Source organism: Coptis chinensis, chromosome 3 (genome assembly GCF_015680905.1).
Source record: "Coptis chinensis isolate HL-2020 chromosome 3, ASM1568090v1, whole genome shotgun sequence".
NCBI classification, from domain to species: Eukaryota; Viridiplantae; Streptophyta; class Magnoliopsida; order Ranunculales; family Ranunculaceae; genus Coptis; species Coptis chinensis.
In genome coordinates, this window is record NC_141458.1 from 41,431,191 (window position 1) to 41,503,279 (window position 72,089).

Here is a 72,089-nt window from a genome sequence, read left to right on the forward strand (position 1 = left end):
AAATGTCAGAGATTTTCCCAGTTGATATTCTCCCCCGCTGAACCTCTCCATAATGTCTCAAGTCCGTGGCCATTTGCTATGTGGGCAATGGATATAGTGGGACCGCTGCCCATGGCCAGTGGCAAAAGGAGGTTCATGCTCGCAGCCACGGATTATTTCACAAAATGGATTGAAGCAGTACCCCTGCAGCAGGTGAAGGAAGCACAAATCATCAAGTTTTTATGGGAGAATATTATTTGCAGGTTTGGGTTGCCGTACACCATCATAGCAGACAATGGGACTCAGTTTACGAAAGCGAAAGTGGCCAGGTTCTTACAAGCATATAAAGTGAGACAGGATTCTCAGCCCCTTACAATCCTGAGGGCAACGGACAAGCGGAGTCATCCAACAAGACTATCATGAACAACCTTAAGAGGAAATTGGAAGATAAGAAAGGGGAATGGGTCGACGAGCTGAATCATGTACTATGGGCCTACCAGACTACACCTAGGTCGTCCACCCAAGAGACCCCGTTCTCATTAGCTTACGGGGTGGAGGCCATGATCCCTTCTGAGATGGTGGCAGCGACAACGCGAACAAAGGCCATGGAGGAGGGCTCAAACTGGAGAATTCTAGCAGCAGACCTGAATTTGGCAGAAGAGAGGAGAGACATTGCTTGTATAAATCTAGAAGAGTACCACCACAGACTGCAAAGACAGTACAACAGGAGGGTCAAGCCGAGACAATTCAAAATAGGTGATCTAGTGCTCCGCCGGGTGACACCTAGTACCAGAAAAGAGAAAGATGGAAAGCTGGGTCCGAACTGGGAGGGACCTTATACTGTGGTGGATATCGGAGGGGCTGGCACATACAAATTGCGGACGCAGGAAGGCAAATTGATAGAAAAGCCGTGGAATGTGAGAATGTTGAAAAAATTTCACGCTTAAATGTAATGGAAATCTAAAGGTGGAATCTGTAGCTGTATGTAAATATATAATACGACAGCACTTTTGAGAAGAGATTATCATTGTAAGGACATGAATCCAAAATAAACATGGGGCATGGAATACCAACGAGGCTGCGGAGGGGATGAGCCCTTCGCTGACACAAGGTCGGAATTCAACTTGGGGCAAGACGAGTTGCCCTATTTTCGAAAGTTACGGAGCCGCGGAGTGGGATGAGCCCTCCGTGGACGAGAGGCGCAAATTACACATGGGGCATAGGGTCCAGGTGTGGAGAGAGACAGCGGAGGGGATGAGCCCTTCGCTGATACAAGGCTAGAGAGGAGCCTGGGGCAAAATGAGTTGCCCCACGGAACTAAATAAAATTGTAGAATCCGCGGAGTGGGATGAGCCCTTCGCGGAGGAGAGATGCAAAACACACGTGGGGCATGAAATACAAGCGTGGAAAGAGACAGAGGAGGTGAGGAGTGCTTCACTGATAGGAGGTTGGAGGGAGTTGTGGGCAAGATAAGTTGCCTCAAACGACCTGCGCCGAAGCTTGGGAGCTTGTGAGGTGGGAGGAACCCTTTGCGGATTAGAGATACTAATAACACATGAGACATAGGGACTGGTTTACAGTTGATGGAATAACTAAACTAAGAGAAGATGACAGGGCAAGGACTACATTTGATTAAGACAAAGAGACTATACCATAGAGGAAGGGGGGAAAGAGTGTAGACAGAGATACAGAGTGACTTAAACGAGCAGCAAAGTCAAGAGACAAGGAGATAACTAACACGCCATACGAAATCAAACATAACATGAAACAGATTAATATCAAGATATAAACAAAACAAGCGTACTGCAATCAGTGGCCGAGATGGTGTAAAAGTGACTTATTACAAAGAAGTACAAAAAGAGTAGGTCTAGTACATCTCAGAGGGATAATTGTTAGCAAATAGTGCGTTCAGGAACCTCTTTGGGGGGTACAGTGGTGGTCGTTGTAGCAATTTCCTCCAAGGTTGCGGCAGGGGTCTCTTCTGTAGTGGCGGCAGGGTGGGTTTTCTTCATGCACCAGGGAGTGGGAAAGGGTCTCGGTGGCCGCCACCTCTTCACTGGCATTTTCTGGGGAGGCTATCACCGGGATGGTAGGCTTGTCAGGCAGAAGTCGTCCTTCCTGTGTGAGTCGAGCAAGCTCCTCTTAGATCTTCTTGGCTACCCTTTTTTCGGCTAGAAGCTTGAAGCGTTCGCGAAGGGCAGCCATGTCATCTTGATGTTGCTGGAGTAGGGTAGCGGTAGCATCTTTTGCTCTTGATTGAGGGTGTCAACGACAGCCTAGTGTTGTTGAGCTAAGGCAGATAGGTTGAGCTGATGTTGTTCAAGGAGCATTTCCCACTGACAACTCAGGCGGTCATTGACCATATCCATGTAGTTTTGATGAGACGATTCCGCGGACTGCAGTTTATCCTGGGCCTTAAGTTTAGCCAAGTTAGCAGCGGCTAGATTGGATTGATGCCCTGCGTAGGCAGCCTTTAGACCAGAAGGGCCATTGACTTCTTTCTCCAAGGCGGCCAACTTGTTCTTGGCGCTGAGAAGACCGCGGATCATGAAAGAGATGTCCAAGTTCACCTAGAAACATAAATAGAGAGAGAGAGAGAGAGAGAGAGAGAGAGAGAGAGGAGTACCCGTTCCTAGTTAGTATACAAAGAGGTGCGGTGGCATAGGTGATGTACCTGGGTAGATAGGCGTTATAGAATAGGGAAGAGGCTACCGCCGCATTGTCCAGGGTGGAGTCAGCTGTGGATACTCGGTGGTTGCGCACGCTGAAAATGGGGCAGAAGTCTTCTGCAGGGACCGATTCAGAGACCGGAGCTGCCGGTGGAATAGGTTCTTTGCCAGGCCGGTGGGCACATGGGGGAGAGACTGCAGGTTGAAGTGACGAGGTGATGGGGGTAGGTGCTTCAGACATAGAGGTCCGTAGAACTGAAAGGACTGATCCTTCAGAGGCTGATGTTTGCTGCCTCTTGGACGGGGGCATTTCAGCAGGAGCCCTCACCGCGGTTGGGGAAACCTCTGTCACATCATCATCCTCAGAGTCGCTATCAAACAGCTTCTGTTTACGAATGTCCATGTCGTCGGTGGGGGAGTTGGGAGAGGTGTACTGGTCGTCCCAGTTGGAAATGGAGCGGTAGAAAGGGATGTCTTCGGGCGCGGAGGTTGCGAGAGAGTCACGGGATTTGGCGGAGTGAGAGGAGGTGCGAGGACGAAGGTGGTGGGAGGAAGAAACATGGGATCTTTTCTCGGTAGGCGGAGAGGCTCTGGGTCTCCGCTCCTTGGGAGGGGGAGGGCGGTAAAAGGGAGCTGAGAAGCCGTGGAAAGTTTGTAGATTGGGGATTTGCAACAGCAGGGTGGCCGTGGTGGGGTGGATACCTAAGTGACTGGCTTGAGCGAGTCCGAGATCGCAGAGTCTTTGAAAAATGGGGCAAGATATGCCGAAGTAGAGTTGGGATTTGGAGTCTGACCGCCAACCTACAGAATAGAGAAGAACAGCAAGTTAGAACATAATGGTAACAATGCAATAAGAAATAAAGGAAGAACAAAGATACTCACCACGGGTGATGAAGGCGAGATGGTTAAGATTTAAATCTGAAGGAACATTCACGGACGAAAATTGTCCAGATACGTATAAAGGGTAATAGTGCCACACTTTGTCTGAGGATGTAATGCGGAGCAAGAGGGGTAGCTTCTGAGGGCGTACACAAAAAGACTGGTATCCCATACCAACGTCTTTGGTACTTTTCTTGATGAAATAGTGAGAGAAGATGTCGCGGTTGGTGATTTTGGACTCGCCGATTTTATTGTATGCATTCGCGGCATACATAGTCCTCCAAAAATTCCCTATGCCTTGACAGGGGGGGATGTTGAAATGATTGCACATCTCGACGTCCAGAAGAGTGAGGGGCAGCCGTAGACCGGCGATAATTTGACCCACCGTGATTATTAGGTACCCTAGACGGCGGGGAACCAGGTGAGGGTAGTGTGTGATAGATGACACGTGTTCTAACGTTATGTTGGCTGGAATGCCATAAGCTGCCCTAATTGTGTCCGAATTAGGGTGGCGGCATCTCGAGGGTGGAGGTAGCAAAGAGGTTGGGCGCCCGGAGGTGGAGGGGGCCACTATGGGGGCAATAGGAGGCGGAGACGCTACTCTATGTGAGCAAGAAGTGGAAGAAGCGCCGGAGTCAGAGTCCGACATCGGAAAGACAGATGGACAGACGTGAGATATGAACAGAACCAACTATTTAACTCGAACAAAAGTAAAGGAAGCCTAGAAAACGTACCAACTGAAGCAAAGAGAGTGGCAATGCCTGAGTAGAGGTCCAAAAGGATGAAATAACTGCCAGGAGATCGAGAAAGGGCCCGCAAACCGGAGGTTGATCGGAGAAGAGGAAAGGGGAGAGCAGGTGAAAGCAAAGGGAGTGGGGAAAACAAAATGAGGAAGAAAGAGAGGGAGGGGAGTTTAAATATGGGAGGGGTAAAAGGGTAATGATGGGATTTGTGGAACTCGAGGAGTTAGGTGGACCCGATCCACCAATGTGAGACACACAGGCAAGAACCACCGGCGGCTGAAAACGCACGTGATGATTGCAGCCTATTTCACACGCAAACCAAGAAATAGCTGGGACGGTGGAAAGAGAATAACAATGAGAGTTCTCGACCTCGGCTCCATTAATAGGACTGCAGAGTCGAGAAGGGGCATTTGTAGTGGCACAATAGGGGAATATTGGACTGAGTCCTCGGTGCAGGGGATAGGAGACAACATCATCAAAGAAATGAAGGAGTAGCGAATCAAGACCACGGAATCCTAGACCGCGGACGTGGCAGGTGTACGGTCAGAAAGAGAGTCATGGGATGACAAGACAGATGGACGGTCCAGAGAGGAGGGAGGGGGTTATAAGAAGAAGATAGAGGTGAGAAAAAAAAGAGGAGGCCGTCAGGGAAAGGAGGAGAGAACAGTGAAAAAGAGAGAGGCTGGTGGAGGGGATATTTTAGGTTCATACAAATTGTGTAGTTGAAATTAATTAATTTAATTTAGGAATTAATTGATTTTATAGTTTTCAGTTCGAGTCGGTTTGGATTCGGTTTGCAATATATTTTATCGGTTCGGTTCGGTTCAGTTTTAGATTTCCGATTTTCTTATTGGTTCAAATTCGGATTTTCCAGAACCCTACCCAAACTAATCCATTGACAGCCATACGGACAATATCTCTACTGAGGTTAAAGGGGCATAGATATTTTGGTATGACATGCACATTTTGTTCTATGAGTAGGGAAGAAAGTTACTACTGTACATGATTAAAGCACATTCAATGCCCTATTTGGATATGATTCTATGACAATGGAAATCCAAATTCATAACAATTCTAACATAAATCGAGACAAATTAAGCAACAATTTTTGGTACTACTTAGATCTTAATTGGCAAGTCATCATGGGTAGATAGTAGATTAAGGGATTACAATTTTACACGCAACGTTTTCACACTTCCATATGATTTATGACCAAAATACTCTTATTTTTTCCATACACCATTTTTATATCTTAATATTTCTATTGTCTAAAAAAAAAGTATTTTACTCGCAAATCATAACATTGTTTGGAAGTGGGAAAAAATGGCATGCCCATAAAATATTGGTCTAGTAATTAGGGTTAGTTAGACTTATCCTCCATTACTATATGCATTTAGTGTTACCCCTCCTCTCTAATTTCAAAAATATTAGTGATACCTGTCCATTTGTAAGATCCAACGGTTATGATTTTTCAACTAAAAAAAATTAGGCGGTTGAAAATGCCGGGGGGAGCTGGAAAACAGAAAAAATGTGCAATGACAATCCAGGTTTTGGGCAGGTAGGTAGGAGAGCAGTTAAACCTCCTTAGAGTTGGTAGTTGTTGCGGTGATCATACAAAACCAATGAGCAAACGTCCCTACTCGCTGGGATAAGCAGACACAAAATCTAAGCCTTGAGGAGCACATGATGACAGTGTAACTAGCTAGAATTTAGAAGTGAACTTTTTTCCCTACAACTGGAAAGCTAATACTCTAAAGAGTACAACGAAGACTATAAGAGTACAACGACTTACTCAGTTACTCCACGATCCACATTTCATTTCCATACCCGGGAAAGTCCTTTTTCCTGCTCATTTCACAACAATCAAAACGAGGAAGCAAAGAAAAGGGTGGTGGGGTTTGATTGAGAGACATAACTGCTTTTGTACAAGAAATAATAATTATTGAGTGCTTTTTTTTTTTCTGGTAACTAATTATTGAGTGCTTTAAATATGGCATTGGAGGGTGAGAAGGAGATTGGTTGGCGTTGAGCAAACTTGTAGATAGAAATCTATATATTTATTATATATATAATTCAATTCATTGCAACCATTTATAAAAGACCGGCCTGTTGCTTTTCCTTCATTCCCTCTTCAATTCTCTCCCTATCCATCCATAGAAATTGGGAGAGCTACATACAGTGGCGCAGAAAGAAAGATAGAAAAAAGAAAACAAAGATAAAAAAGGAGTGTATTTAGACTAGAAGATTGATTCTGTTGTTTTGTTGAGAGAAAATGGTCTCCCCGTTATCAGCATGGCCATGGGAGAATTTTGGAGTTCTCAAGGCAAGTATTGACTTCTTAATAACTTTTTCGATTTTATTATCCCCTATCTTAGGTGATTTAGCTTCATTTTCTTAACGTGAACTTATTATGTGATAGCAGTATCTGTTATATGGACCTCTTGTTGCCAAAGTTCTATATTCAAGGGAATGGGAAGATCCATTAAGTGGCTGTTGGTCTCTTCATATTCTCATAATCTGTGCTCTTAGAGGTCTTATTCATCAACTGTGGTACTCTTATAGCAACATGTTGTTTCTCACTAGAAATCGTCTACTTTGTGCAAAAGGGGTTGATTTCAAACAAATAGATAAGGAATGGGACTGGTAAGTACTTCTCATGATTCATAGAAAGAGGTCTTTTTATGTTCATTTCTTAGACAAGTCGATCGATGTATTTAAACTAGTGTTTCTTTTGTTGACATTACAGGGATAACTTCTTAATTCTCCAAGCATTAATAGCTTCCACGGCTTGCTACAACTTCCCTTCTCTTGCTACTCTTCCTCTATGGAATTCAAAAGGCTGCATTGTTGCTTTGGTATTTCACATCGGAGTATCAGAGCCTCTATATTATTGGATACACCGGTTGTTTCATAGTGATTATCTGTTTACAAATTACCATTCCCTTCATCATTCCTCTGCAGTGCCTCAATCTTTTACTGGTAAGAAAATTACATTGAAAACCATATCCATCAAACATTGACTGCATTTTAATCAAAAAAATTCCATAAAAATGAGTTGCGCATATATCACTTGCTGAATTACACGTTTGTTTATTGGGGAACTGGTCTTTGATCACAAGTAAAAAATGTGTTGTGACGTGGTGCGTACACAACTCACAAGCGAATTGCCTCATAGCATTCCTCTTTGAAAAACTTTCATTTTTAACTACTTTTTGTTGGTGCAGCTTCTCATGCTACACTTCTGGAGCACCTAGTATTGTGTGTGGTGATAGGAATTCCAATACTTGGAACTACCATGCTTGGTTTTGGATCAGCAACGTTCATCTACTGCTATCTGCTAACATTTGATTTCTTGAGATGCTTGGGACATAGCAATGTTGAAGTTGTTCCACATTGGATATTTGAGTCCTTGTCATTCCTCAAATATCTTATTTACACCCCAACGTAAGTACTAAAACCACTTTACACACGTATTTCACGTGTCTTATGTCTAGGCTTGAGGCTTCGTATGGACAGTACGATTCCTAGCAAATCAAACTAGTATGCATTATGCAAGAGTACTCACCATTCAGTATACAAACTCTTTTTGGCTGAAAACACACCACGTTTGAATTTCAGAACTCGGTTGTCTAAAAATTGAGTTGCCAAGTTGGACGTACGAGTTGCCAAGTTACACGTACAAGTTGCCAAGTTGGACACTACTTGATTCAATTAATTTGGGGGGTTGGAAAGTGATTCTTTTATTGTTGAGATCAGATTTATCTGTACCCATAGACCCATAGTCCCAAACCAAAGTTCAAACTCTGTTTTACGTAAACATCAATTATTGATTCTTTTGTCACCTCAAAATAGATCTTTTTGTGCCGAAAAGAGAGGTGCATATAGGTTGAAAATCAATCTCATCATCTCGTCTACGGTCTACCTGTACTGTTTAAAGATTTGTTCTTGCTATATTTTGTGATTGTGCAATTGGAGTGCTAGCGGCCTAGCGTCTTAGGGGCAGGACCATCCTGACCCACTATTAGACAAAATAAAGGACCCGATGACCTACTCAAGTGGTTTCATACTTTCATTTAATTTAATTAATTAAGTAAAACAAGAACATAACCAGCGAGTTAACTCACTGCTCAACCAAAGACCAAAATTACTCTAAGGTTAAAAGTCCAAAGCCCACCACCATTCACTTACCATCCACCGATCGGAGGAAATCCCATGTGATTTCCGTCAATAAGTTATGTTGTGAAGTAAAGGCATACTTTTTTACTAATCATCTAAAGTAAATTTTGAGAACATATAATGGAATTGTTTTATTTTGTTCTCATTAATACTTTAAAGACTGGGGATTTCTCTTTGTACGGTGGAAATATTAATATAGGAGAAAAGGGGAAAACCTATAAATTGAGGGATGGGATTTCAATTGATAGTTGAAGAGGTTTAATTTACAGTGCCTTGGTGCAGAAGAGAGAGTAAGAGAAAGAGAGAAAGGGGAAGAGTGGGACAAAGTCCAGCAGTCATAACTTGTTAAAACGTGCTTCAGTCCTGTTTTTTTGTTAATTAGCCGGTTTTGATGGTCCTACCCCTTTACAGGGCAGGACACTAGCAATCCTCGTGCCATTGGTAGCAAAACTGTTCCTGAAGGGAAAAAACTCAATAAAGTTGGTTGAAATAATCATTCAATATTTCTTGGGACCCCAAGATTTGACAATTCAAGATTGGACTAGATACTCAGATTTTATTTTTTGGTTACCAATTTTGTACTGGATACTCAATTTTGTGACGGGTCTTTGCCTAAAGCAAACTAAACTATAAACCATATATATATTAGATTTTGCCAGTGATCTAAAAAAACGCTTGGCAGTAGTCGGGCGGGCAGTAGAAGAGTGCCTAGGCTTTCTAGACAGGCTAGATGGGATTTTTTCCTAATATATATAGTAATATGCATATACTACAAGAAATGAAAAAAATCATTTATCATAATTTAAAAAATAAATACAAACAAATATATTTATTACAAAAATGCGTAATAGTTGAGGAATATTGGATTCATATAAAAACATACTTTTTGTTATAGTGACATATAATTTACATTAGACTTAAGTCTTTTAAACTCATTTAAATCTTAAGCCTATATGAGCTTTTATTTTTCGATATTTAATCATTCAAAAAAAAAAAAAAAAACTTGATTGGACCGCCTAGAGGCCGCCTAGACCCGCCTAGTCGGTCCACCGATTTTTTAAACGACTATGGCCTAGGCGAGTCGGTTGGGCACTATCTAGCGCCTTAGAGACCGCCTAGACCGATTTTTAGAATAGTGAATTTTGCCCGTGCCGTACAACACTCTTTCCAACCCAACCAAAACCAATCCAACTGAAATCCGACTAAAAAAATCCAACCGCATTTGTTGACTTAAATAATAATACAACATTTTTATTCCACACTATTAAACGAAACACACCTCAAAAACCTTTAGATTCACCATGTCACAAGCAGAATAAAACTTGAGAAACTTTTTAAACCATAAGATGGGGACCTTATGGACCCTACAACACTCTTATTCTTTATATAGATATATTGTCCTTTGTCTCTTTTCCTAGTAACTTATAAAATTACTGGGATAATTTTTCCCCAATAACTTCTTTTTTATTTTCTTGTTGAAGGGATATTTGTGGGAATACAATTCTTTCTTGTACGTCCACATTGTAAATGGGATATTAGTTGATTTGAAAAAGGTGATTATCCTTTTTTTAGCCGGTAATATGGTATACATTCTCGACGGAATGGGACTATTATTGCATGTGCTGTGTGAAGGACCATTTAGCACATTTGTTTCACTCTATTTATTTTGTTAGTATTTCCCTTCTTCACAAATTGTAACCATGCCCACACAATTAACTTCTGAGTGATTAATCAACTTTTCCATTTTTTTGTTCTATACAGATATCATAGTCTGCACCACAAGGAGATGGATACCAATTTCTGCCTCTTTATGCCTCTCTACGACGCATTGGGAAATACGCTGAATAAAGAGTCATGGGCATTGCAGAAGGACATGAGTTCAGGTTTGTGTGAAAGAGATCTATAGCCCAATCAATTGGGTTTCTTTTTGGTGGTGCTGGTCGACATGATCTATCCTTTTTATCCAATGCAATTTATAATCCAAATCAAGGTTCAAAATATCGATCTTATAGTGCTCATTTATATCCCATTATTTTGATGAATTTTAAAATACCGGAAATGTATTGTCGAAATATCGAAAATATATCGGAAATATATTGGAAATATCGATTTATATTAAAAAATGGTCATGGTGGTCCGAAAATATATCGATATATATTATATCCTTTTATCCAATGCAATTTATAATCCAAATAAACTAAATATAATCCATAATATATATATATATATATATATATATATATATATATATATATATATATATATATATATATATATATATATATATATATATTATATATATATATATTAGGCCCGTAGGTTGAATATACAAACAGCTCTTTTGAAAATATTTAGATTATTTTTAGAAAATTAGGACTACTGTTTTAGTTGCTAACCCGTTTTAATTTTCTAACAAATTAATTTAATTAAGTTTTAAAAACCTTTTTTTTTTTTTTTTTTTTTTTTTTTTTTTTTTTCAGAGAGAGGTCATGTTTTAATAGGAGAATAATTCTCTTTTTAATTAGATATGCTATATTTTCTCTTTTCATAGAAAATGAATTCTCATTTTAATAGGAGAATGATTTCCGCTTTAATTAGAAGTGCTAGAATTTGTTTTAATAGGAGAGAAATTTCAGTCATAATAGAAGAGAAATTCTTGTTATAATAGGAGATGACGTGGAATTTTAATAGAGCTCGAAAAATACTTTTTGTGAGAACTTTAATATTAAGATATAGATATATACTAGTTTGTAGGCCCGTGCATACGCACCGGCTCTTTTGAAAACATTTATATTTTTTTTAGAAAATTGGAACTATCGTTTTAGTCGCTAACCCGTTTTAATTTTCTAACAAATTATTTTAAATTAAGTTTTAAAAACCCGTTTTTTCAATTGGGAGAGAGATTCTGTTTTAATAGGAGAATAGCTTCCGTTTTAATTTGATACACGCTAGATTTTCATTTAATTTTTAATCGGGAAGAAATTCTAATTTTAATAGGAGAAAAATTCCCGCTTTAATTAAAAGTGTTAGAATTTGTTTTAATAGGAGAAGAAAATAGAAGAGAAATTCCCGTTTTTAAAATAGGAGAGAAATTCTCGTTTTAATAAGAGATGACGTGGAATTTTAATAGAGTTCGAAAAATATTCTTTGTGGGAGCTTTAATATTAAGATATAGATATAAATGTGTATTCAAAATTTAAACATTTAGATTTTTTTTTTAACCCGTTGACCACCATTTTAGTCACTAATCCGTTTTAATTTTTTAACAAATTGTTTTAAATGAAGTTTTAATTAAGTTTTAAAAACCCGTTTTTTCAATTGGAAAAGATATTTTGTTTTAATAGGAGAATGATTTTCACTTTAATTAAAAGTGTTAGAATTTGTTTTAATAGGATAAGAATTCTCGTTATAATAGGAGAAAATTCCCGTTTTTCAAATAGGAGAAAAATTCCCGTTTTTCAAATAAGAGAGAAATTCCGTTTTAATAGGAGATGACGTGAAATTTTAATAGAGTTCGAAAAATACCCCTTATGGGAATTTTAATATATATATATATATATATATATAGTTAAAGACAAAAAAAATAATTTATAATCCAAAGAAATAAGACTATATCTCTGGGAATCCCGTTTTAGGGAGTTAGCATTTGCATACATATCACCTCACTAAGAGTTTGTGACTTCGAATGGAATCTCAAAATTTCTATAAATATTTTGTTTTTTTAAGATATTGAAATAATAATATTCGTGTCGAAAATACAAATTCTAAATTTTTGATGAAATTCATTGAAATTCCATTTTTTGGAACGGTCAAAACTTTGAAAATTCCGAAACCCTGAACTATAAGACACATTTTTTTGTGTACATGTTTTTTTTTTGGTAACTTTGTGTACATTGCTGGAAATATGGAATGGGCAAAATATTGAAATTGTTTCTAGTACGCTAACATGTTTACATGTATGTGCCCTTCAAGCATTCCTATTTATTTAAACGAATAGTCTTGTTGGTACGTAGTCCCTTTGAATTGAGCGTGTATTAGATTCAGAGCATGAAGTCCTGACTCCTGACTAGTGCAAAATAACGTTCCAATTTTGCAGGAAAAAATGGGAGAGTGCCTGATTTTGTGTTCTTGGCTCATGTGGTGGACATCACTTCGTCACTTCATGCGCCATTTGTTCTAAGATCGTTCAGCTCAACCCCATTTGCTACGCGGTTTTTCTTGCTTGGGATGTGGCCATTTGCCTTTCTAGTAATGCTTGTGATGTGGGCTTCATCCAAAACTTTTTTGGTCTCCTTTTATTCTCTTAGGGGTCGCTTGCACCAAACATGGTCGGTTCCTAGGTTTGGTTTCCAGGTGCCAATTTCTCTTTAGTTTCTATAGACAGTTTTAAATTAAATGTTTGTTTGTCAATAATTTGGGACTTGGACTACACACTGTACCCGTATTTGTATTGATACGATATTTCGTTTTCTATCCCTCAGTATTTTCTACCATTTGCAAGTGATGGTATTAATAACCAGATAGAACAAGCTATCCTTCGGGCCGACAAATCGGGTGTGAAGGTCATCAGCCTTGCAGCATTGAATAAGGTTTTCACCCTCTCTATATTTTATTATTTTCATAGTTTATTGAAACACATTTCTAAGACTTTAAGTTTGGGTACAAGTCGTGAACAAAACCACTTAAATTTGTGGATCATTGGGCAAGTAGGCCTCATAAATAGGATCATCTTCAACTGGTTCTAGGGATCCAATTATTGCAACATCTACATAACCGCATCCCACTAAAACATTCCACCTCTAAATCAGATCAGGTCAGCAAGTGTGTGTGGAGATTCAGGATGGAGGAAAATCTGTCATCCTGGTGTGGCATAAATGATATGTGAATCACCCGTTTTCTCTTCTTTTTATAAAAGGCATTAATGAGTGGGGAACCCATGTTCGATGCTCTTATAGTATCAGACCCGAAAGAAAGCTGTTAGAACATTTTTAATTATGATAACCATGTGACCAAAAACATGATGACATGATGTACCTATCTACCAATTTGTCGGCAATTTGTCGTCTTCATTTCAAGTGGTGGCCTTTGTACTCAATTATCTCAAGTACATCTGACCATGGAGTGTGTGCTCGTGTTCATGTCCCTGAGATCGGAACAAATTGAAAGCTAAGCAGCATAGACAAAGGGGTTCCAAGTTCTTACCAAACTGATGAGAAGTTTCGCCTAACAAGTTACAACTAGCTGATGTAATGCTGTGATAGTTTAAAATTAACTTGAGATCCAGCAGGGGTAAGCTCAATCTCCCCCATCCAGAGCCCAGAGGTTTTGCGTAAAAAACAGAATTATGATATCATCATAAATTAAGAATTTGACAATGTTTATAGATGTCCAACAAACATTGTTACAACTTTAAATCGGAATCCCGTTTGTTTCTTCCATACCAAGGATGAAACAAAAGAAGACAGTCAATTACCCTTTTACGGAACTAAAGAAATAAAGAATGCACCATAAATTTCGAAAAGAAATAAATTTTGTACATGTAGCTGCATAGATCAGATCGAATTTTACTCATTTCCTAGTTATGTTTTTGACATTTCTTTATACATACTGGAAGTATGGTTTAACATTCACTCTTTAGTCCTAAAACCTTGTAATTCACAATGATTGATATAGAGTTTGTTTCATCTTTTGCATTACACCAATCTTAGTCTAATTTAATATCTGGTCGTGTGCGTGCCCGTACGTGTTTTGCAGAATGAAGCTCTTAATGGAGGTGGAACTCTGTTCGTGAAGAAACACCCGAATCTGAGGGTGAGAGTTGTCCATGGCAACACATTGACGGCTGCTGTGATTCTCAACGAGATTCCAAAAGATGTCACAGAAGTTTTTCTAACTGGAGCCACATCTAAGCTAGGAAGGGCCATTGCTCTGTACCTTTGCAGGCAAAAAGTGCGCGTTCTGGTAAGTAACTCACACTTATATAGTTTCTCCATATCACGTGTTTTTATTTTTCTCTTCTATTCACTGTTCGAAAAAACGATATTGCTCACATCTTCAACATCTTATTCTAACTTTTATTTTGCGAATTTGTCCGCATAACTTGAATATGACCTCTAACACAATAAAGCCTAAATTACATTGATACGGACACGTGTGTCCATATCCGATACGGATACAGAGTGTTTGACACGGCAAAATATAAAAAACTAAGGTATATCACACACAATAAGCGTGTGTGTGTCCGATACCGACACGTGGATACATATCCAACACAAATTATTTTTGAAATATGGTGTGTCCATACATATGGAAAAAACATTAAAACCGCCTATATTTTTGAAATATGGTGTGGGAGAGGAAGATCCATGGAACATGGAAAAAAAATTAAAAGAGAGCCCTATAAGGACAGATAACTAATATTTGATTTTGTTTCGAATTTGAAAATGCTGTTATCGCTTAATTGATTTTGATCCGTTTCGAATTTGAATGCTGTTATCGCTTTATTGATTGATGTCGACTTTGATAAGATACATACTTGTGTCAATATAGATGTTAACATTGTCGAAGGAGAGATTCGATACTATTCAAAAGGAAGCCCCAAAGGAGTACCAGAGTTTCCTGGTTCAAGTGACAAAGTACCAAGCTGCCCAGAACTGCAAGGTATACACCTATTGGAGAAACCAGATCACCTGCACCGTGGTTTTAGATTGAAACATGCCTCTTTGCAATCAAAATTGTTGTGAATTGAAGGTCGAAGCATTGGAATACACAATGCTCTCATGTTTTAATCCATAAGCCAGTGTAACTGATCTCGACTCTCACATGAATTAGATGTGCTTTTTGTTTTTCCTTCCACACATTTTGGTTATCTTCACCCTCATATGTATTCATCATGGTTATTAGGCATGGATCGTTGGTAAATGGATCACACCTAGAGAGCAGAGTTGGGCTCCACCAGGGACCCATTTCCACCAATTTGTCGTCCCATCCATCTTCGCCTTCAGGAGAGACTGCACCTATGGTGAACTTGCAGCCATGAAACTACCTGATGATGTTGAAGGTATTGGAACATGCGAGGTACGTGTTGGCCTGATGTACCAATTAAAGATTTATAATTTTGCGATTATTCACCCTATATCTAGGACTTTAGGTGTGTCCGACCTATGTTCTATCTGGGCCTGCTCTTGGTATTCATAGAATTTGCCCTCTATACAAGTTCGAGCATCTAGAGTTCCTGACAATTTGACAACAACATCTTTCGTTATACAGGTCATGCGATCTCATATTACGAATTTCATATTTTTAAAAGACTGATTATGTCAATGAATTTTTGCATCATTTTAAACTGTAAATTATTTACCCGTTTTTGCATCTTCTGGGAATAAATTTGGGAGTGGAAACACCTGGAAACATCTCCATTCTACTTCAAAATCATCCCTATTTTAGCTCAAATTACATGGTAATTTTTGTCAGGCAAAAAAAAGTCTTCGAAGTTATTCAAATCTTAAAGTGAGACCTTGTTTAAGAAAAGACAGAACTGAAGCAGTTTTAAAAAATTTGGTATATATTCGAAGTAAATGACAACGTTGAAAGAGCTAATTTTGGTCTCTACTTGAACGAACAAAGTATTCAGTGAATATCTCAGTTCCCTTGTTGTTTCTCTTCGAAGTGATCGAACATTCATCCCGAAATACACTCGCGGAACTTACAGTTGTAGCTGCATTCCTGCCTCTAAAAGACAGCCTGTGATAATGTGTTCTCAACTTTTACGATATTACCTCCACAATCCCAAATGCAGCCTTACACTCTGGACGACTTGTATTTGTGATTAATATTGAACCAGATATTAGCATGATATTAATATGCGTATCTATTGTTTTTGCAGTATAGCATGGGAAGAGGAGTCGTACACGCATGTCATGCTGGTGGGGTGATTCATTCTCTTCAAGGTTGGACTCACCATGAGGTTGGTGCCATAGACGTCGATAGGATCGATTTGGTGTGGAGGGCTGCGTTGAAGCACGGCTTAAAGCCTGTTTGATGATTGATGACCGATGTATTAAATACGGAGTAGAATATTTAGTTTCTACTTATAATCAATTTACTGGTTGCTTGAAAGAAATTCATCAACCTTTAACATTTGCATGCACAGTTCTATTTATGAAAGCGTGCAAGTTGTTAGTGTTACACACAAATAGATTGATCAATATACAACTCTATTGGTAATGTGCGTGTTTTCTAAAACTTCTAGACGTGCTTTCACAACTCTACTATTTATTTTTAAGATGGTTAATTTGCTCTTTCTGAGGAGAGGCCAAAAGGGAGATCCATCTTTGTCCCTCACTACACCAGATTGGCTAATAAAAGACATGTTAAAAGACGACATATCTTTGGACGCAGTAACCAGCGTAGTTTCTATCACAAAGGTCTCGTTTGTCTGAATCACTTCAAAAAGAAAAGCCCAAAATGAACCGGTTTGGCGGAAGAAAAGCCCAAAACGAAATGAGAACACAAACCTGAAAATGAGTACTCTACCTTTTTTTTTTAGCGATCCCACTCTTTTTTGTTGTCAATGGAGTTTTGCTCAATAAGGTGATTTTTCATTCTCCTCAAATCTAATCGAATCGAATTGTTAAATTCATTGATTTTAATAATTATTGAATAATTTTGTTTTAGTTTTCTTATTTAACTGAACTTTAACATTGATTTGAGGAATATTTGTTGAATAATTTTGATTTTAGTATATTTGAATGAGTGTTGGTGTTTTAGGATAGATTGCTACTCTATCTAATGTTATAGTTTATTTTGAAAAGACCCAGCTACTTGTGAAACATATAATTTATTGTTGTTAGTGTGTTATATTATAACTTATGATTGGTAAGGTTACTGTGAAGTGGTATACTTTTTGATTGTTTGGCTACTTTGTGTGTGTTCTCATGGTCTAATTTAAATTTGGTTATTCTTGAATATTGCATTTTAATTTAACTACAAATTTTTATTTTGGTCTGAATACAATGTTTTTTCTATGCTATTGTATGTAGTTATATCAAGTACTTGATTCTTTCTATAGGCATGTAGGAATAAATCTCACAAACCAAAGCCATTTCTAAGGGATATGAATGGTTTTATTACCACCAAACAAAGATTGGATATCGGCACCATTGAATAGCGATGAATACTTGGATGCAGTTGAATCCTTTTTAAAGTTCATGACCGATAGATTAGGAAAAGGAATTTGGTGCCCTTGTCCATGTGCGAGGTGTCGTAATGTGAGTGGAAGGGTTGATCCGAAAATTGCTTGAGCTGTTTGTTACGTTGCAATAAATTTATGCTTAGTTACTTTGTTTCTCTTTGTTTTGTACAGCAGCGAAGGGAAACATTTTCTCTGATCCGGATGTTGATTCCTCAATGGAGATGTACAATGTCAAAGTTTTATTTCTCTCATCCTTGATCATAGTGAGCAATTGTTTGGGTCCAAAAGAACATTTGGAGAGCTTCAGTTGCCCACAATAGTGAAATGGCTAGCAATCTTTACTTGTTTTGTTTAGGTACGAATTTTCAGTTTTGTTTTACTTGTACTCTTTGTGAATAATTTGAGAAGGCGCTGCGTGCAAAACTTTGAGTTTATAATTACAAAATTTCTTAGATTATTTGATAACATCTAAGTTGGAGTGGCCATTTACTTGCAGTGAACACCTACAGTCGTAAAAACCTGAAAACCTAATACATTCTAGTGGACCATTTTATTGGTATGGGATGAGATTTTATAATGCAATTTTCTGGTTCTCATTTTAGATTGGGTGTTCTTCTTGTGTGTATGCGTGCCATATGTTTTAACACTTCCTGGAGGTAATGTGGAGCATGAACTAGTTCGGACATTGATCAAGCCCCAAATATGCATTTTTATTCTCTTATAATGTTTTAATTATGTCAAATTATATAATTAATAATGTACAAAACTCATATTTTTTTCATCTTTTCAGGATACAAACATATTTTGGACCAAATATCTCAAAAGAAGTGTTCTAGAGCCAAAATGAGCCTAAATGGGACCTCATGGAACAACTTGAAAAAAATGTCAAAAGTTAACGGTCAAAGTCAACTTACGCGTCCAAAAACTCAAAAGCTCAGGAAACACTCCAAGGCTTTAAGGATCAAGGGCTCAACCCTTTGCAAGACTATGGCTAAGCATCTAAAGGCAGTTCAAAAATCCAAAGGGCTCAAATTTCCAAAGACATGGGCTTGGGCCCAAAAAAGCTTGATCATATCCACTAAAAGATAAGGCACAATAATTTTCTAGATTAGGTTGCTTGTTGGATAAGATAAGATATGAGAGGGGCAATTATGTATATCTATACACATATATAAGTGTAGAGATGCCCCCAAAATAGGTATGTTGGTTAAGGTAGTTTAGTTAGGAGTATTGTAAGTAAGTAGGAGTAGGAGTAGGAGATCATAATTAATTAATTGTTTTTATTTACTTTTAATTAATTGTTTTTCATTTTCATTGATTTAAAGCTTCAACCTTTATTGAATCTAGTTGGTTTTCTTCCATTCATAGTGTTTAATCTTGTTTTTCATAACAATAGTTCTTTAAAACATCTTCCCAATAATTCATTTACCTAACCAAAGTTGGTTATACTCATTTGAATCAATCAAATGAGTATAACTTGCTAACCAAGCTATCTTTCTCTTATCTAATCTTCATGTTTCTCAAGCTAAAACAACTCTTATTTTCATGTTTTCATCATCAAAACGTACAGTAATAACTAGTTCTCAACATCATCATACATAAAAAACCATACCAAAATCAATAGAGGAATCAAGAAAAAATGGGGTTTTCTCCATCACAATTCAATTCACATTAGATCTAAGATGAACAACTTCAAAACCCAATACCCCACGATCTACAAGTGTCAGACATTAGACCTTGTTTTTCTTTGTTTTTCAATTAAGTTTCTGGTTCAAAAATTTTCTAAAAAAGTAAGAATTATCCAAACTTCGCGTGTGTTTTGTAATGCGTCTAACTTCGTGTATATATATATTTTTTTGTCTTGCAGCATTTTGAGGCACTTTCTGGTTGTTTGTCCCAATTCTAGCTTCTTTATACTCAATATTAACCAGTATTGAGCTTTATCTGTTGAAGATTTTGGTTATGTTCTTCAGTTCGATCTCAATATATAAGTTGTCGATACCTCATTTCTTCATCAAATTGTTGATTTTAAAATGCTCAAAGTCTATGCGGAAGCTGACATGTTATACTCACACAAAATATACAAGGCTGCCGATTTTAAAATGCTCAAAGTCGGTGGAAGCTGACATGTTATACTCACACAAGATATACAAGGATTGATTGTTATTAGTCATTGATGTACAATGATATACAATTAGTATGTTACTTGTTGAGTGACTTTTGGTTTGAAATATTAAATTTCCTAGTAGGTTATTTCTTAAAGTGGCTTAGCAGATCTAATCCCTGTTCATTGAATTTTAGTCCCTGTTAGTAGAATTGTGTTGCAAATTTAGTGGGTCAAATAGGGCCTCTATTGAGTTAAGCCTGAGTCCTTTCGAAGGCACCTCAGTTGGGCCTCACCAGAAAGCTCTACTGAGCCTGAATGCCCAGGTCAAATATCCTTTTTTTTTTAAAAAAAAAAAAAACTAAAACCCAAAAATCACGCCCTAGAAGTGTCTGTTCAAAAAACCACTCTATTTTAGGATTGGTTATTTCTTAAAGTGGCAAGTGTGTTTTCCAAGGCAAAAGACGCTTTGTTGAACGTAGTTTAAAATATAAGGCATGCTTATAAACGGGTCACTTTCTGTACATCGGTTTTTATAATAAAAGACTCATTGTACATGTATTTCTTAGGTAATTATGTTGTAGTGCCTCCTGATTACACCACCACATACACATCTATTTTTTTATGTTACGGTTAGTCATGGTGTGCCAAAGTAGTGATGCCAATGTAAAAAAAAGTAAAAGGCGAAGTAATGAATATGGCGCTCATCCCCAGTTCTGGTTTGAGCCAACTAAGTGGGATCAATAAAAGATTGATTGGAAAATGTTTGTGCAATTTCCAAATATATTTTAGTTGATGTGTGAACATTATATTGTTTAATTTTGCATTTTTAAAAAGTAGATCGAGTAGATCAGCAGAAGTCTGATTTCTTCAATTTTCTTGTGTGATTATACAGATGTAGGCACTAAGGACCCTCCCGTTTCATCCTACCATATGCTTGACGATTTTTAGAATTGTTGAGATATATTTAAGTTCTAGTATGTGGTTTAGTCCCACATTGAGTAGGTAATAGTCTAAGTATATGTTATCTCCTTATTTAAGGAGAGTGAGTCCCAATGTAATGGTACCCAAGTATAATAATATTTCCTCTTTATAGAATTTTATATGGTATCGGAACTTTAGGGTTTAAACTTAGGACTTCACGTTTTGTGGTCACCGGATTGACCAGCTGTTGGCCGGATTCCGATTACGAAAATTTTATTTTTTACAAGTCAGTTTGTTAGATTCTTTTATTCTTTTTTGTGGTATTGTTTATGTGAGTTGGAGATTTTTTCCGGCAAGCAGATCTGGTGGTGTTCTCATTGATTCTATTTTTTTTTATGCTATTGATTTTACTGTTTTCATTGATTCATTGCCGATTTAGTGGTATTATTGCTTGCTATATTCCTTTGATTTTGTTGGTGAGTTCTCAATCTTTTGGCTAACTTGATCTATTTTTTGGTTGAGAGATACAGGTCAAAGTTTCTTCTCCTCTCAACTTATACGATTTGGTAGGACTCCTTAATGATTATTGGTTGGTTGATGAGCACTTTCATTTGTAATGGTTTGACTCCCTTTTATGGTTTATCTTATAAGGGTTTGACTCCCTTTTATGTCATGGTGCCAAGTTCTCTGGTGTTTCATCGACTTTTTGTTTTAACCATCTTATTAAGGAGTTTATCGTATACTGCCATCATTGATGGTTCAGCTTTTCAGGGTTTGATTATCTTTTCTACCGCAGTGGTGCCAAGTATTCTGGTGTTTCACAAACTTTTAATATCTCTTGTTTCACAATCCTACGAGTTCGGAGCCTTTGTTTTTGTTTGTTGATGTTATTGTGGGTGCTTGTTCGAGAATGATACTTGCGGCTGGAGCTTAGAGGTTTATATATTTGTATTTGGAATGGATATACTTTATGTTGATATCTTTGTATTTGCTAAAGGGGGACTCTTAGGAATGTACTTTGTTGGGGTTGATTAACATTGTAATTGCAAGCCTGAAATATACAGTTTGTATATTTCGGCTTGAGGGGGAGTGTTGAGATATATATAAGTTATAATATGTGATTTAGTCCCATATTGAGTAGGTAATACTGTAATAGTCTAATTAAGTATATATGTGTTCACTCCTTATTTAAAGAGAGTGAGTCCCTATGTAATGATACCCAAGTATAATAATATTTCCGTTGTTGTATAGAATTTTATAAGAACATTTTGTAATCATCAGAATTGGAACAAGAATTAACTAATTTTTAGAGGATTGTGATATTAATACATAGGAAACAACTTTCCTAACCTATTTTGGTTCCAACTATGGATTTCTTGTTAGTAGTATAAACGAAATTGTCATCAATCCTAATATTGTTAATAAAATTATTCAGTCTAGTACGTAATACAAAAGACACTATATATTACTATGAAATATGTTTACAATTATTTGAGCATGAAGGCATACAAGGGAGAAAGTTCTAGTAATAATGTGCATGTTGTCAAGACTCAAGAAGATCAGGTGTGGAAAACCAAGTTGGAAGCTAGCATCCAACTATTTGTGTGGAAGTTGTATAATAGAGATTTACTTACTGGTGATACTCTAAGACGACAAAAGTTTAAGGGTAATGATAATAGCAGTTTTGATGTATGGAATACTAACTCACAACACACACTAAACTACACTTATATCAAGACCTTACTCACAAAATTCACGTTAATGTATAACTCAAGTAAGGAATTCGTCCCAAACCTAAACATTTGAGCATGTGATTAAACTACTAGAATTTAACTCTTTGAGGAATCTATGTGAGAATTATTTTGAGCGGTGATTTTTCAACTAGTTTACTTGCTAAACAAGTTACATATACATACAACATTTAATTACTTAAAACTAGCTAAGAGAGAGAGAGAGAGTTGTGGAGAGCCAAATCCACTCATGGAGGATGAACCTACACTACTTAGACGAACCTTGTCACTACATCTCTAATCTCCCTTTTGATTCAAAACAAATCAAAGGTGAGTGATAAGAGCCCAAAACTGTAGTTTTAACCCTGTAACAGTCATACTTTTAGACAAATTATGTGAGAAATAATTAAGAGTTAACACTGAGTACGTGTTTTTATGCATTTCAGGTTTCAAAGTCCATTATGTGTAGAAAGGTACCACTTTAGCGAGATAAAGGAGCAAAGGTCGGTTACTAAGGAGTTCCGTGATTAAAGACCAAGATTCAAGAAGACAAAGCCTTTCTAAAGCCCGGTTAAAAGCTGAAAAGTCGACGCGGGTAGAAACAGCACACAAGTCAGCTGAACTTCCGAAGGCCGTATCTTTGGACTCAAACCTCAGAATGGGGCCTACCTTATGTCAAAACGACCGTCTCGGAAAGGGCTTTCCAATGGTCTAAGCCTTGATCCAATCAAAGGAGTAGAAGTGGACGAAAAGTCTGTTGAAGCCAACTGCAGCTGAAGAGGCCTTTTGATCGAAAGACTGGGTTTTGGGCCGATTCTCTGCCCAAAACATGGCTCCAAGCCCATGCACGATTTTTGGATCTGAAAGTATAAAAACCAAAGCTTCACTCTTTGTTAATGGTAGCTAATTAGACCTAAAACTATATAGAATTCTAGATCTAGTTTTTTTCAGTAGGGTAATTAAGTTTAAGTTCCATTTTCAATTCTTGTTTTAGATTAAGTCTTTGAATCATTGTTCTTGATTGATTAGATAAATAAAATAGTTATTTTTATCAATTTCGATTTTTGTCATTTCAATTTATAGATCTAATTTTAATTCATGTTGATTATCATTTCGTAGTTGAAGTAGATTGAAACATTGTTAGTTAAATTAGTTAAGTTAGAATTTTAATATGATGTGTAGTTATAATTCAATGGGAAATGATGGGTTGATGATTCAAGGCTAACACCTCCATTAGAGGGGTTGATGAAGCTTTGATGAAAACTTAGTGGTATAGTGTAGAAGCATTGTAGAATCTATTCCACTCTAGAAGGTCGTGATTCGCCATGAGAATGGGTGGACGACCTCACATGCTAGTTAGTATTCGGTAAAATGCCATGAACACTAGGGGATTAGAACTTCGAATTTCTTGCCGTAAGAACGTAAGAATCGAGATACAAGAATCTATGCTAGGTTATTAAGTTGGATTCGAGGTGGATTCAATTCCCCTCTAATCCTTTATCTAGATTAAAAACAATCATATTTCCATAGCATTCGTACTTAAATTCAACATAATCAATTTCATATTGTATCGTAGTATAACACCCTTCGTAAAGCTCTCATTAGACTTAAACCCGATTAATTAGATTAGAAAATATTCCATGCTAGAGAACTAGGAGTGGAACGAATTTGTTACTCCACTCTATTTCGATAGAATTGAGAGTAGAAACTTTGATAAATATAGACAACAAATAAATAGTTTTAGTTTACTTACATTTTGAGTTTATCGTTCATTTCGTAGGTAAACTATTCAATTTTATCTTTTATCAAATGGCGCCGCTGCCATCTTAGTTTCACTTTAGCATTGTTTTCATAGTATAATTAGTCATTTTTAAGTCCAATTAAACCCACCCACCCTTGTTTGATTCATACTGTGGTTGTCCGTTTTTCAGATTGAAAGTTCCAAGAAAATATACACCGAGCGACCCGGCGCTTCTAAGCGAAGCGCACTGCGCTTCAAAAGATAAACAACGAAAGCGACCCACCCCCATGTGGAACGCGACCCGCCCTAAAACACTGTAACTTCAAGTTACACGGAGCGACATCGCCTAAGTGGCCGACACAGCGCCTAAAGCTAAATTTTCCGGATTTCTACAGTTTGTTTCAACTTCGATTTTTAAGTTTTTCAGTGTTCTAACTTGTTATTTACACTGAACACGTGTACACAAGACGCTATTAATAAGCGAAGCAAGGACGCTATCAGGTATTCCTTTCTTCCATACCTCGCATCTCCAGTTAGAGGTTTATACTAAAATATCAAGATTGTTTGGAGTGTTGTCGTGTTTAGACTTAGACTTGCATGAGATTAAGGTCTGGTCGGAGAAAAACACCGAACGTAATTAACCGTTAGCGTCAACAAACAAATCTATCGAGTATACCAATCACTACACCTCTAGCTACTATTCCACCAACCACACCTGACATAATGGCTGAAGAAAGAGAGACTCCTCTCTCCGACTTTTACAAAGCCTTGAGCGATAGCCCTAAATCTTGCATCGTTCTAGCAGACCCAGTGGGGGATTTTCGAATTCCCCCAAACATATTTAATTTGTTACCCGTTTTCCATGGGTTAGACCATGAAAAACCTTACCAACACATGCGTAGGATTGAACAAGTCCTTACAACATTCCATCATCCTACGGTTGGTACAAAACAAATTAAACTGAGGGTATTTACCTTCACCTTAGCCGATAAGGCATCGTCTTGGTTAACTACCCAAGCGCCTAACTCTGTGGACTCGTGGGCTAAACTTGTTCAACTGTTTATGGAACATTTTTACCCACCCCTAAAGATGGATGAGATGCTTTCCAAGATTCATTTTTTCCGACAAAATCCTCATGAATCATTTTTTGAGGCTTGGAATCGTTTCACCGATCTTCTTATAGAGTGTCGACACCATAACCTAGCAAAAGACACGTTAGTTCGTGCCTTTTTCAAAGGACTTCAACATCACCATAAAGAAGTCCTTGACATAATGAATGGGGGTAGTTTCCTAAGTAAAGGAGCCTCGGAGGCTTACAAATTTTTAGAAGATCAAACTAAACGTAATAACAATTGGGGTAGTGATGATATCCCCCGCTCTGCTAGTTCTTCTTCAACAGTTAAGGCCGCCGGTATGTTTGAGATGAAACCCGATCCAGAACTTAAAAATTTAATCGAATCTCTAACTAAAAAGGTTGAGGCTATTTCTGTTCAACAAAAGCCTATCCCCGTCATGAATGTAAACTCCAACCCATGTAATTTTTGTTTGAGTCCTGAGCACCCTGACTCCTATTGTCCTCTCGCCTATGAACAACAACAATTAGAGCAAGATAATGTTTGCTCCATTAATAGCTATCCTATTCCTAATGCCCCATGGAGACAACATCCCAACTTTAGTTGGCGCAACAATCAACAAGTTTCACCTCCAGGGTTTAATAACCAAAATGTTAGGCAAGCAAACAACTATAATCAAGCTCCACCTAGGCAAGGACAGGGACAAAGTCAGGGAACTTATAATAATTATAACAACGAAGCGCAACCACGACAAGGTTTAGCACAAGGTCAGGGTAATTATAATAGTTATAATACCAATAGAGGTATCGTTCCGGTTAACAATAGTAACTATCACAACCCACCCATAAATAATCAACGTGAGATAGTTCCAGTCGCACCACCTGTGACTACTACACCATCACATCCGGATCGTATAGACGCCTTTATACAGGTTACCCAACAACTTTTCCAATCAATGACTCAATCAAACCAACAGATCTTACAATCCATAAATCAGGGCATACAACAGTTAGCCCAAGAGAAAGCCCAACCAAAAGGCGTGTTTCCAGGACAAGCGATACCAAACCCTAAAACAACAAACACAGCCTTTGAGGTAAACAGTAATACTAGTACTGAAACTACAATCGTAGGTGACCTTAATGCCATCACCACTCTCCGCTTTGGAAGAGTGGTTGATAATAAAGTAACTATGCCTATAGTTACCCCATCAAGATACTCCACACCGATATCGAACTAGATACCGAAGTAGAAACTCAAGAGCCTACCACCGTAGAGGTACCCGTTAAACAACAAACTAAGAAACAGAAAGCCAAGGTAACATATCAAGTCGAGCCATACGCTAAAATATAGAAATTTAAACCACCATTCCCTCGAAGTTAGCCATGCTAACCAGGGATACAAACTTTGAGGAGATTAGGAACGCGTTTTCAAGAATCTAACGATAAACCTTCCTTTTCTCGGAGCTATTAAAAGCTACCTAACCACGCTAAATTTTTTAAAGAGTTGTGCACTACTAGGCATAAGACCAACATACCTAAAGACGCCTTTCTAACCGAACAGTTCCCAACTTTATCCGAAAATAATGGAATTGTTAAGTACAAGGACCCCGTCGCCCCTCTACATAAAATGCACCTTAGGAGATTCCCACACGATGACCGCTTTATTAGACACGGGGCGAAGTGTTAACTTACTCCCGTATTATTTGTATAAACAAATAGGTCTACAGAAATGCAACCTACAAAAATAACGCGTTGCAATTAGCGGACAGTCAATTAAGTATCCTAAGGGTGTAGTGGAAAACGTGCTTGTTAAGGTTAATGATTTCTACTATCCCCGCAGATTTTGTTATACTCGATACGTAAGTCGCTAACGACTGTACCAATCATCTTAGAGGCCCTTCTTGGCAACCGCCAACGACTTATAAATTGTCGTGATGGTAAGATGTCCTTATCTTTTGGCCATCTTACAGTTGAGGTAAATGTTTTTAAAATGACGAAACAGTTACCAGATTCGTCTATAGATGGGGAGGTTAGCATGATCGAGAGCTTATCTCAAGATTATTTTAACAACATGTTTCCCGAAAACAATATGTACAAATTCCTTTCTTTTGGAATTTCAGATTTTGTAAATGACTCCTACTTAGAGGAAGTCAACACCATCCTTGAGTCCACACCAATTGTAGACCCTTCGGTTTCTCCATATATTGAGTATGAAGACTTGCTACCTAAGCAAGTATTCAGAATGCAAAATGAGGACCCTGACGAAACATCTATTGATTTTCCTTCCACCCCAGTGCTTAAACCTCTTCCTCCGGAGTTAAAATATATTCAACTTGATCCGGATGGTAGTCATCCGGTAATTATATCTTCTCTGTTATCTAACAATGAAGAGACACGTTTAATCCGGGTGATTAGGGAACATCGGTCTGCGATTGGTTGGTCCCTAGCCGACATTAAGGAAATTGACCCTAATGTTTGCACTCATCGTATCCATTTGGAGGATAACGCGAAGACTTCTCGCGAACCTCAGCGTCGCTTGAACCTTGCCATGAAAGAGGTGGTTAGGGAAGAAGTCTTACGATTACTCGATGCGGGTATCATATACCCAATCTCTGATAGCGAATGGGTAAGCCCCATTCATGTAGTTCCTAAGAAATCGGGAGTTACCATAGTACGTAACGGGAAGGGTGACTATGTTGTCACACAAGGTCCTATGAAATGGAGGATCCAGATTGATTACGACGCTTTAAATGCTATGACACGAAAATGATCACTTTCCTTACCTTTTATAGATCAAATGCTTGGCGCCTAGCTGGTCATGCTTTTTATTGTTTTCTGGATGGCTACTTAGGCTATTTTCAGATTATTATTGATATTGATGACCAAGAAAAGACTACCTTCACATGTCCCTTTGGAACGTATGCCTATAAACGAATGCCTTTTGGCCTTTTAATGCTCCCCGGTACCTTCCAAATGTATATGCTTCATATATTTAGTGACATGGTAGAGCTTTATGGAAGTTTTCATGGATGATTTTTCTATCTATGGAGACTCCTTCACGATCGTTTGTCTAACCTGTCTAAGGTTTTGACATGGTGTGAAGAAAATAGCCTCGCTTTTAAACCGGGAAAAGTGTCATTTCATGGTGAAAAGGGCATAGTACTAGGTCACATCAGATCTAGTGATGGCATCGAAGTAGATAAGGCCAAACTAAATAAGATAGCGACCTACCTAAACCACGACCGGTCCGTGATATTAGAGCCTTTCTAGGCCATGCAGGTTTTTATAGGCGGTTTATTAAAGACTTCTCGAAAATAGCTAGGCCTTTAACTAATCTGTTTTTGAAAGATGCAATCTTTGATTTTAATTTTAACTGTACACAGGCTTTTGAAACTTTAAAAGCCGCCCTAACCTCTACACCAATTATACAGCCTCCCGATTGGTCTAAACCTTTCGAACTCATGTGTGATGCTAGTGACTATGCAGTTGGTGCAGTCTTGGGACAAAAACTAGATAATAAGTCCACTGTTATTTATTATGCTAGTAAAACCTTAAACGATGCTCAATGGAATTATTCAACTACCGAAAAAGAATTCTTAGCTGTCATTTATGCTTTAGATAAGTTTCGTCCTTATTTGGTTGGTTCTAAAACTTTAGTTTACACGGACCATGCAGCCCTTAAGTACCTTCTTGCAAAGAAGGATGCTAAGCAGATTAATCCGATGGATCCTTCTCCGCAAGAGTTCACATTAGAAATAAAGGACAAAAAAGAGGGTCGAAAACGTAGTTGCCGACCACTTATCTAGACTCACAAACGGCGATCGAGTGATTCTCGAGTCCATACCGGGACTCTTTTCCCCGATGAGCATCTCAGATGCGATTTTTTCAAAGACCATGGTATCTTGACATTGTAAATTATTTAGCGGCTGATGTTATTCCTTATAATTGGTCAAGAAATGAACGTAAGAAGTTCTTGGCCAGAGTTAAGTTATACTACTGGGATGAGCCATACCTTTTTAAGTATTGTGCGGATCAGATTATTCGTCGTTGTATTCCCCAGTGGGAATATAATGAAGTTCTATCGTTCTGCCATGACAAAGAGTGTGGTGGCCATTTTAGTTGGATGAAAACAGCCGCTAAAGTTCTTCAATGTGGATTTTATTGGCCTTACCCTTTTTAAGGATGCCCAAGTGCATTGCAAGACGTGTATTCGTTGCCAACAACTTGGGCGAATCACGAAACGTAATATGATGCCATTAAATCCAATCTTGATAGTAGAAATTTTTGATGTTTGGGGCATTGATTTCATGGGTCCCTTCCCTGTTTCCCACGGTTTCATTTATATTCTAGTTGCCGTGGACTACGTGTCTAAATGGATAGAGGCCCTAGCTTGCCGTTGCAATGACCATAAGACCGTTGTATTTTTATTAAAGAATATATTTTCTCGTGGGTTTGGCATTCCTAAAGCCATCATTAGTGATGGTGGAACACATTTTTGCAACATATTTGTTGCATCCCTAGTGAAAAAGTATAGAGTTACACACAAAGTAGCAACTCCTTATCATCCACAAACTAGCGGACAAGTAGAAGTTTCTAATAGGGAAATCAAAAAGATTTTAGAAACAATTGTAAACCCCGATAGGAAAGATCGGGTCGAGCGTCTATCGGATGCCTTATGGGCGATAGAACTGCTTTCAAAACTCCTATAGGTATGTCTCCCTTTAGACTTGTATTTGGGAAACCATGTCATTTGCCCGTTGAATTAGAGCACCGTGCTGCTCGTGGGCTATAAAAGCCTTAACTTCAATATTGATGAGGCAGGTGTCAAACGAAATTGCAATTGAATGAGCTTGAAGAAATCCGTAGCGATTCTTATGATCTCGCGAAGGATTATAAAGCTAACATGAAACGTGTTCATGATAAGCAAATCTTGCGCAAAGAGTTTGTGGTCGGTCAAAAGGTCTTGCTTTACAACTCCCATCTACATATTTTCCCAGAGAAACTAAAAACCCGTTGGTCTGGTCCTTTTCTAGTTACTGAAGTCACCCCTTACGGGGCAATCACCTTGGTAAATCCCAATGACAATAGTATCTTTCAAGTTAATGGTCAACGGTTAAAACATTTTCACGAACTTCTGTCCCCTGATGTAGAAGAAGTCCTTTTACAGGACCCTGTCTATGAGGATTGACCTTTGTCATTGGTGTACTTCCTTTCATTTCCATATAGTGGTAAGAGCACCATTCAGGTAACCGGGCCCTCCCTATGGAGTGTGTGGCTGTAAGTACCGGAACCTAAGTCCACGGTTAACATAATTCACGTTTTCCACTTTTACATGTTTTCTCGGTTTTGGAGTCATGTTCCTCTATGGGGTGAATTATGTATTTATTGTTTTTCATTTTTCTTATAATAAACTAATAAAAAAATAAATAAATAAAAAAATAAATAATAATAAAAAATTCTTAATCATAGAAATAGCAATCCAACAAGTCTTGGGAATCTGACTTTAAACGACCCACGTTAGAACAAATTTTGTGTTTAAAAATTTGTTTGGGGGTGGGCAATCGGTCTTTCCATCTGGATTGCTCGAACTTTCCATTTGTGTTGCTTAGGCCCATTACTTGTAGTTCAATTTGGTTGACGTAATCTAAAACTTAGATTTCATTCGTTCACATAACTTACGTCATACACGCACTTCGAGGCATTTTTCCACCTTCTTATACCTCACCCATGGCTGGAATTGAGTGTTTTATGGATCATTGGATTGGAAATTCTCTACTGATCATTTCCATAACTCATTCGCCAAAATCGGGCCAGTAACGAAGCGGCAAATTGAATTTGAAATTGTGCGAAAAATCGAAAATTTTTGGAATTCAAATTGGGCTTGGGCCCAAACCGCGCGATGTCCGTCGCGTCTCTCCTTCCTTTCCCAAAAACACCGCAGTTCTTTCCTTTTCAATCCTGCCGGTTACCAAGGTTTAAAACAAACCTTAAACACCAAAATAAAAAAAAATAAAAAAAATAAAAAAAGAGAGAACAGGAAACCTAACTACACCCATGCCAAGAAATTCAAATCCAACTAAAATCTTCTCCAAACTATTACCACCACCACCCCAACTCCAAAAACAGCCACCAATTCAAGTAACCACCGCCACCACCGCCACCACCGTTGTTTTTAGTTGTTTTTCTTCAAACTTCGCCTCCCCACGGTCTACAAAACCATTAGTTGTCTCGAAACTTCAATGGCGCTGACGAAGAATTTTGCCGAGCACGCGCGTTTGTTCTTAAACGACTTAGCGCCATTTTACGACGCGGAGATGATTAGGAGGGATTAGAATGGACTGTGGTACTTTCGGCGAGGAGTTCTATCACTATGATTTGGTAGAACAGTTTTTATAAGAAGCGAGAATTGGAGGGATAGGATTTTCATAAAGGTAGTAGGAGGAGGGAAGTAACGAACGGCGATCGTTGGTTAACTCATTAGGAATTACGCTTTGAAAGCAACCTAGTAACGACAATTCAGGAATCCCAATATACTGGAGTTCCTGCTTTTATGAAAGATACTGTCGTGGAGCATGAATACAATCCGACATCTCATTGCGTCTGCCAGTCAACCCTGAGAACCAATCAACTGGCTGTAGCTCAGTGGATTGGTAGGAACGTCCTCGGGAAAGACAAAGTCAGTGATATCGGCCTGCAATGTATGCATGTTCTCTGGATTTTGCAAACGAATAAGTATAATTTCTGCATCCTCGATTTAATGTTTAATGTGATTAGAGGAGTGGGAAAGAGCTTGGCGCCTCTTCCCGTATTGATCACTAAGATCATGCTCTCCTTTAGAGCTATCACAAAATCTGCTCCTATTAAGATCAAATTGCATTCCAATGTAAGTATCTATACGGATTGCATCCAAGAGACGTGGCCGTTGTCTGAAGGAAAGGTGGTTGAAAATGAGGATGAAAGGGAGGATATGACATGTTTGGATGACGATGCATTAGATAATTGTAGTTCTAATTTAGAACGCATGCAAGTGTTGCAAACTAGCTTGCGTTGCGTTTATGGTATTTGTGAAGATATCCGAGATAGACAGATTGTAGTTCGAAAAAAGCAAACGAACCTTCAGACGAGACTTGAAATGCTCGAAAGGGTTCAGGATGATATCTTGTCTAACATGGAGACTATCCACCAGCATCAACAAGCCCAGTATGCATTACTCAGGACTGAGAGGGAAACACAGCGCTTGTTCCGAATAGAGATGCTACGACGCATGCCACCCATGGAGGACTCTGCTTCAGCCGAGTCACGACAGGCATGAGCGTCGTCGCCGAAGGACAGATGGTTCAAGCCATTCTCCATCCCAGGGTCAATCTCCATCTCAGGGTCCATCTTCATCACATAACTAGGTGTTCACCATCAGTTTGTGTTCGCTGTTATATTATGATTTTGTTTTATTAGTTGGATTTTAATTCAGTTGTTAAATTTAAATATTAAGAGGTTTGTTTTATGTTTTTGGTTTTAAATTTTAGTTTTAATATAATTCGTTATATGATCATCTGTTGGTAAAGTTGTCTTGGAGGAAAGGTTGAGAATTTGGCGATATCGGCATATCTATGATCCGTGTGGTGGTAGCATGAAATGTAGGAGAGTTTAGAAGTTACTATTCTAAATCCAAAGATGAAAGATACCAGGATTTTTAGAAAATCACGAAAATGGTTTGTTTCCGTTTTCGGGTTTGGAATTTTTCTATTTCCGGAAATTGCCTTAACACAATTTGGGAACTTGCCGATTCGTTTTGGAAGCTCAGAACCTATTTAAACTCCATTCTACACTAACAAACCACACTACACCCCACCATCATCCCACACCTTTCACTTCAAGCTTTTCCTTTTTTTTCCTCTAAACTTCGTTTTCAAAGATTTTACGGCGCTGCGCTACATACACACTTTCGTTTAGTTTAGTCGAGTCGCGACTTGCTAAACACTCGCGAAGCCCTCATTGATTGACGACTTAGCCTTCAAACACTGTAAGTCTAAAACCCAAAACCACGATCGCTTCCCAAAGAGAGCGCACCACCTACCGCCATTTGTGAACACGGAAGTTCCAAATTTTTGCGGGTCATTCCAAGATTTTTGAACTGGTCAAGGAGTCGTTGAGATGACATCTCCTATAGTCATACCTGAACAGTCTTTCGAAGACGTGTTGGGAACCGAGACCTATGGAGATTGGTTCCGACACAGGATCATGCAGTTAGGATGGCGTCATCTACTGGTAAGTGATGACGATTCATATTCACCGCAGCTTACTGCTTATTTCTACGACCACGTTAAATTCTATTTTAATCAGGATGGAGAACAAGAATTCTCCATCGTAGTCGATGACACGACACATAAATTCAATAAAAATGTGGTCGCTTTAGTTTCAGGATTACCAATACGACCTCGCTCACACATGGGCATATATGATCGATAATGCATATCTTTATGATTATACATATTTCCATGAGTATTATGGGGGGTATTTCGAGTAATGGACCGAGGGCGATATAGCATTGCCCTTGGTAGTCTTTCCCTAAACGTAGGCACCACCATGTTATTCATCCCCGATGAAATATTTTGGGGAATGGCGGTTCATTTCGCAAACAATCATCTGGGTGACATTTTCCTCGCTTTAGTTGAGGGACGTCGCCGATATGACATCCCCCGAGTTTTAGTCGCTAGTCTTAAGAGAGCCCAAAGCATGAGGCATAATTATCTTCTTATGCCTGTTCTGGTAAGCCACATCATGCATGGTTGTTTACCTGTATTCTGTGCACAATTCACAGATTGGAAAAGGGTTGAAGTCATGAGACCCACCAATTGGGTAGTTCGCTTCGTTCGCGAATAATGACTTGGCCGGGATGGCGGTGCGACCCTCATTTGTTTGGTCGCCCGTTACATCCCATCGGACATAATAACACTTAACAAGTTAGCATTAGTAGATGGATGATACATGGCGGCAAGTTTGGCAAATTATAATAGATCGGCAGGGATCTTAAGGAACCTCGTCTCCTTGACGAGGAGGAGGATGCTTAAGTGGGAGATAAGGTAAGTTTTAGTGTTGTTATTGTCCGCTTATGTCCCAAGCAAATTAATTCCGTTAACCCCATAATGGGTGGAACTCTTATAGAGTTCGTCGGTATTTTATTTCCTATATTAGTATGTTCTAACCTTGTTTTGCGGATGTTCCGAATTTCACGCCGTTTCCATGGTATTTTTCTACCCTCTTAATTTAAATGCTTTGAGGACAAAGCATGCATGCTTCTTGTTTGGGGGCATAGAAACACGTGTAATTAAGGCATCTGTTAGGATATAGATATGTATAATATGCATTTGTTTTCAAGTTAAAAATTTCAAAAATATAAATAAATAAGTTTATGCTATACACTTAGGAATATTGGTATTGTTTTCTTTCTCTATGCTCTTAACAATCTAGAAGTCTCAATAGCTTTTGCATCGAGAATAATTGTTAGAAACTTAGGTTAATATGTAGGTAATAATCTTTGCATCTATCTATAAATATATTACATGAGTATCTATGATTGTTAGCAAGTAAGTTTTGAAATCTAGGCTAGAGTACTTATTCTACAAATCCCGTGAGAATATAGCCTAAGCCTTATATGAAAGCAAAACATTTGAGAAATGACACAAGGGAGAAGTAAAATCCGGATAGAGAAATCACATGTCCACTTGCTTGATCACTATGCCATATCATAAGCAGAATTTAGTCCCTCTTTGGATCGATATAGCCAGAAATTCAAACCTATGAATTATTTTCCGCTAGTAAGCCCCTCCGAGCCTTTCTTTAGCATTCCATAAACCACAATTCCTTTACCCTGTTACAAAAAAAAAAAAAAAATCTTACCCAATCTAGAATAAGTCTGAGAATAGAATGAGTGAAGAAAGAAGAAGAGAAAAACCTGTGTAAACAAAAATTAGTTAGTTGCTTCAGAAAAAGAAAAAAAGTTTCCATCCAAAGAAAAGAAAAAGAAAAATAGAAATAAATAAAAACTCCAAAAATAGAATAAAAGGAGTTAAAAGCCAAAGAAAAAGAAAAAAAAAATGGCTAAGGATGGAAACAAAGTGTAGAAGCAAAAGTAAATAACAAGGTTTTCTCTAAGTTACATAATATGAAGACTCTACTATCTCAGACTTGTCCTTTTGAATATCCATTTCCTTCCTTCTTAAACCATCTCCTAATCCTCGTAACACCTAATAAAGACCTCTAGCTGGATTAGGAATAGGTTAGTGTGATAGTAAGTGACATATGTGTTTGATCGACACCGACTTCCTTGTTGTCATTGAGATTGTAAGGTAAAGTGTGCCCACTGCACACTGGAGTAGTGAAACTTGAGCGGAAAAATCAGAGTGGTTTTCGTCTTGACATTTATGTGAGGACCTACTTAAGGACGCTATTCCGAGTTTTCATAAACGAACCTGCTAGGCATTTCATAGTATTACTCATAGTATTTATATTTGTATCATAGATGATTGATTATTATGCATATATTAGCTTAGGTTTTTGACTAGGTTATTCTTATTCATTTGCTAGTGAGATGTATAGATAGTTGGGACATGAATGAGGAAACAATAATTTTATTTCTTAGTCGTTGTAGTATAGTTGAAGTTTGTGAGTATCTTTCATCGAAAAACTCTCACGAGGCTATAACTTCGTCCACTAGGGAATTCCTAGTGGTTTAAGACTTTGTTGCATATGGTCAATGCAATCGCTTTCTCAAATAAACGAGTAGTTAGAACTCCATTTTTTGGTCACTTATTATAATTCCTCATCTTTGCTTGAGGACAAGCAAAATGCTGTTTGGGGGTGGTTTGATAAGAGCCCAAAACTGTAGTTTTAACCTTCTAACAGTCATACTTTTAGACCAATTATGTGAGAAATAATTAAGAGTTAACACTGAGTACGTGTTTTTATACATTTCAGGTTTCAAAGTCCATTATGTGCAGAAAGGTTCCACTTTAGCGAGATAAAGGAGCAAAGGTCGGTTACTAAGGAGTTCCATGATTAAAGGCCAAGATTCAAGAAGACAAAGCCTTTCTAAATCCCGGTCAAAAGCTGAAAAGTCGACGCGGGCAGAAACAACACACAAGTTAGCAGAACTTCCGAAGGCTTTATCTTTGGACTCAGACCTCGGAATGTGGCCTACCTTATGTCAAAACGACCGGCTCGGAAAGAGCTTTCCAATGGTCTAAGCCTTGATCCAATAAGAGGAGCGAAAGTGGACGAAAAGTCTGTTGAAGCCAACTGCAGCTGAAGAGGCCTTTTTGGACTGAAATAATTGGGTTTTGGGCCTGATTCTCTGGCCCAAAATATGGCTCCAAGCCCATGCACGATTTTTGGATATGAAAGTATAAAAACCAAAGCTTCACTCTTTGTTAATGGTAGCTAATTAGACCTAAAACTATATAGAATTCTAGATCTAGTTTTTTTTTTTTTTTTTTTTTTTTAGTAGGGTAATTAAATTTAAGTTCCATTTTCAATTCTTGTTTTAGATTAAGTCTTTGAATCATTGTTCTTGATTGATTAGATAAATAAAATAGTTATTTTTATCAATTTTGATTTTTGTCATTTCAATTTATAGATCTAATTTTAATTCTTGTTGATTATCATTTCGTAGTTGAAGTAGATTGAAACATTGTTAGTTAAATTAGTTAAGTTAGAATTTTAATATGATGTGTAGTTATAATTCAATGGGAAATGATGGGTTGATGACTCAAGGCTAAAACCTCCATTAGAGGGATTGATGAAGCTTTGATGAAAACTTAGTGGCATAGTGTATAAGCATTGTAGAATCTATTCCACTCTAGAAGGTCGCGTGATTAAGCCATGAGAATGGGTGGATGACCTCACATGCTAGTTAGTATTCGGTAGAAATGCCATGAACACTAGGGATTAGAACTCGAATTTCTTGCCGTAAGAACGTAAGAATCGAGATACAAGAATCTATGCTAGGTTATTAAGTTGGGTTCGAGGTGGATTCAATTCCCCTATAATCCTTTATCTAGATTCAAAAACAATCATATTTCCATAGCATTCGTACTTAAATTCAACATAATCAATTTCATATTGTATCATAGTATAACACCCTTCGTAAAGCTCTCATTAGACTTAAACCCGATTAATTAGATTATAAAACATTCCATGCTAGAGAACTAGGAGTGGAACGAATTTGTTACTCCACTCTATTTCGATAGAATTGAGAGTAGAAACTTTGATAAATATAGACAACAAATAAATAGTTTTAGTTTACTTACGTTTTGAGTTTATCATTCATTTCGTAGGTAAACTATTCAATTTTATGTTTTATCACTGAGCGTTGAGTCGTGATCCCTAACACGATGAACTCATCTATGAGAACACTCTATTAGCATGAGGAGTTGAACCAGTACTTCATGTCAGAACGTACTATTTAATAACTCCTAGCTTAACATTGCACTTGTCTTCCAAAACTGGAAGACTGATTCTCTGATTGAGTCGCGTGCGATATCTATCACTTTTCAGTATAAAGATACGAAATCTTTATTTTGTTCAGAGTAGACTCAAGTCCTTACTCACGTCTTCTTGCATTTAGTTGAGTAGGGATTCGAACCAACCTAAATTCTAGGACCACTTACATCTTTCTTATACTATAAGTAGGGAAACTAGTGAGTAAGATTTATTTGGATTACTAGCTAAGTTTAGTTTTGTTATTTAAATCCTAACGGACGCTTAAACATGCGAAATACAACAAATGACGATAAAAACCTAAGATTTTCCTAGATATTCAAAGAGAAAGAAAAGGTGGAAGATCATTCCACTCATGCGTGGTCTTATAAACTTCTCTTAAAGTCGGATTACTACCTTCTCTAAGCTATTTAAGGTTCATTATCAAACCCAAACCGGCTTAATCGTCGATCCCTAGTGAAATGGACTCATCTCTAAATCCATTTCCCTAGCATAAGAAGTTGAACTGGGGTTTCATCTCTGAAATCCCATCTCAACTCCTGGACTCATACAACATAATCCTGTTAACTATGAAAATAAGAGATTAGAGATAACTCACGCGCGCGGCTAGCCTAGGCATAAAAATGGAGGCGCACACGAGTCCTTCTAAATTTCCAGGTCTCAAGTTTGGCCGGACACTACCATTTTGGGGTAGTGTGCTATATGTGCCCTTAAGTCCAAGTAGTGAATCCTATTTCACTACAAAAATCAGTAAAAAAACAACGGCCCATAGTTGTTGTTTACGACGAAAACATGTGCTATATTCCGTCGTTAGGGCCGTAATTAAAACCAATGTAGTTTTTGAAATACAACGGCCCGGGGCACTTGTAATATTTAAAAAACAACGATGGTCGTCAGCACATGTTTCTTTTAAAATCTGGTCCACGTTTATTTTGAATAGAACGACAAACATAGCCGTCGTTTATGGGAGAAATATTTCAACAGTTCACTATCGTTTATTTATTTAGTATCCCTAATTTTTTTTTGCTGCCACCTGATAAAAACTAAAGAACAGTAACAAAATATAAGAAAATAACCTGAATAAAAGCAAAATGTTTTGATTGAATGCTTAAAACTTCAACAACTTGAACAAATCCCATCCAACTTGAACAAATCCCATTTAGACAAGAACTTGTGCACAACCAAGTCTTTAGTATAACTTAAGAAAGTAATTTAGATTACATTAGTAAAAGCCTTATGCCATGTAACAGTAGATCCCACGTCAATGTCACCAAAGGTCTTTCCTCTAGCACCAAACAACTCCGCGTGAAATTCTAGAATCTCGTCCACTACGATCCGATATGCATTCTCAGGCACTTCAGCTCGATCACCAAGCATTCTTCCAATGGCAACCACTCTACCCCCCATGCTTTGCAGCTCACATGTTTGTCCAGAACGCGATACCATTGGTTGCCTAGACAATGAATGACCAGTTGTCTGCGACAAACAAGATATGAAGTAGTAAGAAAATCTCAATATGACAAACATGTCAACTAGTCTATTCATGTGTAAAATCAAGAGTTGTATAACATAGCAATATTATATATTTATAGTTGGTAATTTCTAGTAGACTCAATAAGGAATAAGTAAACTTGGCAGCTTCATATATAAGTAAGAGGAATTAAAGCAAAAGAAACTAAGTCAGTTGCAACATCCCAAACAATGAAAGAAAAAGGAAGAAATCCAATGTACTAGGCATACAATCTACCCCTCACCAGCTACTTACCTCTACTTTCTTAAACTACTAAGATCAAGCTTACACTAGTACAAGAAAAAGACTCACTGACATAAGACAACTATAAGCAGTTTTATTTTTACTTGGTGAATTTCTAATTATGAAAAAAAATCTATAGTAAAGTTTGTCAGATAAGTAAGTACTTCTAATCCCAAACTCCTACTTCTGAAATGGAACAAGCATCAATCCCAACATCCTCTAGCTCTACTCAATTAACCATGAATTTCATTCAAACAAGCATCAATAATATTATATCGAACAACACCAAATGACTATTAACTGAAGCTTAAACCACTAATAGAGAGCATAAATAACAATGCCAATGAGGATAAGGATAGGATGTTCAAAAATAAATTACTGGATCATTCGTCTTGTTATTTTTGTGGTCGTGCCAATGAAAACTCAAAGCACCCTTATTTGTCTGTTCTTTCATTAAAAATGTTTGGGCAGGTGTCAAGGCGACAATAAGGTCTGGCAATTTAGTGTTTACCTTAAACCAACAGTAGTATTCCATTTTCAAAAGATTAGGTGGATGGTTGCCTAAAGATTGAGTGTATGGCAACCATCCAGTCCTGCACCAAGTAATCCTTAAGTTTCTTTCATGATTTACAGGGGCCAGTACATACATACTGTAGATAAACAGTTACCAAGGTCTTTATAACACCCCGTGTTTTAATTCTTTTATTTTCCTAATAATAATAATAATAAAGATAATAATAATAGATAATAGATAAAATAAAATAGGATAAGTGTTAGTGGAAATAGGAGACGTGGGTTTATGGGATAAACCTTCTTCCCTATTTTGGGGGTTTTGTTTTGAACAGAACAGAAAACAGAATAGGGTTGGTCAAAAACACCGCGAGAGTTTTACAGAAAAGAGAGAAGTTTTACTAACAACAGAAAAGGAAGATTTTTCCTGGTAGCTGGCTGATAGTCGGAGCGCGCTAAAGGTGAGTAGCTATTTTTGCTATTTCACCGAAAGTTATAGTTTTTGTATATCGGTGTATAGGTTTATGTTTTTATATATACTGATCATTATCTTGTTGTATTGGACTTCGTGCCATTTGTATTATTAAACTTTGTTGAATTTCGGATTTGTAATTAAACTATCGAAACTTTGTTAAAATTGGGTAAACTGTTGAATCTCGACAGACGTCAATGGCGTCAGCCCACAAAAATCGTTTTGTATAATTTAACTCTTTGTTTTGGTTTGTAAACTCCTATGGTTGAAGTGTTGTGGTATATTGGGTTGTGTAGTGCATGATGTCGGGGCAGTGAAGCTCGGAGGGAGGCGTTAATGGCGTTACTGCCATTATTGTGATACTAGGACTTGGGTTTTTATGCGTTTTAAAATGGTTTGAATGGTTTTTGTTTGATTTGGTGGGTTGTTGATGTATGTGTGAATGTTGGAATGTGGATGGGGGCTGTTGAAAGGTGGCGGAAGCCATTAATGGCGGCAGTAAAAGTTTTAGATCTAGTTTTGAAGGAGATAGGGATTGAATGATTTGGGGGTTTTTGTTTTTATTAAAAGTGTTTGGTTTTTGATAAGGAGTAAAATCGGTTTGATGAAGTGAGGAGTGGTGGCCGATTTTTGGTGGCTGGTGGTGGAGGAAGAAGGTTGGAGAAGATGAACAGTAAATCTCGGTTGGGCTTTGGGCCTAAACCTTTTGGTTTTGTGTGGGCCGAAATCTAATTTAGTTTGGGCCGGATTTTAGTTAAGTTGTTAGGGGCTGGACCACATTAGTTATGTTGGGCCATTTCTTTTTTTTTGTTTTGTTTTGGGCCCGATTTTAGTTTGTTTTGTTTGGGCCTTCTCCCATTTGTTTTCGGACCGAACTTAGTTGTGTTTTGGGCCAGTTCAGTCTGAAGTTTTTGGGCTAGTTTCTAATATTGCTTGGGGCCAGTCCATAGGACTTAAAATAGATCTTTTTTGGGTCTTTCAATGTTTAGAGTTTCGGGTTCTGAGGTTTGGGCTTGGCCAGTTGGGTCCGAATCATTACCTTAGTCATGAGCCCATGAGCCATGCACATTGACCTTAGCCATGAACCACGGCTATGACCCTGAACCTGTTGAACATGAAAACGATAGTTTGACTTTGTTTGTTGACTTTGACAATGATGTGTTGACTTTGATCGAGTTGATTGTTGACCGTGAGTTGACTTTGACCGATTGACCCAATTTGACCTTTTAACTTCGGATTATGATTCGGGTCTATTAGGATAGGTCTAGGGATATTAGCATGCTTGGCTTTAGGCTAAGACCTTTCTATATATACATGTGTACGTGTATTAACTACTCGGTGATTTTGCAGTATTTTATGTTATGCAATGTTATGACACTTAGACATCCATGAAATTAATAATGTTTAAACCAAAAATACATTTATCAAGATACTCATTCGTTCTCTGAAATGATATATACAATAAAGTTCAAAAGTTCAAATAAATTTACGTTTTAATAAAGTTTTAGAATTGAGTTTTATGACTGTTGATGTCATAGGTTAGGTGGGCATTTATTGAATGTGCCATAAATGGCCCGTCAGCGGTATCTATGGGTATTCATTGAATGTGTCATGAATGATCCGGGTATTCATTGAATGTGCCATGAATGACCAGATTCTTTGGACTGCCCTAGAAAGGAACTAAGGTATTCGCCTTGCGGGTTAGTTGTATTCCTTGAGTGTACGGGAATGTAGGGTTGGGTATTCCTTGAATGTGACGGGAATGACCTAAGGTATATAGGCACTAAATGGTGAGTGTATAAGAAAAGAAATTGATTATTTGATAAGAGAAGTTGATTTGATTATGCGAGTGTATTTGGGCTTGCATTGGAATATTTATAGGATATCTACACATATTATATAAAATTGCTAACTTTCTTTTCTGCGGAGGGTAGGACTTAATAATATTTTTGTCTTGGGGACGCCGGTCCTACCCTTATCTGGCCGATGGATATCGGTAAGTTTTAATGCAATGTATTAGATATTAAAATGAGTGATTTGAATGAGTTAATATAATGGAAGTTTTGCTTGGGAAGAAACTATGCCGGTTGAAATGACGGAACTACCTGTCTTCCAAGCTGAGAATGATTAAGTTATGGGAAAATATAAAGTGATTGTTTGGATAATTAAAGTATGATAATGTTTATATGTGGTTAGTCTACTCATACCAGCAAATTCAATTTTGCTGACCCATGTTTGCTTTGTTTTGGCAACTTGGGTATGTTCTTGGGAACATAGGTGGAAGGCAGTGGAACCGCGGCGTGTGATTTGGATTTGATCTAGAGTAGTCCGGGAGTTTATTTTGATTAGGTCTGATCTTTTGGAAGTATGTAATAATGTAGTTTTCTTTTCATATGACATGAAAATACGATGTTGAAGACCTGTTATTCTTATAGTGGTTTGATGTTTTATTGGGATGGAAGATAGATTTTTTTTATAAAGTAATAAAGAGAATTTTGAAGATTGAATTTGTGGTTAAGATTTTAAATGATGTGGGTTTTCGGTTTTGGCATGTGTAGTATCCACCCCGTCATAGCCTGGGTTTTTAGACAATTGAATATAGTGATGTTTGAGATATTTATATTTCAAATATTCATTTTTTAATTGTTTAGAAAATTCGGGCTGTGACAGTCTAGCCAGTGGACTATGGGTGAATCGTAAACTCACAACTATACCACTTGGAATGGGACCACGACCATTTGGAACAGCAACACTCCATGTTGGGAACCACTTCCAACCTTAATGAAAAGGGGGCTCTTCATGAGAAAGGGTTAATTTAATTAGCTGTGTATCCTCTCCTACCTGCCCTGGTGAACTATAGTGCTTCAAAACGCCTTGCCAAGCGCCCTTGTGGCGAGATTGATATTCATAGTAGTGCATGCACAAAGCTAGACTAATGAACCTTGGCTGATTCTTCGTGGCCTAGGTCTGGGTCTGGAAAAGGAAAGAGTCCGTGAGTTCTTGGTTATAGCCTTGTGTCACTTGTGTCACAATATTGGCATAAGATAAGGCCATCATCCGGTCCAATCACCTATTAGGAGAGTCCTGGTGGAACAACGAATACCATTTCAGGGCCGATTTACACTCATGCTAAGGCCTTTTTCTAACATCGATAGATGGGGCTATGAAAGGATGACATGACTGAAAGCGACTTTCTTGGAACTAATTCATAGTCGCTTGCAATTAGACTTTTATAACTATATAAACAAATATAACAAGTGTGCGAGATGAGGGAACCTGTCTTAATTGACCTTTCTTTCTTTTGTAGTACTTTATTGGTGAGATCACTCCCACTTATAATAGCCTATATAAGAAAGAGTTGTGCCTTTACTCGTGAAAGTAGGACAGTAGGTCAATAAAGTCAGGAGGGAATCCTACATTCTCTCTTTGGCCACGTTGGATTGATTCTAGAAAAACTTAAGGAAACCATCTTTGAGATGGTGATAGTGTCTTTGGTCTTGATGGCTTCTCTGGTAGCTGATAAGAGCCCAAAACTGTAGTTTTAACCCTTTAACAGTCATACTTTTAGACCAATTATGTGAGTAATAATTAAGAGTTAACACTGATTACGTGTTTTTATGCATTTCAGGCTTCAAAGTCCATTATGTGCAGAAAGGTGCCACTTTAGTGAGATAAAGGAGCAAAGGTCGGTTACTAAGGAGTTCCGTGATTAAAGGCCAAGTTTCAAGAAGACAAAGCCTTTCTAAAAGCCCGGTAAAAAGCTGAAAAGTCAACACGGGCCGAAACAGCACACAAAGTCAGCAGAACTTCCGAAGGATATATCTTTGGACTCAGACCTCAGAATGGGGCCTACCTTATGTCAAAACGACCGACTCGGAAAGATCTTTCCAATGGTCTAAGCCTTGACCCAATCAGAGGAGCAAAAATGGACAGAAAGTCTGTTGAAGACAACTGCAGCTGAAGATGCCTTTTTGGACTGAAAGAATTGGGTTTTGGGCCTGATTCTCTGGCCCAAAACATGGCTCCAAGCCCATGCACGATTTTTGGATCTGAATGTATAAAAACAAAAGCTTAGCTCTTTGTTAATGGTAGAAAAATTAGGTATAGAATAGTAGTTAGTTAATGGTAGATAGTTAGACCTAGAAATAGATTAGATTAGTAGCTTCCATTAATGAATTCTAGATCTAGTTTTTTTTTCATGTAGATTAATTAAGTTTAGTTCCATTTCAATTATTATATTAGATTAAACCTTTGAATCTTGTTCTTCATTTTGATTAGATCAATAAAGTAGTATTTTTATCAATTTCGATTTTGTCATTTCCATTCCTAGATCTAATTTCAATTCCTGTCTTTAATTCATTTGAGTCATTAAATTAGATTTCATTATTGTTTAATTAAGTAAATTTCAATTCTTTATATCATGTTTAGTTTAAATGTAATCGAAATGATTGCGTAATGATTCTCGGCTAAACCTCCATTAGAGGGGTTGAGAAGCCTTGATGAAAGCTTGATTCGAATATCGTAGAATCGTCGTAATTTCCTTTCCACTCTAGAAACGATTAGTTCACCATGAGAATGAGTTTAATCGTTCACATGCTAGTTATGAATTGGTAGGAATGCCATGTGTAATTAGGGATTAGGAAGAACCACTTGTTCTCGAAGCGATTCAATTCGATTTCTGACGATTAAATTCGTTAATAGGATTAAATCGAGTTAAGGTGGAATCAATCCCCCTCTAACTCCTTATCATCAAATCAACGTAGCATTCCCTTAGTTTTTCCCATAGTCGACTAGTTGCATTTTGTGGGTAGTTGCATCGTAGTCTAGTTGCCTCATTCGTAAATCTCTCATTGACTTTAAGTAGAGTACTTACACGTGAGAACATAGCATATAGAAGGACTAGGAGTGGAACGAATCACTCTACTCCACTATATCTCATAGGATTGAGAGTAGAATCTTTGATAAATTAGGCACGTAAATAGTTTTAGTTTACTTACGTTTTGAGTTTTATCGTTCATTTCGTAGGTAAACTATCAATTTTTATTTTTATCAAATGGCGCAGCTGCCATCTTAGTTTCACTTTTGTATTGTTTTCGTAGTATTAGTACTGTTCTTAAAGTCCCATTTCACCCACCCACCCTTGTTTGATTCATACTGTGGTTGTCCATTTCAGAGTTGAAAAATTCCGGGTAAAAATTACCGAAGCCTCTCTCCTGAAAGCCGACCATAACTCATCGACATAGAGCCAACCGTGTATGTGAAGCGACCAGCTAAAAATACTGTAATTTGAAAATTACCGAGCCTTGGCGTGCCACTATCTTGGCGGCATACGTGTTAAATTTTTCGGTTTCGGCGGTTTGACTCAAACTTTGTTCTTTCATATTTTTCAGTGTTCTAACCTGCTATATACACCAACAAAGCGTAAACAAGGCGCTATTCATAAAGCGAAGCAAGGACCTTGTCGGTATTCCTTTCTTCCAAACCTCGCGATCTCTGTTAGAGGTTTATACTAGTATATCAGAATTGTTTGGAGTGTTGACGTGTTTAGCTAAGTTGGTCTTAGCCTTGTATGAGGTTAAGGTCTGGCCGAACAAAAACACCGAACGTAAATACACAACAACATCAACAATCAAGTCTATCTAGTATACCACACACTACACCTCTAGCTACTATTTCACATACACCACCTGATATAATGGCGGAAGAAAGAGAGACTCCTCTCTCTGACTTCTACAAAGCCTTGAGCGATAGCCCCAAATCTTGCATCGTTCTAGCAGACCCAGCGGGGGATTTCCGAATCCCTCCAAATATTTTTAATTTGTTACCCGTTTTTCATGGATTAGACCATGAAAAACCTTATCCGCCACTTCGTAGGGATTGAACAAGTCCTAACAATATTCCACCATCCTACGGTTGGTACGGAACAAATTAAATTAAGGCTATTCCCTTTCACCTTAGCCGATAAAGGCGACGTCTTGGTTAACTGCCCAAACGCCTAATTACGTGGACTCGTGGGCTAAACTTGTTCAAATTTGTTTATGGAACATTTTTACCCACCCCCCTAAAGACGGATGAGATGCTTTCCAAGATTCATTTCTTTCGACAAAATCCTCATGAATCATTTTCGAGGGTTGGAATCGTTTCACCGATCTCCTTATAGAGTGTCCACATCATAACTTAGCGAAAGACACGTTAGTTCGTGCCTTTTTCAAAGGACTTCTACACCACCATAAAGAAGTCCTAGAAATAATGAATGGGGTAGTTTCTTAAGCAAAGGAGCCTCGGAGGCTTATAAATTTTAGAGGATCAAACTAAGCTTAATAACAACTGGGGGTAGTGACGATTACTCCCCGCTCCGCTAGTTCTTCTTCCACGCTTAAGGCTACCAAGATGTTTGAGGTTAAATCAGATCCCCGAGCTTAAAACTCTAATTGAATCCCTCACAAAAAGGTAGAGGCCATTTCATACAACAAAAGCCAATCCCCTCTGTCATGAATGTAAATACAAATCCATGTAGTTTTACATTTGGAGCCACGAGCATCCCGACTCACACCGTCCTATTGCCTATGAACATGCTTGTTCCATTAATAGTGAACCTAACGCCCTTGGAGACAAAATCCCAACTTCGGTTGGAGAAATAACCAAAATGTCACACCTCGAGGGTACAATAATCAATATGTTAGGCCCTACGCACGGCTTTAACCAAGCCCCACTACGACAAGGGCGAGTCGTCGTGGAATTTTAATAATTATAACAACCAAGTGCAACCTCGACAAGGTCAAGCACAAGGTCAAAGTAGTTATAATAATTATAATGCTAATAGAGGTATCGTTACGGTAAATAATAACTATCAAAATCCACCCATAAATAATTCACGTGAAATAGTTCCATCCACACCACCCGTGACTACTATACCCACACAACCGGATCGTCTTGACACCTTCATACAAGTGAGCCAAAACTTTTCCAAACCATGGCTCAATCTAACTAACAGGCTTCTACAATCCATTAATAATTTAACCAAACGGTTGGCTCAAGATAAAGCCCAACCCAAAGGTGTGTTTCCGTAAACGAAATACCTAATCCTAAAACAACAAATACAGCCTTTGAGATAACCGATAATACTAGTAATGAGTATGAAAATGTAGGGGAGCTAAAGGCCATCACCACCCTCCCGCTACGGTAGAGTGGTTGATAACAAAGTAACTATGCCTATAGTTACCCCACCAATAGCCCCCTACACCGCTATATTACTAGATACGAAATAGAAACCAAGAGCCTACCACCGTAGAGGTACCAGTTACAACACAACCTAAGAAACAGAGGCCACGGTTAAACATCCGGGTAATACCATTGCTAAATATAGACGAAACCACCGTTTCCACAAAAATTAGCCATGTTAACTAGGGATACAAATTACGAGGAGATTAGGGATGTTTTCAAGAATCTAACTATAAACCTTCCCTTCCTCAAAGCTATAAAAAGCTACCACACCATGCTAAGTTTCTTAAGGAATTGTGTACTACTAGCGTAAGACCAATATACCAAAAGACGCTTTTTTAATAGAACAATTCCCAACTCTATCTCAAACATAATGGAATTGTTAAGTACAAGGACCACGGTAGATCCCTCTTGCATAATGCACCTTAGGATATTCTTATCTGACGACCGCGTTATTAGACTTGGGGGCTAGTGTCAACTTACTCCCCTGTTTTATTTGTATAGACAAATAGGTCTAGGCGAGATGCAACCCACTAGAATGGCGTTGCAATTAGGCGATCGGTCTATTAAGTATCCTAAGGGGTGTCGCCGAAAATGTTACGGTAAAAATTCAGGATTTTTACTATCCGGCTGATTTTGTCATCCTCGACCGAAGTCGTTAACGACTCTGTCCCGATCATCTTAGGGCCCCTTTTCGGCAACCGCCAATGCGCTCATTAATTGCGATGGTTCAATGTCCATGTATTTTGGCCATCTTGCTAGTGAAGTCAATGTTTTAAAACAAAGACACATTTATCCGATTAGATCTATGGATGGAGAGGTTAGCATGATCGAGAGCTTTGCTCGAGATTATTTCAACAACACGTTCCTTGATAATCATATGCCCAAATTTCTTTCCTTTGGAAGTTCGGACTCCAACATTTCCATCCCTACACTAGTCGATACACATATTACGGATGAAGATGAGATAGATGACTTTCTCAAAGATGTAGAGAACTATAATAGTAATGAGGATATGACCAATCTAGATGAGCAATTCAATGAGTTTCTTAGAGCGGTGACGATTCACCCTAACAAGAACTACCTTGCACAACATCCACCTCGATTCCCCTCCTTCCACCCTTTCAAAGGAATCTCGATTTTGCACTTTCGACCACTTTTGTTTCTTACATTGCTTTATAAGTTTTAAATTCACCTAATAAACAAATACTACTGAAAAGGACAAACCATTTGACACCTTCATTTTCAGAATTGAGGCAGTCCCTACACACACAATGAATGAGTTTTGTGCTAAAACCACATCCTCATTGTTTACACGTTTCTGTCTTTCTACAACTTATCCATATCCACCATATTCTCCACAACCATTCAATTTTCCACACTTATTTACTAGAACACCCACTCATTCAAAAATGAAAAAGAAGGGGCATGCTAGGTTACGTAATAAGGTTATCCGACTTAAACTTTCATTTCACTAGGTTGAGTCATAGGAAATCTTGGTGCTTGATTGTGTTTGGATATGTTTTTCTAGGATATTTATTTATGGAATGATCCACAACTATTTAGGTTGTTGATATATGATAAACCTGCATGTTCATACATACGCCTAGATAAAGTCTCGAAAAGTATCGACTATATAAACGACTCAACTTTTGTGTTTGGTGCATTTCCTTTCATTTCCATATATTGGTGAGTGCACCATTAAGGTAACCGGGCCCTCCCTATGGAGTGTGTGGCTGTAAGTACCGGATCCTAAGTCCACGCGTTTAAACATAATTCCGTTTTTCCACTCTTGCATGTTTTCTCGGATTTTTTGAGTCATGTTTCTCTATGGGGTGAATTATGTCTTTATTGTTTATTGTTTTTTTACTTTTTATAAATATATATATATATATATATATATATATATATATATATATATATATATAATATATATTAAAGAATAAGCATAGTAACCTAGTCTCTCGAATCGACTTTAAAAGACCATCTGCTAAAAACAAATTTTCTAAGCTTCGTTGTAAAAATTTGTTTGGGGGGTGGGAGTGTTAAATTTTCTGTACTAAATATTTATGTCCCATTAGAGTTGCTTAGGCCCGTTTTATTGTATTACGATTCGGGTTGACATAATCCATGAATTTAGAGTTCAATTGTTCGCATAACGCGTCGTCATGCGCGACTTTGAGGCGTTATCCACTATCTTATATGTCATCCACGGTCGGAATAGAGTGTTTTATGGATCAGTGGATTGGAAATTCTCTCCTGATCATTTCCATATCTCATTCGCAAAAATCGGACCGGTAACGAAGCGCCAATTTTGATTTGAAGTTCGCGAAAAATCGGAAAAAATCCACAAAATTTCGATTTTGGGCTTGGGCCCAACCCGCGCACGCGCCCTTACCTCCACCAACAGTCGCGTTTCTTCTTCCTCCATTCCGCCATTAACGCCAAGCTTAAAACAAAACCAAAACAAAAAAAAATCAAAATAAAATGAAACCAACAATTAACCCACGCCCAAAATAAATTTCCATCCCAAATCGATCACAAACACCACCGACCACAACCACCACCGATTTCCATCACTCAAAACCACCGAAAATTCAAAATGTTGGTGCTGCTGCCACCACCACTGCACCACCACCACCACCGTTGTTTCAACCGGTCTATTTAAATCCCACCACCACATCACATTTAAACCCCCACTACATTCCAAACTTTCCATGGCTCAACAATGCCGATTTTTACCGAGAGTAAGCTTTTATCGCGCGACCACTTCCCGCCGTTCTCTACGGTGATTTAAATGATCGATCGAGGCTGGAATAGCTTGTGGTACTTTCGACTAAAGCCTATTACCACGAGGATTTAGTCGGGCGGTTCTATGATACGAGGGAGTTGGAAGGGACTATGATTTTGTTGTTGTAGCAAAGAGGAAGGAAGTGACGACCGGTTGTTGGCTGAGATTCTAGGCATTCCGCCTAGAATCCATTTGATGTCATCGTTGCGAGGAGTCCCAAAGATAATGGGGTAGAGCCATTGATGCACGCAGATCATTGGGGGACTTCAATCTTGAGATCGCATTGTGTTCGATAGACTTCCCTTAGGACCAACCAAAATGGCTACAACTCGGTGGATTGGTCCGGAACATCCGAGGGAAGGGGAAGGTCGGCGATATCGGCCTGAATCGCCTCCACATCTTATGGATACTCGGGAGCGGAAGTATGAGTTCTGCATTTTAGAGTTTTTGTTGAGCATGATTAGGGGAGTAGGGAGGACTGTTGCCCCTCTCCCTGTGTTGATAACAAATATCATGCTCAAGTTGAGAGCAGCTCAGGCGACTGATCGGACATACATCACTCTCCACCGTAACCCTCGCATCTATAAGGAGTGTGTCCAACGGGTTTGGAGATTGGTTGAGGATAGAGAAGAAGAAGAAGAGGATGGAGGAGCTGAGAATGCCGAGGAGGCTGGGGGACATCAGGATGCCTCCGAGGATGAGGAGGACTTGACCTGTTTTGACGCGGATGCCTTGGAGAGGTTTGGGCCGGATCTGCGTAACGCATGGCTGTGATCCATCGAGGCATCGCTTAACACTATTTGTGAAGACCTCCGGACTCGGCAGGCAACGATGCATCACAACTTCGAGCTCGCACTCCGAGAGGACGAGAGGTGGGAACAGATGAGCGCCGAGCTAGAAGCTCAACGCCAGTTCTGGGATGAGTTGCTGACATGATTCCCACCTCACAGGGACTCTCCTTCTGAGGACACACCATCCAGGCACGAGCGTCGTCGCCGAAGGACGAATGGTGCTAGCTCTTCAGGAGCTCAAGAGCAGTCTCCGGAGCATGTTCCCTCCGCCACCAGTTCCGGAGTAGCTAGGGATATATAGTTTGATGTTTTATATTTTATTTGTTATTTGTAATTTCATTATTGTTATTTATTTTAATGCAAGTTTATTTCCGTAATTTGAATTTTGTAGTGTAATGTACTCCGAATGAAAATTTTAATATAAGAGGTTATTTTCAGTATGAGTGGTTGTTTCATATTGATCCCACCTTCCCAACTTGTTTGGGGGTGGTTTTATCAATTCAAGCATTATTTTTATAACCCTCGTGTTAGAATTTATTGCGGAGTCAAGGTGAAAATATGGCCGTTTAGGCATATCTATGATTGAGTATCATTGTAGGATGAAATCTAGATTAAATAGGTACATTCAATCATAAAATCAACCTAAAAGATACTGGGTTTGAATTAGAATCAAGGATATGAGTTGTTTCCGTTTTCGAGTTTGGAAATTTTAGAATTTTCGGAAACTGCCGTAATTAGTTTTGGCAACTTTTCGATCCATTTTAGCAACTTTAAACCTATATAAACTTGATACAATCTATCCTCACAACTCACACTACACCTAAACTCCATCACTCACCTTTCACTCCCGTGATTCCCTCGTTTTTGACTCATTTTCCGAAGTTTCTACAACTCCGGCGCTTTCAGCCCCTCTGAGCGCTTTTCGCCTGTATATTTTTTCTGAGTTTTTGTCGAGGCGTGCTTCGTGCGAAATGGCTGAAGCGACCCGCGCTCAAACACTAGAAATTTCAATTTCTTGAGCGCCATCGACCAGCTATCTATCGAGAGCGCTCGCGCACGACTTCCGTGGACCAGAAAATTTCCAGCTTTTCGCGATAGTATCCGGATCATTCGCAGCTATTCTAAAGCGTAATTTTAAGATGACATCTCCAACATTGATACCGGAACAATCTTTCGAAGATTTGTTCCAAAGCACTACTTATGGTGCTTGGTTTCGCGAAGCGATCACATTTGTTGGCTGGGAGCCGCTTATGGTAAGACCGGATGCACTTTATTCTCTGACTCTAGCATCTTATTTTTACGATAACTGCATTTTCTTTGAAAGACCAGATGGAGAACAAGTGTTCTCCATCAACATTGATAATGAACCAATGGAAATTACCAGGTTCTTGCTAGCATTTGTTCTTGACTGCTATGCCCACGAAATACAAGACCCATGGTGCTATTGGGTTAGATAATATGTATGTCTACACTTATGAGTTTTTGCATGAGTCGTATGGCGCGGGCATTTTCCGTGTGTTGAGGACCAAGGGGAATATAACGCCGCCTTTGGTAGCCTCGTCCATGAACATAGGAACTGTTATGTTTTGGATCATGCTAAACATTTTAGGGAATGGCATTTTTCTTACGTGAATGATGCCACTTGCAGCCGCTTCCTTGCTTTAGCCACGGGGCGTATGTGTCATGACCTTCCCGAACCTTGATGTCTAGTTTAGCTCGATCCCATAGCATGAGGCATAAGTACCTTCTTATGCCCGTTCTAGTTTCTCGTATTATGCTATGTTTCTTTCCTGTTTTTGTACACGCCCTTCACGGATTGGATTACGGTTACACCGTTGTATGACCCACCAATAGTATTATTCGATCTTTCCGTGCAATGACTTGGCAAGGGTGGAGGATACAACCTCATCTGGTTGCACCCTACACCCCGTAAAACCAAGTGGCTCTTAATAGGTTAGCAATAATAGATGATAAATGGCGGGAAGCCTGGAAAATTATCATTGAATGGCAGGACGCGAAGAAACCTCACTTCTTTATGAAAGAAGAGAATGAGGAAGATGACGAGTAATGCGGGGAATAAGGTAAGTGTTCATTCTAGTTAGTGTCCGCTTATGTCCCAAGCAATTTCATTCTTGTTAACCCCATAATGGGTAGAACTTCAGATAGAGTTGTGTCGGTTTTATTTCCTATATTAGTACGTTCTAACCTTGTTTTGTAGATGTTCCTGAATTTCACGCGCTTCAATGGTATTTTTCCTACCCTCTTTATTTAATTGCTTTGAGGACAAAGCATGCTTTTTGTTTGGGGGGCATAGAAACACGTGTAATTAAGGCATCTGTTAGGATATAGATATGTATAATATGCATTTGTTTCTAGTTAAAATTTCAAAAATTCAAAAATATAAATAAATAAGTTATGCTATACACTTAGGAATATTGGTATTGTTTCTTTCTCCATGCTCTTAACAATCTAGAAGTCTCACGTAGCTGTTGCATCATAATAATTGTTAGAAACTTAGGTTAATATATAGGTAATAATCTTTGCATCTATCTATAAATATATTACATGAGTATCTATGATTGTTAGCGATAAGTTAAAATCTAGGCTAGAGTACTTATTCTACAAATCCTGTGGAGAATATAGCCTAAAGCCTTATATGAGCCAAAACATTTGAGAAATAACACAAGGGAGAAGTAAAATCCGGATAGAGAAATCACACGTCCACTTGCTTGATCACTATGCCATATCCTAAGCGAGAATTTAGGCCCTTTTTGGATCGATATAGCCGAAATTCAAACCTATGAATTATTTTCCGCTAGTAAGCCCCTCTGAGCCTTTCTTTAGCCTTCCATAAACCACAAATCCTTTTACCCATTACAAAAACAAAACAAAAAAAAAAAAAAAAATAATAATAAATCAACCTACCCAATTTAGAATAAGTCCGAGAATAGAATGAGGAAGAAAAAAGAAGAAAAAAACACGTAAAAAACAAAAAGTTAGTTAATTGCTTGAAAAATAAAGAAAAGAAGTTTCCATCCAAGGAAAAGAAAAATAAAAATAGAAATAAAATAAAAACTCCAAATATAGAATAAAAGGGAGTCAAAAGCCAAAGAAAAAAAAAAAAAAAAAAAAAAAAAAAAATATGGCTAAGGATGGAAACAAAGTGTAGAAGCAAAAAGTAAATAACAAGGTTTTCTCTAGTTACATAATATGAAGACTCTCTATTATCTCAGGACTTGTCCTTTTTGAATATCCATTTCCTTCCTTCTTAAACCATCTCCTAATCCATGACACCTAATAAAGACCTCTAGCTTAATTAGGAATAGGCTAGTGTGATAGTAAGTGGCGGATGTGTTTGATCGACTCCGGCTTCCTTGTTGTCATTGAGATTGTAAGGTAAAGTGTGCCCACTCGCTAGAACTAGAGTAGCTAAACTTGAGTGGAAAAATCAGTGTTGTATCTTGACTATTATTGTGAGAACCTACTTAAGGACGCTTATTCCGAAGTTTGAAAAGCGGACCTGCTAGACATTTCATAGTATTACTCATTGTATATATGTTTATTATAGATGATTGATTATTATGCATATATTAGCTTAGGTTTTTGACTTGGTTATTCTTGTTCATAGCTAGTGAGATGTATAGATAGTTGGAGCATGAATAAGGAAATAATAATTTTATTTCTTAGTCGTTGTAGTATAGATGAAGTTTGTGAGTACCTTCACTGGAAAACTCTCACGAGGTTATAACTCGTCCACTAGGGAATTCCTAGTGGTTTAAAGGCCTTGTTGCATATGGTCAATGCAATCACACTCTCGTAAACGAGAGATAGATAAACTCCATTTTTGGTCACTTATGTTAATTTCTCATCTTTGCTTGAGGACAAGCAAAATGCTGTTTGGGGGTGGTTTGATAAGAGCTCAAAACTGTAGTTTTAACCATTTAATAGTCATACTTTTAGACCAATTATGTGAGTAATAATTAAGAGTTAACACTGATTACGTGTTTTTATGCATTTCAGGCTTCAAAGTCCATTATGTGCAGAAAGGTGCCACTTTAGCGAGATAAAGGAGAAAAGGTCGGTTACTAAGGAGTTCCGTGATTAAAGGCCAAGTTTCGACAAGACAAAGCCTTTCTAAAAGCCCGGTCAAAAGCTGAAAAGTCGACACGGGCCGAAACATCACACAAAGTCAGCAGAACTTCCGAAGGACATATCTTTGGACTCAGACCTCGGAATAGGGCCTACCTTATATCAAAACGACCGGCTCGGAAAGATCTTTCCAATGGTCTAAGCCTTGACCCAATGAGAGGAGCAGAAGTGGACGGAAAGTCTGTTGAAGTCAACTGCAGCTGAAGAGGCCTTTTTGGACTGAAAGAATTGGGTTTTGGGCCTGATTCTCTGGCCCAAAACATGGCTCCATGCCCATGCACGATTTTTGGATCTGAATGTATAAAAACAAAAGCTTAGCTCTTTGTTAATGGTAGAAAAATTAGGTATAGAATAGTAGTTAGTTAATGGTAGATAGTTAGACCTAGAAATAGAATAGATTAGTAGTTTCCATTAATGAATTCTAGATCTAGTTTTTTTTTTATGTAGATTAATTAAGTTTAGTTCCATTTCAATTATTGTATTAGATTAAACTTTTGAATCTTTGTTCTTCATTTTGATTAGATCAATAAAGTAGTATTTTTATCAATTTCGATTTTGTCATTTCCATTCCTAGATCTAATTTCAATTCCTGTCTTTATTTCATTTGAGTCATGAAATTAGATTTCATTATTGTTTAATTAAGTAAATTTCAATTCTTTATATCATGTTTAGTTTAAATGTAATCGGAAATGATTAAATGTAATGATTCTCGGCTAAACCTCCATTAGAGGGGGTTGAAAGCCTTGATGAAAGCTTGATTCGAATATCGTTAGAATCATCGTAATTTCCTTTCCACTCTAGAAACGATTAGTTCACCATGAGAATGGGTTTAATCCTTCACATGCTAGTTATGAATTGGTAGGAATGCCATGTGTAATTAGGGAGTAGAAAGAACCACTTGTTCTCTCAAGCGATTCAATTCGATTCTGACGATTAAATCGTTAATTGGATTAAGTCGAAGTTAAGGTTGAATCAATCCCCTCTAACTCCTTATCATCGAATCAACGTAGCATTCCCTTAGTTTTTCCCATAGTCGACTAGTTGCATTTTGTGGGTAGTTGCATCGTAGTCTAGTTGCCTCATTCGTAAATCTCTCATTGACTTTAAGTAGAGTACTTACACGTGAGAACATAGCATACGGAAGGACTAGGAGTGGAACGAATCACTCTACTCCACTATATCTCATAGGATTGAGAGTAGAATCTTTGATAAATATAGACCGATAGGATTAAGTTTAGTTTTACTTGCGTTTAGAGTTCATCGCTTTATTTCGTAGGTAAAACTATTCATTTTATGTTTTATCAGTAGCTTTTACCAGGCCTTCTGGGACATTATTTAGGATGATCTTCTTGAAGCTACTGAGCGCTTAAAAAAAAGAGAGGTTATGTTCCCCTGTCATCTATCAATGGTACTGTGAAAGCTATCAAGGTGCAGTAATGAGGTTATATTGGGGATGGAACCGAACGAATAGAGCAATAGGAGGTCGCCACACCGAACGCATGGTTAAGAGCTATAGTAGGTAGTTCGCCACACCGGCCATGGGAAGAATTTTCAGGTTCTGATTTGGTATCTCTAGAGTCCCTTCCAGAAACCTCAGTCCATATGTTAAAATGGTACACTAATTTTAAGCAAATACCTGATCAGATGGAGAGTTTGCAGAGATTCGCGTTTGTGCTCCTTGATTAATTCCATACATTGTGAGTATTGCATTCACTTGTGACTGCATCTCCATTTGTGTCCTCTTCCCTTCAATCACCTCCTGTTTCAAATCATTTATTTGGCTTTGGGTTTCCAACTTTGATCTCTCCACTTCTTCGGCTTTCTTCTTATAATGAGCTGTAGCCATATGAGTGGTCTTAGAGACACCACTACCCAGGCCTAGTACTCGACCCCTTCCATCCTTTCCGAAGACCTACAAACTCATTTTTACCCACATTGAGATTAATTTTAGAAGAACTATAAAATTAATATATAAAAAGTATAGATTAAACAAGAAACATACCTCGGCAACAGGGTCATGGTCCAAATCCTTGTATTTGCTACTCGGGTCACAAGCAACAATTTCATTGATTTCTATCTGTATAGCGAGAACAAAAGTAAAATCAGTTAAAACTTATTTCCCTAGACTAAGAATAGTAAATATATATTTCATACCATTTTTTGCCTAACTTCCTCTGAAACAAATGTTCCATTCTTCCTAGTATGAGTCACCACGAATATATCAGTTCGAGAGGGGGGATTAGCGAGATCATTAGCAACCTATGAATAAGAATATAGCATCCCTTTAGTCACATGAATAAGAGTCATCAAATCTATAGCTCATACAAAAATGCGTAGAATACTAGTGCACTTAATGATCCACAACTGACCGACCATTCCAAGTAGTTTAAATTCTGTATGTGTACTTATCTGTAACTTAATATTTCTTCTACTGTCCTAGCTGATCCTCGCCTACCTGTCGTGTGTGGATTCTTCATCATTTGCCTATTTTCTTTCCCCCTTTCACGATGAATGCGTGCTTGCTCAGTTGACTCCATGTCAACAAACATATCCCACTCTTCTTTTTTCATACCACTTTTGCGATTTCGCTTTCTTTCTAGGACTATATCATATTTGTCACAATGCTTCCGAAGAGTAGACTTCCAATTCCTCCACAAGTTATTTTTTTTGTGTAGTTGTTGGCTTCGATATTCTACTGGGACATCAAACCAACTCTACCAAAATAGATTCAGAAGTCAGGCATATCAATTATATGGATCGGTTTACTCACCATAGTTTACACACTTTTCTACTCACTTTGTCATACCAAGTTTTCAACCAAGCTAGTTATACCAGGATTACCAGCAGTCACATTTTGGCATTGACATGGCGGATTCTCTAACTAACTCACTATGTTTGTTGTTTTAAGAAAATAAAAAAAAAAAACTCAAAAAAATATGATTAATGTTAGACATTAATAGAAAATATGTTATAGTGTTCTCACTTGATGTTTTGAAGGCAGAATATATCGTTGGACGAATTGACAGTGGAACATTGAGAATGCAAGAAGAAGTTACCATTAGATCTATATAGATAATTACAAATACATGCGACTCGTAACAAGTAAAAAACTAACATTCATATATGAGATATCAGTTAATGGATGACCAAATCAACAGGCAAAGGAACTTATTAGGGTTCTGACAACACTCTATTATTAATCTTTGTTAGCAAAGGGAATAGCTTGAAGAACGTAAAAAAGGAAGATAGCAAATCAAACACCTAAACTTGTATGTTTGAACGCCAAGGTCAGTCCCCAAAATCAACTAAAGAAAAAACTTATCTCTAGGCCTACAACGAGAATGGTGCATGACCGCCATAAATAAAAGGACCAAAAATCATATAATGACAAGATCGCTAGTCATTATCTCTAGGCTTATAATCTAATGATTGACAAAGTGAGTAGTAAAGTGTGTAAACTATGGTGAGTAAATCGATCCCTTCTCTCTCTCTCTCTCTCTCTCTCTCTCTCTCTATATATATATATATATATATATATATATATATATATATATATATATATATATTATATATGAAAATTTTGAATGAAAGACATACTCACCAGGATACTGTTCCATAAAAGATTTATTGCATCTTCAGGAACAAGGGTCCATTCAGAGTAATGTGGAGGACAATGCTGCCTTGTAAGCTTCCCTAGTCGTGAAGCATATTGTGCTGCATTTGGTCCAATCACCTTCCCATCACTATTGAATTGAACTTCTATTCTCATAAGAGGTGGGGCTAAATAACAACATAGGAGATTGTTAACTATACACATACATAAGAAATAATAATAATAATAATAATAATAATAATAATAATAATAATAATAATAAAAACTATAGTGATAATACTTCCAAATATTAAAAATTTCACCCTCAGGCTCTTGCTCATACTCAGACTCACTAGATTGCTCCTTCGACATTAGTATTCAATTAGATATTGGATGCGACATGTATGCCTAATATCATGCTCAAATAAAAGCAATTCAACTTAATATTATACTCAAAACAAAACATCCATTTACTATTACTAATTATGACAATCAATTCCTCTTAACAAAACACAAAACATTACTAATTATAACAATCAATTCCTCCAAAAGAAACTTAGAACAGAAAATATCAAAAAGATAACAAAAAATAACAAAAAACATAACAAAAAAAAAATCTAAACCCAAGAACCATCTGTGGTATCTACTTATTCCATAATGTCATTTACTAATTCTGACATCATTTCCTCTTCACTCATTCTTGCCTAAAACCAAAGGATCCTCAAACGAGTCCACACCCTGATTCAACCTCTTTGGAGCATCCAGGACAACATACCAATGGTCCCTTGTTGGATCCTTGCTATTGAACTTGAGAAGCTTCTGCATAAATGGCTCGTCATTTTCTTTAGATTTTCCTTGGAACCTTCCAAGGTTAACAAATACTAATTTTGTTTCTAGATCAACCACACATCTATTCACTTTATCTCCAATCAACACCCAGTCACAATAGAATACCACTTCTTTGAAATCAGAGTAATCCAATTCAAGTATTTGCCCAATGATGCCATAATAAGTAATTTGTTTCTCCACGAGGTTCCAATCCTTCGCACTTGCTCTAAAATTCATAAAAGCATTCATTGAAACCCTACTATTTTGGGTTGATTTGGCCATTTCGGACCCTTGAGGTACAAAACATGTATCCATTGTGTTCATATCTGTCATATGACTTGGCTTCAAAGCTCGGACCCATAGCAAGCCTTTTCAAGGTCATCATCTTTTGATTTTGTAGTTGTTGTCTTAACCAAGGAATGTATTCCAATGGTTTTTCAATTGCTACATTTCTTTTTCGACGCCGACCCCTAGAAGGATGAGGTGCATAGGGTTCAAGGTATAACTTGTACTTCCTATAATTTAAGCATCTTTAGATTTGAATACATTTACAAATTAAATATCTAAAAGTAATGAAGAAACCAAATCAGATTTTACTTACGCCTCCCATTCAGCATTTTGAGGGCAATGTTGCAAAAGCCATTTGCTCACTTGTTTGTATTGCAAATTGGACAAAATGTACCTTTTCCCCTTTTTATTAGTAGTGACTTTTGTCCCATGGTTATGGTTCGGCCTACCATCGAGATCAGCTTCATCATCCATGAACTTTCCTCTTTTATGACTTCCTTTTCTCCCTTTAGGCATATACTCTATGCAATACCTTACTGATTCTTCCATAATGTACCGTTCCGCGATACACCCTTCTACGCAATCTTATTCATCACGTTCCTTTGTATATTCTCATCATCCTATTACATAAAATAAATCAGAGGCACACAATAATTTCATATATGAATAGTGTAAAATAAGATAAATATATATCACGCATCAAAAAATGGTACATCCATCGAAATGGAACAGGTCCATTAGTTAGTGCCTCCTCCGCTAAGTGCACAACAAGGTGTATCATGGGAACAAAAAATGAAGGAGCGAAGTACTTTTCAAACACACATAAAGTTTCCACAACACATTTTTTCATGACCTCGAGCGTCTCACGATGAATAACTTTTGAGCACAAGACATTGAAGAATAGCGACAATTGCAAGATAGCAGCACGCAAAGGTTTATGCTTTTTGTATGCATGCATTAGTAAAACTGGGAACAATTGTTGCATGAGGATGTCGTAATCATGTGAATTCATGCTCTTGAGTTGAAGATCCTCCATATTCACATGATGTTTCCAGTTTGAACTATACCCTTTGGGAACTTTCAGATCAACTAGAGTTTGACATACCATCTATTTTTCTGATTTCGATAGAGCAAATGGAGCTTTAGGCAAGAACATCTTGCTATTCTCTTCGATAGGCCACAAGTTCTTCCTTATCTTCATTTCTTTAAGGTCTAGGCGAGCTGCAAGACCATCCTTATTCTTCTCTTTTGTTCCCATGATTGTCCCAAGGAGATGTTCAAAGAACATTTTTTTCTCAGATGCATCACGCCCACATTCTGTGGAATAAATAACTCCTACATTTACACAAAACTGAAAATGTTAAAATACCTATATATTATAATATATTATACTTGTGATGCGAAACATTTAATTTAAACTTACCTCCCAATACGGTAAGTCAAATAATTTTGATATCTTGGACTATGCATATGAACCATCATCGTCGTGTGTGGGTCTCTTCCTTTTCTTGCTTAATTTCCCATACTCTGTAGGAAATGTTTCCACCCATTTCAATACCTCAAAACCAGTCAAGCGATTGGGCTTTGTTTTATGCTCTTCTTTTCCATTAAATTGTGATTTTTGGTACCTAAACACATGATCAACTGGTAGGAATCTTCTAATTGCCATGTAAGCTTCCTTTTTCCCATGTAATAGTCTGATTGAGTCGGTGTGTACACTACAAATTGGACAAGCATATTTTCCACCCGTTCTACAACCTGAGAAATGACCGAATACCGGAAAATCATGTATCGCCCATAACAAAATAGCTTTCATAGTAAAAGTTTTCTTGGTGTAGGCATCATATGTTAGACTTCCAACACTCCATAATTTAGTCAACTCTTCAATCAATGGTTGCAAATACACATCAATGTCATCTCCTGGGCTAGTTTTTCCAGGGATTAACAGTGTTAACATTGTAAACTCTTGAGTCATACAATAGGATGGAGGAAGATTATAGGGAACCATCATGACAAGCCAGCAACTATAAGAATTGCTATTCATTCCAAAAGGATTAAATCCGTTTCCTAACCGACATTGCACGCTCACCTGAAAATTCAGCCACTTTCTTTTAACTCCATTTCCAAGCAGAAGAATCAACTGGATGGTGCATGTAATCTGCATCTCCAACCGAATCTATGTGCCACCTCATTTTCTTTGCAATCCATGGTATTGTGTACAATCTCTTCAACCTTGGTGTTAGTGGGAAGTACTGATAAGTGCTCAAAAAGTGCTATTTAACCCTCGATTATGCCTCTTGTTTAGCCATCTTAGTGGACTAATAGTGTTTATAAGTTATGTTTTAAGATTATACAGGTAAAAAAGAGAGTTTTGTAGAATATTAGAGAAAATGGGGTAAAACGAAGCAATTCGGAGCATTAAGGATCACATGGGAGGCCCGTGGACAATCATAGAGAAGGCCAAGGAATTGGAGCTATTAAAGATGTGACTTGGACCTATTTTAAGCCTATTTGGAAGCCCAAGGCCAAAAGATTCGTTGCTTGGACCAAAGCCCGCAAAAGAGGATAGAAGGATAGAGCAGAAGAGAAAAATGCGCGCTGTCTGGGGGCCGATGGATCGAGCGTCCAGACGCATTGATTGCGTCTGGGATGCATAGATCGAGCGTTCAGACGCATTGATTAAGTCTGGGACGCATGAATAATGCGTCTAGATGCATGAATCGACACTGTAGCCAATTCCTTCTCAGTTTTGAAGACGAAGTCGGACTCTGGAAGAAGTCTATTTGTATTAGGAAACAAATGACGGTTTGGAATGCTTCTAGAGCTCATTGTAACCCCTATAAATAGAGGACCTAAGTGCCTCATGTAATTTGCCAATTCACTTATATTCTTGTCTCCAGAACTTGAGGCAGAGAGAGATTAATAATAAAAGATCGGTTTTAACTAGCTGAGTCTTAATAAATTAGTCTTTCTAGTCTTATGTTCTTCAACTTTTCTTCTTCTTGTTCTTCCTTCTTTATGGAAGGCTAATCTTCTCCTTCAAGGGAGAAGATGAAGCCAGTGCTTAAGGTTTAATGATTCTTCTGGTTCATGGTGTTCTTCAATCAGGTTAGTTCTTTATATTTGTAGTTATTAGTTCCATTGCCCACAATGGATGGAAGTATAGAATAGGGTTTATGTTTTGCAATATTAATATCATGCTAGTGTTCTTTACTTTTCTTCTAGTAGTATAGTTCTTTAGAGTTAGGAAGTATTCTTTGTGTTGCCTTAGAAGGGGTAGCTCGGGGAGTGGCTGCCTAGGGAAGTATTCTTTGTGTTTGCCTTAAGTGGTGATTCATTGAATGGCACCCTATTAGGAAGTACTCCTTGATGTTGCTCTTGGTAATACATTGAATGGCTGCCCGAGCTTACATAAAAGGAAAAAAGATATTAATAGCATAAACATAGGAACAAGCTTAAGTAGAGTTAATTGTTAACGATGTTTAGTCCAAGAGGGCATCGGCACTTTCGCTTTCGATTGCCTAATTGTAGTCTACTTGTAAGAACAATCATGAAGCGTAAGTCATAGATCAAAAGTATTGGTGGATTCTAATATCTTGAATTCCCTCTCTTATAAATTCTCAACAGTTTAGTTAGTTTAGCTTAGTTTAGCATTAGAATCTACAATCTCTACAATATTAGTTTTAATCCCTCAAACCCCTTTCCAAATCCATCCTTCACATAACATACACTTAAAAGTGGAGCGATCTTTATCACAATTCTAAACAATTAAAATAATGAATATTTGAAATATAAATATCTCAAACATCACTATATTCAATTGTCTAAAAACCCAGGCTATGACGGGGGGATACAACCCATGTCAAAACCTAAAACCCACATCACAACAGGATCAACTTAACCAAAATAAATCTCCAAATTCCTCAACTATCACTTTATTAAAAACTTTCTTCCATCCCAATACAAACATAAACAAACTTTAAGAATAACAGTTTCCAACATCGTATTCTCATGTCATATAAAAAATGTAACCTACGTTATTATATCATTCCAAAGATCGGACCTAATAAACTAAACTCCCAATCGCCTCCAAAGAGAATCCAAATCACACGCACACGATTCCACAATTCCACCTATGTTCCCAAGAACACACCCACGCTAAAACATGGGTCGACAAATTGAATTTGCTGGTATGAGTAGACTAAACACATATAACCATTATCATACTTTAATTATTCAAAAATCCCTTTATTTTATCCCATAACTCAATCATTCACAGGCTTGGAAGGCAATAGTTCCGTCATTTTAACCGGCATAATTTCTTCCAAAGCAAGACTTCTATTATCTTAACTTTCATTGTATTAACTCATTCTAATAACTCCTTTTAATATCTAAATAATTGAATTACACTTACCGATATCCGCAGCTGTATAAGGGTAGGACCGGGTCCCTGCACAAAAGGTTATTAAGTCCTACCCTCCTGCAAAAGAAAGTTAGAACTTGCATATAACATATGTAGATATTCGATGTATTCAAAAGTAACCCAAACACTTTCATAATCAAAGAATACAACTAACCACCAAAGGCCTAATACCTTAGTTCCTCTCTAGGGCAGTCCAAACAATCGGTCATTCATGGCACATTCAATGAATACCTTAGGGTCATTCATGGCACATTCAATGAATACCCCTATAACGCTAACGGGCCATTTATGGCACATTCAATAAATGCCCACCTAACATATGACATCAACAGTCATAAAACTCAATTCCAAAACTTGAGTCGTGGAGTTCTAAAAGAGTGCGGTAAATTTATTTACGCATTATTGAAATTTATTTTATATATCATTTCAGAGAACGAATGAGTATCTTGATTCCTGTATTTTTTATTTACGCGTTATTAATTTCAGAGATGTCTTAGTGTCATAACGTTGCATATCATAAAATACTACAAAATCACATAGTAGTTAATACACATACACACGTATATATATACAGGCTTTAGCCTAAAGTCAAGCACCTATCCCAATAGACTTAATCATAGCCAAGTCAAAGGTCTTTATGACTATGTCTCTAAAAATATAAATCTTGTCACGTGTCTAAAATACGCCATATCAACGTCAAATCTTTATTAGATAAAGACAAACCAATCTATGCAGGCTTCCGCAATATTTTAGCATTTGATTTGTCCATACAACTTACAACCTAAACGTAGCACAATTAAACAGTCAAAAGTCCACAATCAAAGTTCAAACCAAAGCCCAAAGGTCTAACTATTTAAAGACCCAATTTGGATCTATATTAAGTCCTATGGACTGCCCCAAGCAATATTAGAACCTGGCCCAAAACAGTTAAGTGGTCCGGCCCAAAAATTTGAACTGAAACCGGCCCAAAACTTTAAATTAAACTGGTCCACAAAACTTAATTAAATCGGGCCCAAACAAAACAAATGAAACTGGCCCAAACTTTAATTTAACTGGTCCACAAACTTAATATAGAATCCGGGCCCAAACAAAACCAAAAGGGTTTGGCCCAAGGCCCAAAGCCCAAAGCCCAAACCGAAATTTGTTACTGTTCATCTTCTCTAGCTCATCAGCCACCAAAAACCGACCACCACACCTTCCACACGACCACCAATTCCAAACACACGGTTTTGATCCTCTTAGAAACCCCTATATCTTTAACAAAATCGAAAACTCTAATATCAGTGATTCAATACTCTTCTTCAAACTAGATCTAAGAATTTCCACCACCATTAATGGTATCGGGCCTCAAGCTTCCAACAGCCCACTCAACAGCCCTCCTCACACACCCAACATCAACCCAACATTCATTCATCCATCTTCAATCAATCAACAAACAACAAAACAATAAAAATCAAATTATTGGAGGGCGCCTCAAGGCATCGGTCACGCCGCCATTAATGAATTTCTCGAAGCTTCAAACCGCCCCAACAAAGACTCACTCAAACCCCCACTCACCTCCAACATCAACCCAATCAAAAACGAAAAACAACCATCACAGTTACATAAACTATTACTGGCGATTTCTTGGCTGCCATTAACGAACCGTGCAAGCTTTACAGAGCTTCGACAGTTTAATTAAGTTCAGTGTTTCTAACCCACCAACAAAAACAACAAAATAATAACGGCAGTAAGATTCATGGGCGGCGCCTCCATGAACGCCTGTTCATAGCTTCGACAGTTTTTAAAACCAATTTTACCAAAGTTTCGACAGTTCTGTATCAAATCCGAAATTTAATAAAATTTAATAAAACAAATGGCACGAAGTCCAACACAACAGTATAATGAACAGTATCAGTACACAGAAAACCATAAGTTCGGTGAAATAGCAAAATAGCTACTCACCTTAACTAACAGACTTCGGCCGATTTTCCTAGCCCGAATCGTCGTGGTCTCCACCTCTCCAAAGAAACCTCTCTCTTGCTCTCCATTTTTTTTATTTTTCTTATTATTAAAACCCTATTCTCTAGAACAATGTGTTTATATACTTGGGTCCGAAACCCAAGCCTAACACAGACTCGAGCCCAAAACCAGGCCCACGTATCCCGAGTCCAATCCGACGAATTTTGAAAATAAATAATTTAATTAATTAATAAATATAAAAATACGTATAAAAAAACACGGGGTGTTATAATATACACACCTTAAAAGGATCTCGTCCCGAGATTCAAGGTAGAGTGTAGATTAACCAAACAAACAGTACGTCAAACAAGTAAAATAAGACATACGTGTATACGCAAGTATACACACCTTAAAAGGAATACACATATACAATATCATATAGATAGACATACTAATATTCAAATCACATACTTTGAAAGTGTCTATATACGTATTGAACCCAAGAAATAATGTGTATACGCTTAGCATACACAACTCAAAAGAATAAACGTAATTAATTTCTTCAATTGCCAACACTTAATTAAAATCATTCTTTCACAGTTTAGCAAAACCCATATTCTTCAAGTTATCATACTAAGAAGGCAATGTAGTTCCTCTCACACCGAGGCAGTTAGTTCCACTCTTAGTATTTCCCAACTAATCCAAGGCGTTAAAAAAAACATATTATAATTTCCTTTTTAATGATCTTCCCGGTCAAAATTATTTGTTTAAAAACTCATATGTTTCATCCACCACCTTAGTGTTTACACATATATCGACATTTCTCTTAGTGCCTCACGAACACCACATGTTCGAAAATAAAAATATAAAACGTATAGACTGATTCATATTATCAACGGCCTATACTATGTCCACCATCACATAGGATCAAACACCTACAATGTGAGGCATGCACACTGGATCACACACCAACGATGTACATGTATACACTGGATCAAACTCCAACGATGCATACCGAGAGATATTATGTATATTGGATCACACACCAACGATATACATAACTTGGACAATATCAAATATTTCAAATCCAACCTTTATCAAAAAGGTTTCTTTTTTTTTTCCTTGGATAATTCCAATTTACTCAAATATGAAATTTTAAAATAACCATTTCTTCTTTAGTCAATACTTACTTAAAATCGAAAACTCCGTTAGGAAAACAACACTATAACATGCAAAAATTCGATTATAAATTTCATAAGAAATTAACCGTTAAAACAAGCATTTTATTTTCCTAATCATATCCCAACATTCCACTATAAAAGTACACAAAAAAACAACAAGCCAAACCAAATACCACAAAGAAACACTCATACTACCCATTCACCACAATCCGAGGATCACCTAGACCTTCACTATCTAGGGCTAACCTAAGCTCGATACCAAAATGTCATAGATCGATTTTCTAAACAATTAAAATAATGAATATTTGAAATATAAATATCTCAAACATCACTATATTCAATTGTCTAAAACCCGTGTGGCTATGACGGGGATACAACCCATGTCAAAACCTAAAACCCACATCACAAATGGGGATCAACTTAACCAAAATAAATCTCCAAATTCCTCAACTATCACTTTATTAAAAAACTTTCTTCCATCCCAATACAAACATAAACAAACTTTAAGAATAACAGGTTTTCAACATCATGATTCTCATGTCATATAAAAAATGTAACCTACGTTATTACATCATTCCAAAGATCAGACCTAATAAACTAAACTCCCAGACTGCTCCAGGCGAGAATCCAAATCACACGCCACGATTCCACTGCCTTCCACCTATGTTCCCAAGAACACACCCGTGCTTGCCAAACAAAGCAAATATGGGTCAAAGTCTTGAATTTGCTGGTATGAGTAGACTAAACACATATAACCATTATCATACTTTAATTATTCAAACAATCCCTTTATTTTATCCCATAACTCAATCATTCACAGCTTGGAAGACAGGTAGTTCCGTCATTTTAACCGGCATAATTTCTTCCAAAGCAAGACTTCTATTATCTTAACTTCCATTGTATTAACTCATTCTAATAACTCCTTTTAATATCTAAATAATTGAATTACACTTACCGATATCCGCCGCTGTATAAGGGTAGGACCGCGTCCCTGCACAAAAGGTTATTAAGTCCTACCCTCCTGCAAAAGAAAGTTAGAACTTGCATATAACATATGTAGATATTCGATGTATTCAAAAGTAACCCAAACACTCGCATAATCAAAGAATACAACTAACTTCCTTAGTTCCTCTCTAGGGCAGTCCAAACAATCTGGTCATTCATGGCACATTCAATGAATACCCCTATATAACGCTAACGGGCCATTTATGGCACATTCAATAAATGCCCACCTAACATATGACATCAACAGTCATAAAACTCAATTCCAAAACTTGAGTCGTGGAGTTCTAAAAGAGTCGGTTTTACGATTATTGAAATTTATTTTATATATCATTTCAGAGAACGAATGAGTATCTTGATTCCTGTATTTTTTATTTACGCGTTATTAATTTCAGAGATGTCTTAGTGTCATAACGTTGCATATCATAAAATACTGCAAAATCACATAGTAGTTAATACACATACACACGTATATATATACAGGCTTTAGCCTAAAGTTAAGCACCTATCCCAATAGACTTAATCATAGCCAAGTCAAAGGTCTTTATGACTATGTCTCTAAAAATTATAAATCTTGTCACGGTCTAAAATACGCCATATCAACGTCAAATCTTTATTAGATAAAGACAAACCAATCTATGCAGGCTTCCATGAATATTTTAGCATTTGATTTGTCCATACAACTTACAACCTAAACATAGCACAATTAAAACTCAAAAGTCCACAATCAAAGTTCAAACCAAAGCCCAAAGGTCTAACTATTTAAAGACCCAATTTGGATCTATATTAAGTCCTATGGACTGCCCCAAACAATATTAGAACACGCCCAAAACAGTTAAGTGGTCCGCCCCAAAATTTGAACTGAAACCGCCCAAAACTTTAAATTAAACTGGTCCACAAAACTTAATTAAATCGGGCCCCAAACAAAACAAATGAAACTGGCCCAAACTTTAATTTAAGCGGTCCACAAACTTAATATAAAAAATCCGGGCCCAAACAAAACCAAAAAGGGTTTGGCCCAAGGCCCAAAGCCCAAACCGAAATTTGTTCTTGTTCATCTTCTCTAGCTCATCACCACCAAAACCGACCACCACCACCTTCCACACGACCCACCAATTCCAAACACACGGTTTTGATCCTCATAGAAACCCCTATATCTTTAACAAAATCGAAAACTCTAATATCAGTGATTCAATACTCTTCTTCAAACTAGATCTAAGAATTTCGGCCACCATTAATGGCTGGCCTCAAGCTTCCAACAGCCCACTCAACAGCCCTCACACACCCAACATCAACCCAACATTCATTCATCCATCTTCAATCAATCAACAAACAACAAAACAATAAAAATCAAATTACTGGAGGACGTCTGGGCGTTACTGGTCGCCGCCATTAATGAATTTCTCGAGCTTCAAACCGCCCCCAACAGCACTCACTCAAACCCCCACTCACCTCCAACATCAACCCAATCAAAAACGAAAAACAACCATCACAGTTACATAAACTATTACTGGCGATTTCTTGGCTGCCATTAACGAACCGTGCAAGCTTTACAGAGCTTCGACAGTTTAATTAAGTTCAGTGTTTCTAACCCACCAACAAAAACAACAAAATAATAACGGCAGTAAGATTCATGGGCGGTCATTCATAGCTTTCGACATTTTAAAACCAATTTTACCAAAGTTTCGACAGTTCTGTATCAAATCCGAAATTTAATAAAATTTAATAAAACAAATGGCACGAAGTCCAACACAACAATATAATGAATGCGATGTCGATTACACGAGAAACCATAAGTTTGAAATAGCAAAATAGCTACTCACCTTAACTAAATTTCGGCGAATTTTCCTAGCCGAATCGTCAAATCCACCTCTCAAGCAAACCAGCTTCTCTCTCTGCCTCCATTTTCATTATTTTTCTTATTATTAAAACCCTATTCTCTAGAACAATGTGTTTATATACTTGGGTCTGAAACCCAAGCCTAACACAGACTCGAGCCCAAAACCAGGCCCACGTATCCCGAGTCCAATCCGACGAATTTTGAAAATAAATAATTTAATTAATTAATAAATATAAAAATACGTATAAAAAAACACGGGGTGTTATAGATACCCTACTCATCCTTTACTTATTGAGGGATAATTAGGTTTTGATACGCTTCTATTTGTTCAACGATCATCATCTATCTACATCACCCAACATCTCATCTACACACACAAAAAGAGGAAGTGTCAAGTACCTTAGCACCTTCCATGGAATTTTGTTCCCTTTATTCCTAAGAACAATTGACTTCCATCTACTTACCTTACACACTGGACAAAACTCCCTAGTTGCATGCTCTTTCCAGTATAGAATGCAATCATTACGACATGCATGGATCACCTCATAGTCCATACCCAAAGATTTGATCAGTGTTTTCGCAGTATAGGTGTCAACAGGTATAATGTTCTCCTTCGGCAAAATAGTTTTTAACATTTTGAGCAACTCCGTGAAACTATTGTCAGACCATCTATTTCTAGCCTTCATACTCATCAACTCAACTATCATGGAAAGTTTCGTTAATTCATTTTCACACGAAGGGTATAAAGGTTGTACTGCATCTTCCTTCAATTTTTTGTAATAGTCATCACCATGTATATCTTCTTCATTTTGTTCGACACGTCCACCTCGAAGTTCATTCATACAATCATCTAATGACTCGGGATCTATATGGGCATCTTTAACCAAATCAATCATCCTAGGTGCTGAACTTGAAGAAGTGCTAGGAATCCCTTTTTTAAGACCACTAGTGGGCAATGGTTCGCCATGAAAAGTCCACGTTGTATATGTCTCATCAAAACCAAGACAGATTATATGGTCAGTGACTTCCAAAATAGTCTTTTTCCCATTAACATTACGACATGCTACACATGGACAGTAGTACCATCCATCGTTTCCTCGTTTGTTTTGAGCAAATTCGAGGAACGATCTGACACCCTCAAGATATTCCGTAGAAGCATGGGGCGCTTTCATCCATGCCCTGTTTGGGGGTATTGAAAACATTCCTACTATACAAAAGAATGAGAATAATCTTGTATATACAATATTAGCAGTAAACATAAGTTCAAGCTAGCAACTGCGAAATGTCAAAATAAACTTTAATGCTATATCAACCATAATGAGAATACTAGAACAAGAAATGAGAACTAAAATTCAGTAAAATAATGAGAACACAATGTTGCAAGTTAACAGGAGTTTCAAGGTCATTGAGGTCCCATACGGTATAGGCAGGGAACTTTTGAACTAATCTCAGAGCCTTTGATGAACAATTAATTATCGAGTCTACATCTATATGAACCGAAACAAGCAAGCAATGCAAGAACTGAACCAATTGAAGTGTAGCTCTGCCACTTAAGATATGATAATACAGGGTTCCACCTGAACTTAAGCTACTTCTGGATAA

General features: G+C 37.7%; 2 protein-coding genes and 2 long non-coding RNA genes across 4 annotated transcripts; 2 read left to right on the forward strand and 2 right to left on the reverse strand.

The window, feature by feature from the left end:
- Nucleotides 1-6,236: 6,236 nt before the first annotated feature.
- On the forward strand, nt 6,237-16,672 carry LOC147509648 (very-long-chain aldehyde decarbonylase CER3-like). The gene is made up of 11 exons (XM_086601915.1): nt 6,237-6,593; nt 6,693-6,913; nt 7,017-7,249; nt 7,495-7,714; nt 10,208-10,329; nt 12,543-12,799; nt 12,928-13,035; nt 14,201-14,407; nt 14,996-15,106; nt 15,350-15,523; nt 16,332-16,672. The coding sequence occupies exons 1-11, from the start codon at nt 6,543-6,545 to the stop codon at nt 16,485-16,487; spliced, it is 1,860 nt and encodes a 619-aa protein (XP_086458041.1). The 5' UTR covers nt 6,237-6,542; the 3' UTR covers nt 16,488-16,672.
- Nucleotides 16,673-17,810: 1,138 nt separating this feature from the next.
- On the forward strand, nt 17,811-18,981 carry LOC147509649 (uncharacterized). The gene is made up of 2 exons (XR_015218548.1): nt 17,811-17,994; nt 18,430-18,981. It is a non-coding gene; the product is annotated as an uncharacterized LOC147509649 (long non-coding RNA).
- Nucleotides 18,982-57,034: 38,053 nt separating this feature from the next.
- On the reverse strand, nt 57,035-57,679 carry LOC147509650 (uncharacterized). Its single transcript, XR_015216599.1, has 3 exons — nt 57,547-57,679; nt 57,395-57,469; nt 57,035-57,304 (listed from the first exon to the last, which is right to left on the reverse strand). It is a non-coding gene; the product is annotated as an uncharacterized LOC147509650 (long non-coding RNA).
- A 118-nt stretch (nt 57,680-57,797) lies between these two features.
- On the reverse strand, nt 57,798-59,356 carry LOC147509651 (uncharacterized). The gene is made up of 3 exons (XM_086597874.1): nt 59,308-59,356; nt 58,994-59,172; nt 57,798-58,106 (listed from the first exon to the last, which is right to left on the reverse strand). Exons 1-3 carry the CDS (start codon nt 59,354-59,356, stop codon nt 57,798-57,800), a joined length of 537 nt encoding a protein of 178 aa, XP_086454000.1.
- Nucleotides 59,357-72,089: the final 12,733 nt, after the last annotated feature.

What these genes read in the sequence shown, in the direction of transcription:
- LOC147509648 (XM_086601915.1), top strand. Translation starts at nt 6,543, where the DNA reads ATGGTCTCCCCGTTATCAGCATGGCCATGGGAGAATTTTGGAGTTCTC. An exon ending in GGCAAAAAGTGCGCGTTCTG is followed by an intron (nt 14,408 to 14,995) that starts GTAAGTAACTCA and finishes GTGTCAATATAG; the next exon opens with ATGTTAACATTGTCGAAGGA. An exon ending in AAGGTATTGGAACATGCGAG is followed by an intron (nt 15,524 to 16,331) that starts GTACGTGTTGGC and finishes TTGTTTTTGCAG; the next exon opens with TATAGCATGGGAAGAGGAGT.
- LOC147509651 (XM_086597874.1), bottom strand. Translation starts at nt 59,356, where the DNA reads ATGTCGAAGGAGCAATCTAGTGAGTCTGAGTATGAGCAAGAGCCTGAG. An exon ending in GTATGAGCAAGAGCCTGAGG is followed by an intron (nt 59,173 to 59,307) that starts GTGAAATTTTTA and finishes GTTGTTATTTAG; the next exon opens with CCCCACCTCTTATGAGAATA. An exon ending in TTTTATGGAACAGTATCCTG is followed by an intron (nt 58,107 to 58,993) that starts GTGAGTATGTCT and finishes CTATTTTGGTAG; the next exon opens with AGTTGGTTTGATGTCCCAGT.